We start from the raw sequence: 71,431 nt of genomic DNA on the forward strand, positions 1-71,431 counted from the left end.
CCTTCTCACCCTGTCCTTTGCTTCCATTTGTATGAATTAACAAATGGCCTTCATACTCAAAACAATATCTGTTGTCACAGATCATTAGTATAGAAATGTATTTCACAAAAAAATAAAAATAAAAAAATAAAAAAATAAAAACGAACTCCCAACCCCCAAAACATTTGCTCATTTTCATATGTTTGTAGTTGTGGTTGGTTAAAATGAGTTACTCTGCAAATACACTTGCCATGGTTTTGCATAACGTTGAAATACAAGAATTGCAGATCTTTGTATGTGATGTTCTGAAATGTCACTGCAAGATTTGTGTGAGGACAGACAACATGACTAGTAGGGAAAAGTTAAAGATTCACATTGTTTCACTTTCCTCAAGCATGCATCTCCATTTGTAGGGACTTCAGGTTTATAAACAACATGCATGCCAACACACTAACTCAAATGCTTGTAGGCTTTTAAGTCAGGCAAAGGGGGGTTGCCAAAAGCATCTCTAGTTTAAAACCAGACACATAGTCCAAAACATAAATGACCCAAGTTGAGAAGCTTAAAAAATAAAAATAATAAATAAAATAATTGAGAAGCTTTAGAACAATAAGCTTATAGACTAACAAAGAAGTTTGTTGGAAAAGGGTGTCACTCATTCTTGATCTGTTATTGATCTTAATATGGTCCAAATTGCCTCGAAATTCCAGTTTCTCTTTTTTATGTTTTGGGACTGTTCTGCCTTTTAATGACATGGAAGATATGGATATAAAGCTTTTGTTTTGTCACTGAAAGAAGCTACAGACAATACTTATTGGGAAAAAAAAGGAATGGCATACCTATAAGTGAAATTTTATTTTATTACAAGTTAAGTACACAATCACTTGAAAACAATTACTTACTAACCCAAAAAAATAATAATGATAAGTACAAAAATTTCAAGAAGGTTTCTCAAACATTTTCATCCACTTAGGCCAACCCTACCGCTGACACAGATAGTGATTCTCTTCATAGAGTGCTATGGGAAGATTAATTCAAGACAAAGAAAATTTGTTCCATTGAGAATTCAGTATCTTTCCCTTTGTCTTTGTCTCAGCTTGTGACTTCCCAACTCAGATGGGACTTGCCTTACCATTAGCCCTATATGCAGTTTCAGCAACACTTACTGCTTTGTGAGCCCTGCACCCCAACAGTCCACCAGGGAGGTTCTTTTGTGCGTTGCTCGCTATGCTTCTGGTTTTGGCTGCTTTACTGGTTGTGATTGCTCCAGTCATGTCACCAGCATTGATAATATACTTTTCATCATAATCTGATATAACTGAGACATCTGCAACACTAGCTGTGACGACACTCCACTCAATGCTGGCTTCGCTTGGCTCATACAAGGTGGTTGGGGTCATGCAGCCAGACATATTGTCAGATGCTTGCCTTGTTAGCAATGAATACTGTCCGGTGCCTGATATGTTTTCAATCTCAAATAGATCCGAACTGGCATCACTTGCCATATCATCACACACTGCAGTACAACTTCCCACCAAAGTTGTTGGAAGGGTAGGGGCTTTTGGAATGGCATCCCAGGTTAGCATGGACAGTTTCCTCTCAAGATTCACTGCTATGTCACCCTTTTTCGTCGTACTGGAGCCAAACACCTCAAGTGACTTTCGCGCCTCTTCTTCGGTTTTTTTTTCTTCTTCTTCTAACTGCTTTTTAACTGGCAAATTTTCCACCCCGGGATTGAGAATTGGGAACGCAAAATGATCTCCTCTTTTTGATCCATGTTGGGATTGCTTGGATTCGTTTTGCTCAGCACTTTCACTGGTGTGAACAGATTTTTTGTCCATACAAGGTACACTGCAACCAAAACCAAGGAAAAACCTCTTTCCAATTGCCCTCTTTTGCTTCATTTGGGGCGAGGCTTTCGCGAGACTTGGTAAAAGTGCAGCTTGGCTATTCCAGCTTGCTTCAGAAGGAGCACTAGGTGTTCCAGTCCTGAATCTCGGTTTCAGGTGGTGCAGATCATCGCGGTCTTCCTTCTTCTGCCACTGCTTCCTCTCTTTGTTGTCAGTCATTCCTCGAGTCCCATAATCCATTTTCATGTTGAAATACTTGTCAGCACCAAAGATGCTGATTTCACCCTCTTTAGTCTTTGATCTTCCTGAGCTTCTTGGAGTCTCTTCAGGTGAAATGATTGCTGGACTGGATTCCATAATCGCGCCATCAAGCTTAAGCACAAAGTTCTTCTCTTCTGGAGTATTGAGGTAAGCAGAAAACGAGGCAACACGAAGATGGTTAATGCTATCTTCGCCGTCCATGGAGTGTGAGAAAGGTTGGTAATAATTGGAGATTGTTTTACGGTCCTGTGTCTAAGGTTTCAAGGGATGGAAGATGACCTCCAAGACAGAAAGAATGCTACAAAAAAGAGGGATCATTTGAAAGGTTTTGTTTTGGAGAAGGTTGAAGAACTCTATGACAAGCTCATGAAAAAACTTAGATAGCAAGAGCTTGAGAAAGTTGCCAAAAAAATGGTCGGATATAAAATTGGAAAGGTGAAACAAGCTTGAAAAGTTGGGAGAAGATGATGGGATTTATAGGGGAAATTTGAGATCTGAGAAAGGCTTGAAAATCACTTGGGGTGTTGAGAAACAGTCCTATATGTGTGGACTTTTGGGTGGGTGGTACAAGATGGTTAGAAAGTGGAACCTGCATCTGAGGCTTGTTTGACAGTTTTGAGTTTGGCGCATTATTCTCGCAAACATGGATTGCTTATGTAGTTTGTACAATGTCCTATATGCGGTAAAAAAAAGGTGGATCCTACATGGTTGGGACTTTAATTGACACCTTGTCCAACTTATTTCTCTCACGCAAACCATGAAATGCTTTGTGTATAGCTAGTTTTCGTCACAGTATCGCGAAAGATAAAGTCTGAATACACTCATGCTATATTTGGCAACACTTCGATGCCTTGGATTTGGAATTACAAAAAGTTTAGTATAAATTTTGAATTAAACTTCCTCCAATCCCAAATTCAAGGCACCATTTTGGTACTCCCAAATATAACATCAATCCCAAATCATGTGAATCAGAGGAGTCTAAAGAAAATTAAACTTGAAATGCCTAATTCATGAGCCATCAATGTCTCTGCAGTCCTAAGTTTTGTGGGTCATACCAAACATTAAGGCACATAATCACTAAAGTTAATATGAAATTGTGGATATGATTTAATACACTTCCGTACACTTAGTAAATACCTTTTTATGGACAGCATAGAGACAAGTGGAATGCAAGAACAATTTAAGGTCCAGATTCATTCATTTGGGGATGCCTTGAGGAATATTGGGGGTCCAAATCAAAATGAAATTGATGATATTGATATATAATTAAAGTAACAAAATATATTGTGCTTGTAAGGAAGTTCTTCTACCTTTAGCCTATACAAAGCAGTGTCACCCTAGAGCCCAAGTCCAGCACGTCATAGAGTTACAGGCACATATTTTGCGCGCGCAGACATATATGTGTGTATATATGTCTATGCATGCATGAATAGTCACACTACAGGGTGATATTATAAGTTTTGGCAATTTGGAAACCTATCTTAATAATAAATTTATTTTACCATTATAAGGGGAGTTTGAAGTGCCATTGTTGAACCAAGTGTTATAGTTTAGTTGCACTACAAAGTATAGGGTTCAATTCAGCAAAGTAAGTATGTAAATTTTTTTATTCGTAAAAATAAAAATAATTTTATTGTTCATAAGCAATTTCTGATTCATAAACAGTTGCATGAAACATATGAATTAGGCCTTAAAGCTAAAAACATTGTTAATGTTATGGTTCTATAGTTATGTGACTGCATGTAGCTCACAACAAATTATGGTTTTAAATATTTTGGACTCAGCCTACTACTAGAAAACAAGAGAATACAAAAACGTAGACAGCAAAATGACCAAATTAAAGACTGAAAAGAAAATGTACTCAAAACATTAGTGAACTTTATTAAAGTTGCTTTCGGCAAAAAACCTTTATTAAAGCTGGTTTGAAAATAATTGTGCAATTTGAAGCATCCAAATATCCAATTTCAGTCATATATACACGCAAGTTTATACTCAACCAAAAAAAAAAAATTCCCAGTAAAGATTCAACCTAAATGCCGCAAGCACAGTGGAATCATCGAATAGTCAAATCAGTAACCTCCATTTCATGAAAACGTGCTTCTTATAATTAAAACGATTGTTTGTTTGTTTGTTTGTTTTTTTATTATTATTTTTTATATATATATGCTCATATTCATGCCCTCCTATTGGTTACTAAAATACACCTTTTGCAAATAAAATCATGTTGAACTTTTAGAAAATCTCATAAATCAAGGTTTCAGCTTATTTTTTGCACTTTGATGGGAAGCAAGTTTACTAAACAATTGGTATGATCTCTCCTTGCAAAGGGGGGTTGAGTGTTCTAGCCATGTGAGGGCAATAGTGTGGGTGTGTGCACATTTGCTGGAACTTTCAAAAGAATATATATATATATATATATATATATAAAAGTTTACTGAATGAATTAATAAATTGATGCAAAATAGCTATTAGTCGGGAATGAAGCCAATAACTAGTAAACATAATACTACCTCCGTCCCAAAAAAATTCAGCCTAAACAACCTGGAACTTCTTTTTGATATTCATTACAATCAATTTATATTACTATTTGAAGACAGGTTTCTTCTACAAGGACAAGAGTCAGCAGAATCCCATCCTCAATCTCTTCTTTAAAAGATCCAACTCTATCAAATATTCTCTCTATATTTCCTACTTGAAAAAAAAAACATTTTGAATGCACCCTAATCAAACTTTTTCTTGAAGGAACAAGACAGAAAAGGGTCGGAGCAAACAGCAAAATATAAACTTGATTTGTGTAAAATGAAGAGAGAGTATATAAATCTGAGTCAAGTCTCTCATAAAATAAAAGGAGAAACTAGAATTAATGAAGGAAGCTCAAAATCTGTTTACATATTGTGGGAGCACATACTAAAGCTCAAAAAACAAGAAAGAAAAAGAACTGTTGAAAAAGAAAAGGTGAATACAAATCAGATCCAAGAGAAACTAACTATTAAGACTTTCTCACATCCAGTTGCTAATTTCTCAGTGCCCATAACAGAAATAAATAAATTCTTTGGACTTACAACAGTTAGAGCTGCGTTTCCTATTGAATCATGCCAAAACTTCACATTTCTGTTAGCCATTCATCAGGAAGACGTGGAGTTGTTTTCACCTGCAACCCAGTATTGTTTCACAACAAACAATATCTTCTCAGGGACAAGAGGGCCATCCTCGTGATCGACCATTTTTGTGTCCCACCTCATACCAGCCACAATTCGCTTCACCTTGATCAGCACATCCACTTGCTCACGGATTATAACAGTACCTTCTGGTCTTAGAATCCGATCCATCTCTAAGAGAATGTCCTCTGCATTACACCTGAATAATGCATAGATCACAAGAAATAAATAAAAAAAATAAAAAATAGCTTTGGGCCTGTGAAGCATCTATACAAGTAGTATAATTGAGAAGATATAATCCATCTGGAACTCCACACTTCAGATCAGTTGGAACTTATTGTTAGGCCTTCCTCGGCCTAAAGCTTATTCCCCTTGAATAGTGCATCTGATCTAAACTAAGCCACTTTTGTCGCACATGTGGTTTGCATCATGTGTTTTTTATCTAATAGGTTGGCGAGACAGACTATCGTCCAGATTGTTCACGTTGATGGTATCTAACCTTCTGTGTTTCTTCCCGTATATCAAATTTGATGATTGAATTTGCAAGCATGCATCTAATGAATTAACTAAACCCTTGTCAAAGGTCCCCAGCCTTCAACAGAACAAAGTATGACATTTAATAAAAAAAAGTAAAAATAAAAAACTTACTTGTCCTTGTACAAGCTGAAAACACCATTAGCATGAATAAGGTCATAAGTCCTTGGATATGTGGAGAAGGCTTCACACCTAAACAGGAAGCAAAAACATATGAGGGGAAAAAAAAAAAAAAGACCAGTGGATCCAAGTTAAGCATCAACTTGGCATAAACAGTTCTTTTTTTTTTTCGCTGGTAAATAACGAAACATAAACAGTTGTTAGCTCTTTCTTCTTCCTTTTTCTCTCTTTTATTTTGTTAGATTAATTCTATCTAGCAGAGGATGAATTTCAACTACTAACAGAAAAGCAGCATTCGAGATCCTATTACTATTAGAGCATTCTTGTAAAATTATGGCATGTTTAAACTTTATTGAGATATATTGCAATATTAACATAAAATATGCAACAATTCATACAAGGGAAGGAAATAAACTCTTTCTCGCGTTATTCAAGTCCTAGCCATCCGGTCACAGATGTAAGCAAATGATGGTGCAAATCCTTTTGACAAGGTTTTCAATAAAAGAAGAAGAGAGCAAGCCAGCTCAACTGTCAAACACAGTTGCAGCATTGGAGATCATACCATGGGCCTAGATTTAATCAGCGGTAAACAATTTATAACAAGAAAACAAGAAAGAGATTATTATGGTTCCCCACTCTCTCCTAAAATGTTCTCTCTTTTTTTTTTCCTGTGTTTTGGTTAAAGGCATATACTTGCCTATTTTTAGGCTAAAGACCAGATACGTACAGTGAAAAAAATTGAGAACTGAAGAAGGGGGGGAGACAGATAACTAAATGTTCCTCAAACATGACTCCACGAATATACAAACCACCCAGCCCGCATCTGAACTATAAGTCTAATTACTGTCTCCAACTTGCATTTGGTACTGATTTATTGCAATCCTAGCTGCAGAAACAATATTTTTATTGACTTTGTTGGTAGTGTTCGAAAGAAAAATTGCCAAGAGTACGTTTGAGACACCATTAAAATAATAGTATATGAACTCTGCTATGATACCAAATTCTAAGGACAGTACAACTATCATCATGGTTTTGTGCTTCTCATTGGTCACCACTCCTATTCACAGACATTTTAAACAATGCTTTTCAAACAATTCATGGTAAGATGTCACTGTGAAAGCATAAGTTCTAGAGCACTGAAGCTTGCTTTCCCATTATTCTTGTTTCTTCTTCCCCAAATCAGTCAACTAGCTCCTCATTCTGAAGCACTCCCACTTCAAATCTTTCCCCATTTGGAGCAATCTAACAATTCATTTTTTGGTAACACAACTATCATCATGGTTTTGTGCTTCTCATTGGTCACCATTCCTATTCACAGACATTTTAAACAATGTTTTTCAAACAATTCATAGTAAGATGGCACTGTGAAAGCATAAGTTGTAGAGCACTGAGGCTTGCTTTCCCATGATTCTTGTTTCTTCTTCCCCAAATCAGTCAACTAGCTCCTCATTCTGAAGCACTCCCACTTCAAATCTTTCCCCATTTGGAGCAATCTAACAATTCATTTTTTGGTAATACTGCTCATAAACAGCAAGACACATCATATTTCTAATAAATAGCAAGACACCAGAATTAGACATTTTCTTGTAACATTGATAATAAACTGTAACACACCAGAAATATGATGTTATAAAGTAGTGGCTGATCCATTTCCCCTGTTGTCTATGGAGCAATTATTAACTGGGTTGTTGTTAAATCTTACTTTGGTCCTACTAATTCTAGAATTTTCATCTCATGGTCTTTCTTGATCTCTAAATCCGCCTGTGTTCTTTACACAGCCGGTCCCAAAAGGATGGGGGTTGCGTCAGTGATGGAGATCAATGGTACCAATCTTTAAAGGTGTATAAAAGGTGCAAAAGGAAGATTCTAAGACTCAAGTTGGCATAAGCTCGATGACGTGGGTGCACTTGAAGTCTTGCATAATTGGGGATTTTGGTCAAATTGCATTACTACTTTTATTAATCTAGAGTCAAGTATGGATTACCACAAATATGGGGTAATCCAATAGTCAAATATTGATTACCTCAATTATGGGGTAATCCAAGAGTCATGAGTTACACTCCTAGAATGCTATAAAAAGGATAGGATGTAAACTTAGTGAGGTCGTGAATGAATAAATAAAAATATCTTACAAAATTTCTTCTGAATTTTCATCCTATAAACTCTTATTTGTTCCAATTGTTCGAGGTAGCTTTATTTGTTTCAACTGTTCAACGTAGCTTGACAGCCGGCGTAAAACTTTGTCATGACTAATATGAACATGAATTTAGCTGACCCCATATATTTGGGAAAAGGCTTGGTGGTTGTTGTTGTTGGTCTTGTTTGCTTTCTGATACCTACCTTCCCTTTGACAAAAACAAAACAAAAACAAAAAAGAAGAAGAAGAAAAGAAAAAAGAAAAGCATGATTGATTAACAAGGTCCTGTAACGAGAAAACAGGCAGTGATAGTGGAATAACAGCTTCATCAGGGAAACGGGATTTGTATTTTGTAGCAAAACTTATTATGGCAGAGATTTGACATCAGTCACATCACTATTCTCGACCTTTTATAGAATACAATTTTTCAAGACATGACCAGCACACATTCTGCCACCAAATCTAAATAGCCATAGTAATTTACAGGACTAGTACAGATTATCAGGTTAACTAGGGTATGGTATATCATCCACCTACTCAGAAGGCAGGCAGAGAGAGAGAGAGAGATAGTAGTTCATCCTCCTACTTCAGAAGGCAGTCACAGAGAGAGAATGAGACAGAAAGACAGACAGAGAGAGAGAATTCCAATTGCAAGCATGAAATAAGCAAAATAAACATAAAATATAAAACTATTCCCATGTGATCAATCAATAAGCATCCCAAAGAGATTATGATGGTGTTTATGATTCACAAAAGAATATACAAGGCACAACAATACAGCATGCAGAATATTTGTATGGTAGGATTGGATGCAATCACATATCACCTCAATAAATTACAAAAAAAAAAAAAAAAAGAAGAAGAACATTACATAGTATTTGGCAATAAAAATGCACTTGTTCTTAATTTTTTGTCTGTAAATCACTTGATCAAAATTTAATAGACATATTTAAGAAATTTTATTACTTAAATGTGATATCAAAAATCTGACGAGATGTATTAAAATGGACACGTGAATCTTATTCCTGGAAAAAATGAGACAAAATCCGATCCAAGCAAATGATAATACGGACACAAACCACCCCGAATATGATGCAAGTAAAGCAATAACTAAGCAGATGAGATAAATGTTTCATAAACTTACCAATCATGGTAAATGCCAATCAACCCACGCTCATATATAACTCCCAGAGTGTCTCTCTCAGCTATTGTTGGCATGACATTCATTACCCACAATTTGGGAGAATCGAGTGCAGCAGCAAAACTTCCTAGACCCGCATTCATATCCATAATATTGCGATACCTCCCAGTGTGAATTATCTTATTGATCCTTTTATAAGATTTCATATGCTTCTTCCACAAGTTGTTATCCTCTTGGAACAACTCAACAGATATTCCAGGAATGGATCCACTAGATATTCTAGGCGGAACAGCATTGAGCCTATCTGGAAATGACGGCAATTCCCCACCAGCAACTTCGTCTGAATTGGTAGTCTCTGGATAAGGAGTTACACATACTTCCATCTTCTTGTACCTATACGCGACCAAAAACCAAGTTGAAATCTGGATATAAACTTGTAGAAGATTGTAGCATTGCATACAGCTTAAAATCATTAAAGTTCTTATCCCAATATTAGATTGAAGTCCTCAAATCATGGACAAATATTAAAATTTCAAGGCTCGTGGCTACCCACATATTTGCTAAGACAACACACTTTATCGAAGGAGAAAAGAAAAAAAAAAAAAAAAAAAAAAGAAGAAGCAATAGAATGATTTCATTTTACAGGCTTCTATATTTTTTGAAGTGCTTACCTTATAAAGTTCACAAAGCTTTCTAGAACAATTTTTTATTACACAAGGCATGCAAAACAGGACCAGAAACTGATGCAAGAATGACATGCAGTATATAGAAACAAAAACAACCTTAAAGATTTTAATCAAACTTTTCCATTGCTACATTCAAAGAATTAATGCATAGCAATTTCAGCATGGCTTATTTTTGTATTAGATGGTGAGCGCATCTTTATTTGGACAAAAAATTCATATGTTCCATCAATTAACATTCAAGTTGATAAGTAATGCGAGTAAGATTTATCAAGTGCAAAGAAGATACCAGACATCATTTGCATTTGTGGAATCACACATAGTAACACGAGAATCTCGCTCATGGCAATATTCCTTATTTGTTCTTTTCCTCCATATAGCAATTTCACCTTTCTCATGCTTCTTTTCCCAGCAGAGAAGTTTAGCAACCTCTTCAATCTTCCTTTGTTCATCCTTAAGTTCTTTTTCAGGACGCTGCCATGATTTATAATTGGTCCTCCAGTTGATGGGAGGACCTGAAAGCACCCAGTAGCCGCCAGGTCTAAGAACTCGATCAACTTCCTTCATGTACATTCCATCTACAAAGACAAGTTTAATGACGTTATTTAAAAATATATATAGTTCCATCACCTAAATTATATTAAAAAGTAATCAGAAGGAAAAATAAAAGAAGGAAAGAGTGATCATTCATCATGATCCTACACTTCATTGTCAGAAAGTAGAATGTCATGGGGTTATATATTAGTTATTATAGATTTATTTTACATTGTTCATTTGCTACATGACTCTTCATCAATTGAGTCTAGAATATTTTAGTATTGTGTTATGTACTTATGTCTATAAGGAGCCCCAAAAATTCCCTTAAAATGAAAGGAACTTTTTGGTATCTATCCATTGATTTTTTATTTTTTTTAAACTTAGGTTGCTGGCTAAGGAGGTGAAAGCTTATATAAGAACTATTTGGTAATTTATATTGGATAAAAGCTCCTCATTCAAGTATAAACTCCTCATCTAAAGGAGTGCAAATGGAGAGTTTTTAATAATATGTGTTCTTATTGTTCCAAAAAGAGTGTGTGTAAGCAAATGGTAAGAAATTAGGCAAGCATCTCTACAACACGACTAGAGAGGCCGTGATTCTTGGCACGTGTAAGGCTGACAATGGGATATAACATCTTGGCGCTGCACGGCTGTGGCTGCAGTTGGAGTGAAAGTGACCTTTTAACTTTTAAATAAACCTAACCAAAGTAACAGGTGACTGCTGGCACGATCTACATGGTGTAAGACAAACGAAGTTCTTAACTAAAGTAATAGGTCAGTGATTGTTGAGATGGAGTAAAGCTAACCTATGTCTTGTCAATTGAGATACAATGTCATGCGTCGAACAGTTGTGGGCACAGTTAGAATGAAGAGTAACTTTTTGAAAAATTACAAACTCGAACGATGAGAATTTGAATCTTGATCGGACTATAGTCACTTAGCAACTATTTATAATCTATTACAACCACAACAAAATCCATCAAGAACTTTTCTCACCATTTGCACCCCATGGAATCAAGCAACGAGAACAGTGAGCCATGTCAAAAGCTCTAGATGGAAATGGCAGCTTTATAGTTCCAAGAACACCAATAACAGCTGGCACACCTCTTTCCAAAGCAAATTGAACTTGTGCTTCATGTGAGTCTCGTGGGGCGAATGACATTGCTATAACATTTTTTTTGAACAGGTATGCACCCCAACTCGCAACCTGAACACGAAATCCCCAAGCAATTGATCAATCAATAATACAAAATAACTAGATAGATGCTGAGTATTTTTTTTTTTTTGATAAGTAATACATAGATGCTGAGTAATAAAAAATATAAATCACATGAAAAATGGAAAATTCAAACTAAATCCTAAAAAGAACAGGTGCACAAATACATGTATACAAGAACTTGGAAAACTAGAGAGCCATATTAATATCAGGATTTCAAATCCCCTAAAAGAAGAAATAACATTGTGTTAATGAACTTTGACTTACCCCACATCCAGTATCTAACGCAGTTCTAACCATTCCATTGGCCATTGGGATCACTGAAGCAAGTTGATCTATATAAGCATCCGCTCCCTGAGGAAACTGTGTTCCACCACCAGGGAACCTAAACACATTGCCTTCATATTGAATCCAATTCTGAATAGCCTTCTCAACAGTCAAGCTCTTATACGGTGCATTTGCATAGGGCACGTAGTCACGACTCTTGGGCCATGGAAATGGGGTCACATATCCTTTAGGTGCTGGAATAAGACAATGCAGCTTCTCTTCCTCTGGAGGACAATGTCTCTCCCTGTAATTCATATTTTCTCGAGGGAATGTCATTGCCCTCATTTGATCTTGACATGGAGTGTAATCGATGTAGCGATCATTGCATGGTTTGAAAATTTTAACTTCTGATTTGGGACCATCAATTGTCCCAACTTCATCACCGTGATGAGTCTCGAAATTAAGATTTCCAATGAGGTTGCAATCCACCTTTTTCGTCATCTCTTGAGCTATACTGTCTCCCTTACCAAAACCACTTCTTTGCCATGCACCCAAAACATAGAAGAAACAACACAACCCAGCAACAATAAAGATAGACACGGAGTTCCTAGTTCTGTTGTCTCCTGGATTACCTTTTGTCTTCATGATTCACCTGCAATGTTTTTATAAAATTAAATTAATAATAAATTAAAATAAAATTGATGTGGAAATATATATTGAATGCTTGATCTAAATAGTTCAAGTGAAAATTAATAAATGCAACATTAAAATTTTAGGTAAGTGCCTGGGACACTTCTCCCTATTGACATTTGCAATGTCGAATACTTGTCTAATTGGCACTAGTGTCCAACAGTTGTTCAAACACTTTTCTAGTCCACCTCTATTTACCCAGATAATGATGATGGTGAGTAACCAAACGACATGTTTATATGACTTTTCATGGTGAATAACAAATAGACACACTTACCGCATAAATGTCCATGATCAAATAATGTTGATTTTAAATTTACAAAGAAACGCAGATAGTGTGTCCCTTCGAGAGACAGTAGAGTAGCAGCCTTTGCTGGTGGTAAAACACAACAGTCAGCGTCCAAAGCGTAGGCCATGGTGCATCTTCTAATGTCTCTGCAATTACTCATTTAAATTGAAACAGAAAGGAACCCTTTTTCTCTCTCCATTTGGTCAGAAAATACAGATGCTCTAACCTAACTATCATAAAGTGTGTGTTTTATGAGGCTTACATATTATTATAAATGTGTGTATGCACCCTTGCCTGTTACATCAGATAATTATGAGCATTCAAAAACTAAAAATGAGGATAAAAGCTTGACTCCTTTATGAGAAGATCATTTATTGGTGGCCATGAAAGGCGACATATGTCCCTCAATATAATAAATTAATTCGCCTTAAAATATAGATCCAACACCACCACCATAATTCTGAACTTTAGTTTCACTCTGCATATACTTTCAAGATCTAAACAACAACTAAATTAACTGGTGAGCTATACAATGAAAAGAACTAGCATCAGATTCCAAAAGTGTGATCCCAAAAATTAACTGGCTCAATTACAGATTCACTCTAAAACGGAAACACAAAGTATAAACCACTTAGAGTCCACGAAAACAAAATTGATATATACACATGTATATGTTGTTTTGCATTGTATCGGACAAATATCAGTGATGAATACATTATAAAAAATAAAAATTAAAAATTAAAAAAAAAGGTCAATGAAATCAGCGATAACGCGAAACAGCATAGAAATTTTGAAAATCTTACGGATCTTGGAAGAGAGATGGCGATTTCCTGGAAAGAATCAAATCAACGACATTTTTGGTTCGCAATATGTATTCACTTCATGCAATGCCAAAATTCATACGGTGAAATGAAATCAGTTGAGAGGAGAGAAGGATGAGATGGTGATCGGAACTGAATTTTCACTAATTCAAAAAAAAAAAAAAGCTTAGGAAGAGTGTGAAAATGAGAAGTTTAGAAAGAGGAAGTATTTCTCTCTCTAGAATGGTGATCTAAAGAAGATAGATATATCCTTCTCTCTTTCTCTTTCTCTTTCTCTTTCTCACTCTTCTTCTTCGTGCTGGGAATCTTACTCAAGAGAGTCCTTAAGACATGGAGATCTCTGCTTTAGTCTATCTCTATCGTCCTCGTATAATTACAAAAAACAATAATGATAATCTGCTACTTCGATGTGAATAATAAGGTTAATGCTCTACCCAATCATAAGTTGACACTTCAACTTATGAAAAGAACTGCTTTGTGTGACTGTACAATTGCGAGATTTTATATTCCTTTATATTAATTATAAATAAATAAAGAAATTAATTTGCAAAACGATAAAGTCAGTAACTCGTACACGTGATAATCAATATTTTGTTTATACGTGTGACCTTTGGATACTATAAAAAGCTAACATAAAATGTGCCACTTGGAATTGAATTGTCATTGTGTTGGTATTTTTGATAGTAAAATGTTTATTGTGTGTATCATACATTCATACCATGTATGACTCAACCTTAAATTTTAAATTTATTATATGATAAGATATATAATGCACATTTTCATTAACTATGATTTGATGTATACACTTCTGCAAATACGTATTTGATACATGGAAAAATAATAAGTTTTTTTATAAAAAAATAAAATAAAATAAAAGTGTATTGCCAAGCATTTAATATAAATTTTTTTAAATGATGTGAATTTTAACTTATATTCTTAATGCATCTAATTTCATCAATGTCCCAAGTCAATCTATCTTTATTTTTGTTAATTTATATATTTTTTTATTTTTGTTAATTTATAAATATTTTTTTCACATTCTTTTGGATAATACTCGTTGCATTACTTAAAATATTTTGTATATATTTTGAAATCATTTTTTTTTTTTTTTGAACAATTTATTGTACCTCCTAACTCTACCATCATATTTTCTCAAGGTTGTTTAGTTAGGTGAAAATTATAACATAAAGTAAAGTGAAATAAAGAAAAATTAGGTTTGCATATGGTACATTTGGTTAATGGAAAATGATTTCAAGAATGTTATAGGAAAATATTATTTTATTAGTTTGGATAGTATGAAAGTAAAAAGAAAGTGATTATACTTACTCTATGTCCAATAAGAGTTTTAAAAAAAAATTAATATTATGCAATGAATGATGAAAAAATATATATATAATAAGGCAACCAACTTTTAAAGGTTGGATCGTAACTAGAATAGAGAAATTCATCTAAAAAATATTATTATATTATATTTTTATTATTATTAATCACGTTCGAAAATATGGATGAGACGTGACTAAAGAATAGAGATTTACCTAGATATCATTATTATGTTATTCTTTTTATTATTAATTATATTTTAAAATATTTTCATGTGAAAAGAGCCTCTTTTTAAAACATTTTTTTTTAAAATTTTATTCAAACTCCAAAAAAATTAAAAATTTTATCTTCCTTTCTATTTTAATTAATACAATCTAATTCTAAGTCACATAAAGCGGGAGCAAGAGGAACAGCGAATTCGAATGATATAATTAAATCATAAATAATGAGAATTTAAAATAGAACACATGTGAAGTGTAAGAGTGAGAGCGAGAGCGATACTCTTGAGATGAATTGTATGACTTTTAACCAAACCAGTCATTGAAAAAAAAAAAAAAAAAAAAAAAACGAACGAGCCGATAGGAACTTGGGACTTTTAATCAAATTTTGTAAATATGATACGCGTTTTGGCCCTTTTACAAATCATTTGTTTTGGCTACTTGAGCTAACCGTATAGATCTCATCGGAGAGGAGCCAAACATTTTCTCTACGGTCCTTCCACTAAAACCCTAGTTACTTCAACCAAACCGCTTCAACTACCACACTCGGCAAATCCGGCGAAAACGCACAATTTCAGATCCTTGTCCCAATGGGAACACTTCAGGTACATGAATTCATATCCATGCGTTTACCAGATTTCCATGAAGGGTTTGAGATTACTGATTAGGTCTCTAATTTGGGCATTTTCTTTTATTCATCTGAAACACAGTATATAAGTGAAGTTATAAAAACTGCATTTGAGTGATTCTTTCTTTGTGGTTTCTCTTCTGTAGGTCTATGATTTTGAGGTTATTGCAAGTGAAGCTTGAAGCAATTTCAATTGGGCTAATGGGTTTTAATCACATTCTTTATTAGGTTAGGGTTTTGGAATGAGTCCAACTTTACTTCCTAAACATGTAGCCGCGGTGGTTAAATACCAGAAAGACCCTCTCAGGGCACTGGAAATGTTTAATTCAGTGAAAAATGAAGATGGGTTCAAGCATAATTTTTTAACATATAAATGCATGATTGAAAAGCTTGGTTATCATGGATTGTTTGAGGCGATGGAGCGCATGATTGCAGACATGAGAACGAATGTCGGCAGTAATTTGTTGGAAGGAGTGTATATTGGAGCCATGAGAAATTATGGTAAGAAAGGGAAGGTTCAAGAAGCTGTCAATGTGTTTGAGAGGATGGACTTCTATGATTGCGAGCCTTCGGTGCAATCTTATAATGCAATCATGAATATATTGGTTGAATATCAATACTTTAATCAAGCCCACAAAGTGTATATGAGGATGAGAGATAAAGGGATTGTGCCTGATGTATATACATTCACAATTAGGATAAAATCCTTTTGTAGGACGAAAAGGCCTCATGCTGCTTTAAGGCTTCTTAAAAACATGCCTTCCCATGGGTGTGAACTCAATGCAGTTGCTTACTGTACAGTGGTTGGTGGATTCTATGAAGAAAATTTGCGAACTGAGGCATGTGAGTTGTTTGATGAGATGCTTAGAATGCAAATTTGTCCAAATATAGCCACATTTAATAAGCTTATACATACACTTAGTAAGAAGGGGGATACCCAAGAAAGTGAAAGGCTTCTCAGCAAGGTTCTCAAGAGGGGAGTCTATCCGAACTTGTTTACTTTCAATATCTTTATTCAAGGCCTTTGCAGGAAAGGGATGCTTAATGAGGCTGCCACTATGTTGGATGGTGCAAGGAGCGAAGGTTTTACTCCTGATGTTGTCACATACAACACACTTATATGTGGCTTGTGTAAGAACCTTAAGGTTGAGGAAGCTGAGTGCTATTTGCGAAAAATGGTGAATGAGGGGTATGAGCCTGATGCTTTCACCTATAATACAATTATTGACGGGTACTGTAAGCTAGGTTTGGTGCAAAATGCAGAAAAGATTAGGAATAATGCAATTTTTAAGGGGTTTGTGCCAGATGAATTTACATGCTGCTCTTTAATTAATGGTTTATGCCGGGATGGTGATATAGACAGGGCCCTGGGTATATTTAGTGAGGCACTGAAAAAGGGATTAAAGCCGAATGTTATCATCTACAACACATTAATTAGAGGGTTATCACAGCAGGGTCTTATTTTGCAAGCCTTGCAGCTGATGAATGAGATGTCAGAAAATGGTTGTTTCCCTAATATATGGACTTACAACTTAGTTATAAATGGATTGTGCAAGATGGGTTGCGTGTCTGATGCCAATAACCTTATGAATGATGCTACTGCCAAAGGGTTCCTTCCTGACATTTTCACTTTCAACACATTGATTGATGGCTACTGTAAACAGTTGAAGATGGGCAATGCAATTGAGATAGTAAATAGAATGTGGGATCATGGTGTAACTCCTGATGTGATCACATATAACTCGGTGTTGAATGGCCTTTGCAAAACTGCAAAAGCTGATGATGTGGTGGAAACTTTCAAAGCAATGGTGGAGAATGGTTGTGCTCCTAACATTATCACATATAGTATACTCATAGAAAGCTTGTGCAAAGCTCGAAAATTAGTGGAAGCTTTAAACTTGCTTGAGGAAATGGAGAACAAGGGTCTGACTCCAGATGTTGTCAGTTTTGGCACACTGATCAATGGATTTTCTGAGAATGGGGATTTAGATGGCGCCTACCAGTTGTTCAGAAAAATGGAACGACAAAATAAATTTTCTCATACAACAGCAACTTACAACATAATGGTAAGTGCATTTTGTGAGAAGCTAAATATAGAAATGGCAACAAAGCTATTTCATGAGATGGATGAGAATGGCTGCCCCCCAGATACCTACACTTACCGTGTCATGATTGATGGCTTCTGCAAAACAGATAATGTTGATTCTGGGTACAATTTTCTCCTCAAGATGATCGAGAAAGGGTTCATTCCATCATTGACAACGTTTGGACGGGTGATAAATTGTCTGTGTGTAAAGCATAGAGTACATGAGGCAGTTGGTATAGTCCGACTTATGGTGCGCAATGGTATTGTTCCTGATATTGTGGAGACAATTTTTGAGGCTGACAAAAGGGAGGTAGCAGCACCTAAGATTGTTGTGGAAGACTTGTTGAAGAAGAGTCATATAACTTACTATGCATATGAACTTTTATATGACGGCATTAGAGGTAAGAAATTAGAAAAGAAAAGGTTACAACGAAAGTGATCTCATGATTCTAGAGAAAGGTCTTTCCGAATTGATAGATGGGTTTCTCAATTGCAAGGGGAGTATTGCAAAGCTGTCGGATATCAAGCTCTACCGGCATTTGTAAAAAGTTATTGCAGAATGCATGGTAGTCTTATGCCACACTTAAATCTTTTTACTTGTTAATTTAAGGTTTTTGATATAATACTCCTAAAAGGTAATATATCTCTTGGATGTTTCAGGGGTAAAAGCACTCAATAACAAGATGCAAACAGCAGAGTGGCTACTGTTGCTGAGTGGCAAGCTAATAGGTACCATCTTATGAAATTCAATAACACATGTTAAAACTAGATGTTGCAGGTCTTATTTGAATTACCAGTATCCAAGAAATTGATTGTCATGTGCCCCATATCAGCAAGGAGGAAGATTTGCTAGCATTTTCACTTAAAAGATGAATCTTGCGTATTTAGTTGTCCTTGCCATTGAATGAACTGACTGTTACTAACTATATCTAACATTTCCAGCTTACTAGACTACCCAGTTTTATTTAGCTTTTCTTATCATTATACGACTTGACTGCTTCAAATGGTTTTACACAGGTTAATTCTCTTACAATCACATAATTGTTGCAGGCATATTTTCACAGCTTTCAAACTCCATCTTGCCCTCTATAAAAGCTGGGGTAAAAGTTTCTATGCATTATTATCTCAATGCAGAAGAAAATGAAATAAGCTGGGTTCAAGTCCTGGTTTTGTATGGATGTGTTATACATTGAATACCAAGGTAACTCTTATCAATGAAAGTAAGAGTTTGCGTTGATTTATCTTCCTTTTTTCCCTTGAAGTTTCTTTTAACAAAATAAATTTGATTCGAATTTATTTATAAATAAAAAAATAAAAATAATAAAAATAAAAATAATATATATATATAGTAGAAAAGAATTATATAAATATGGTTACTCTGTTGTTTCTGGTTTTCAAGTATCAGATGTTTAAGTGATCCCGCACTACTGACTGTCATTAATTTCAGGTAGGCCCCAAATCCCAATAGAATGCCACGCGACTGTTGCCACGTGCTATATAATTGTGCTTAAGATATCATTCAGCTTTGAATTGGTTACTATAGAAGTACTGTGTTCCAAGTCCTCCACCTTGACTTTACACACTCAGTTTTCAATGTGGAGGACTTGTTTCCTTATCGAGACACGTTGCCTCCTAATTTTCTTCTACTTCTTCGTTTTTTTTTTTTTTCCCCCCTTTGGGCAATGATATACTGAAATATGGTACCAATTGTTTTTTTATAATTGATGCAAAAAATGTAGTAGTGAACCCAATCAAGTAAGCAGACCCCACTTTGAGTCTCAACTTTTGAAAAATGGAGTGCCACGTCAGCAATTGTTCTGACACGGCTATCCACCTTAATCGGATACTCATAATCCATGGTGTGGGCATCTCAATGATATCATATCTTCCATTATTATCTCCTCTGGGCCCGCCATTTTGGACCCATATTATCCACTCCGTTCTCTACATTTGGAGAGCGGAGTGGAGCAATTGGTGTGGGCCCCACAAAGTGGAGATGCCCACACGGATTACTTGGGAGTCACTTGGGCTCTCCACTTGGAGAGATATTATCCAAAATAGTATGCACACCAGATACCCTAACGAAGGAGTTCCTTGACGTGGCTTTGGATTGTAGCAGTGTCATATTTTCTTCATTAGATTCATTACTCTAATTGTATTTTGTCAGGATAATATTCTGTAAGCAAGTGAAGAGAAAGTGCAAGCGAAAGTCAAGGTGGTTGATGCTGCAATTGTAATCTGAAGTGGATCACCTTCATTTTAAGATATTTCTGCCCGTAGTTACATGGTTCTCAATTAGAAGAATGAAGCAAATGAAGCTGCATGTAAAAGCCTGTTTGGAGGTGTCGGTGAATCACTCGTATTACTTACTAGAATATCTAATGAGAAATTCAGTCCAGGAGAAAGATATGGCAAAAAAGTGACATTCCGGCAATAGTGTTATGCATTGCCCAACTACCGGCCATTGGAGTGCTGTGAAACGGGGTTGAGGTAAATCCCACCCTACTCAGGTCTTAATTCATATTCAAATTGATTGTTATTGCAGTTTGAGGGCAAAGAATATGAGGACTCCCAAAAGAATATGTTGTAAAACTGATGGTTCAGAATTGTTGGAGGAATGAGAGCAAATGAACTTCACAGAATGTTTCTTGTTTAGAAGTATATGGCTGTGTCATGGAATTGCAACTAAATGGGACTTCCAAGTTTGCAAGTTATGCTGCCGGATTATATAGTTATCATTAGTAATTTAACATTTTTTATTGAGCAGGTAAAATATATATATATAAAAATAATAATAATAATTTATCGAACAGATTTTGACCTTTTTATTTATTATTTATTTTTTTAAGCTTAGTCCAAAAGGATTGCACTTTTACTCTGGGCTGTGTAATTTGACAGTAATCAAAGAAATGGGAATGCATAAATTTATGTCAGAGTTAATGTGCATTACCGTGATACCTTATAATGTGAAGGGCTTTTCGGATCATAAAGGAAGTTGAACTTGTATTTGAAGTGATAAATCATTTGAAATTTTGATATAATAAAAATAAATAAATACACAAACATAACTGATATAGAATTGTAATCCAAAAAGGAACAACGCCAGAGAGCCTAATGAAGTGCCCATCGTATATATAGTAAGGAAAACCTCTGAATATTGGACTATAATTTAGCACGATCCATTAGAAATTAGAATATGGCAACCTATGAATTTTGAAAAAAAAAAAGAAAAAATAAAAATAAAAATTCCCCCAGAGTAAATAGATGATCAACTAGTTCTCCATTCTTCGTACAATCATGACGAATCACTGCCAAAGGAAAACCATGTTCCTGCAGCTTGTGGACAATCACGACGAATCACTGCCAAAGGAAAACCATGTTCCTGCAGCTTGTGGATGTTCCAACAAAGTGAACACCAAGGGATAGTGTTAAACTAACATTCCAAGCTACTTTGAAACAAAATCTCTCAACTGTACAAAGTTAGATGTCTTCCCAAATAGTAACCACTGCCAAATGCATATTGTCAGGAATATTCGGTTCACCGCTGTGAGAACTCACGTTTGAATTGCATGTTAAGAACGACAAGATGACCATATTTTTTAGTTCCATGGATCCATAAACAATATCCCCAATCTGAAACAAAATATTCTCCACCATGTTGTTTCCTACTCCAACATATATTTCCAAGATCAACAATGGAGCCTGCAAATGAAAAATCTCCCAAGTAGATTTCCAATTATTTCTTCTTAAACCATGCTTCCCAAATGCGATCCTTAACCTGTAAGAAAACCCCAAACCAGAATACACTTTGAAGCATTGTCAATATCATCCAGCTTCCTAATCCTGAAACCACCCTTCAGATTTGAGACAAGTAACCGGAACCCGAAGCAGATAAAGTTTCTTGAGATTTTTTTTAACACCACATAAAAATTTTCTGATCTTTTCATACAAAAAAGTCTGTCTTACTCTCTAATGGGAAGTTCAAAAACTGAGGTCCAAAATTATAAAATGAAGTTGAGACTGTTTTAATCACTTTGACACTTCCCGTTATTGAAAGATTAAGCCCATTCCAGTGAGAGATTCTCGATGCAACTTTGCCAATAAGGGTTGCTATTTTCAGTTCTCAAAGCCCCCAACAAAAGTTTACCTCCACAATATTATGCACTAAATTTCACATAGATCCAATTCCTTGTCATTATGGGATCTGCGTAAATAATTAAATTTCAACTTAAATTTCCTACTTATTCCTGTACAAGTTCCTATTCTCAAGATCCAAACTCTTAACAGCAATAACAACCAAATCCTGCAAAAAGTAGATAGAATTAGTATTCTATTCATAACAATCTCTCTCTCTTCCTTCTTAAATAAAACATGATCCCATCAAATGCAAACCCCACTCAAAGGAAAATAGTTGGTAAATAGAGTATTGTTTTATATACAGCTATCTAAGGCCTGTTTGATATCTTTCATTCTTTAGATGCCTGAAAATGAAAATGATGAAAAGTTTGAAAATTGCCATCTTGGGTCATTTATGTTGGTACTTGATATTTTGAAAATGCAGAAAATATCTTTTAGTCTTCCCAGAAAATCGGCCATTCTCATAAAATCTTCTAAAAAACATGTCTCGAGAACACTCTGCCAGACATTTTCTGTGTCATTTTTTACGTTTTGGGGGAGCATAAAATAATTTTCAAATATGGTTCCTAACAGGCTAGCAATTTCCAAATTCAAAAGAGAAAAACACCTATTCTTATTGCCATGCAAATATAAAAGACAACCCATTATAGCAAGGAAAAACAGCAACTGCCCTGCTATTTCTTACTGAATATGTATGTTGCTGCTATTTCTTATATATATCATTTTTCAACTTATTTTATGACCAAATGAAGACTTCAGAAAACAATCACTAATTAACCGACACTTGAGAAGAGAATACGGGCTTGCAAGAGATTTTGCATAAAATGAAAAATCAATTCACCTTCTGGGATTTCTAACCAGTAAACATTAAAACAAAATAAGATAAGGAATTTAAGAAGCAGTGTTTATAACTCTAAAACAAATAATTTGTTGACCAGTAGACTTCATAATGAAGATCTCTCTGACTCCACATCTCTAATTGAGGAATGGTGGAGTAAAGAAAATTTCAAACACACACTACGTTCGGAAAAAGAAAAAAACAAAAATCTTACAAAATTTTCTGTCCTTCTAATAAATTGTAATTCTCCAAATCCAACCTTTCTAAATCAAATAAAGTGAACCGAAAACAGGTTGAAGTACTGCAAAAATTTCCAAAGGTATTTCAGTTGAACATACAACTAAAAGGATGAAATCAAATTGTATAGAAGACATATACTTATTTCTTACTTTTGTAGTGGTTATTATATTTTGAAGCACAAATACCGACACAGACGTATCACGGACATAATTATACAGCAATCTCAAAAAAAAGAAAAAAAGAAAAGAAAAGGGAAATGGACATGGCAGGGATATAAAATAAAATGATATTATTATATATAAATATGTACACAAAATTTTGATTTTTTATCATTTTACCCACGTTATCAAGAAATACAATCACAAATTTGGAGCATAGAGCTGGAAATGCATGTCTTTTTTTCTAAAACTTTATACCATTTTTCTATTAACCCATAATATATTTTAAAATTGCAAAACTACCCTGTTGTGTCCCAAAAGTGTCTAAACGTGTCCCCGCTATGTCCATGCCGTATCAACCAGGGAAAGAAATTCCTGTTATGTCCATGGCGTGTTCTAGCTGTATCAACCAGAAAAAAAAAAAAAAAAAAAAAAAAAAAAAAAAAAAAAAAAAAAAAAAAAAAAAAATTATTCAAACTCCAGGACACTCTTAGCCATGTCGCCTACTACTCTAAATCAACCACTCTTCTTTGTACAAAGTCAAAATGAATGAAAGAGTATAACTGTATAAGGACTTACATGTTTGCAAATTAGGCAGGTTTCCATGAGCTTGGAAGCTGTTGAATGTCACCTATCATGTCCTTTTTGCAACATGAATCTTGATTCTTCCCTCAAGTAGTTGTAACCCGTGGGGAATATTTACCATTCAGTTTGCCTTCAGATCAGCCTCACTTACCTTGGGATCTCACCCTACTGTAGGGAAACATTGACAAGTAATTCTGCAAATGAGTGGTTACACTCGATCAAATTGATATGCAGTCAAAGGATGCTTCTGAGTTTGAACAAGGAGGCTGGACAGCAAATCAAAAAATAAATCCATGTACAGTGTAGTTTTGGTAACCTCTACCTCAACATTGTTTTACCATAAGTGGATGTTGTTCAGCCATAAATTATCTAAAATTGAACAATTGGTAAGGGTGCATAATGAGGGTTCAAAGAAAGGAGTAAAGTACTCATGAGGTTACCAACATATTTAAATCATGTTGATCATCATATAGTCTATTATTCAAATTTAAGTTATGTTGTTGTGGGTACTCTCCAGATACATGTAGGTGCATTTCAAGTATTACAGCACAGTTTTACGGCAATTATTTCAACAATGGTTTGGCTTCAGTAGATACTTCACTGCTTTACACCCCAAACCTTTAAGATTGAAACCAATGAGGGGTTAGGAAAGGACTAAAAAAACTGTACATGAGGTCATCAACATAATTCATGGCACAGCATATGAAGCTAACCACAAAATAATCTATCATCCAAATTTCGACCCATGTAATTTTTGCTGGCTTTTTTATGTGTCAGGGGACTTGTTTTTATTAAAATCTTACTCAAATACAGAATCAAAAAGAAACCCTAGCTATCAACATTTACCAGAAAGGCAGGGCCCCATCTCATACAGAAGAACTCCATCCTGGTTCCTTCTTCGTCCCAGTTCCTTCCATCACACTTCTGATATTAATTACCTCTTCCCACTGGCCCACATCAGCATAGATGTTTGACAAGGAGACATATGCCCCAGAATCACATGGCTTCAACTCAATAACCTTTTTGGCAGCTAGCCTCCCAAGCTCAATATCCCCATGCACTTTGCAAGCAGCAAGAAGAGTTCCCCATACCAAAGGGTCAGGTTTGATAGGCATGCTGTTAATAAACCTTTCAGCCTCTTTCAGTCTTCCTGACCGGCCAAGAAGATCTACCATACATGCATAGTGTCTGTAACCAGGCTCAATACCGTGGTCTTTGACCATTGAATTCAGATGAAAATAGCCTTCTTCAACCAGACCACTATGGCTACAAGCAGATAGAACGCCAACAAAAGTCACTGAATCAGGTTTGATTCCTGATTCCTTCATAAGTTCATAGATTCTTAGAGCCTCTACACCTTTTCCATGTTGAGCACAACTTGCGATCATAGAGGTCCAACTGATCAGATCGGGTTTCCAGATTTGTTCAAATGCTTTATGGCATTCGTCAATGCTTCCACATTTTGAGTACATCATAACCAGTGAACTGCCCACAGAAACTTCTGAGTCTAAACCCACTTTCATGCTGTGTGCATGCAATTGATTACCAATGACAAACCTATTTAGTTGCGCAACAGCCCCGAGAATAGATGAAAGGTAAAAGGAGATGATCTCCAAATCAGCCGTTTGCATTTCAAAGAATAGTAGAAGTGCCTGTTCAAGGCACCCACTTCGGGCGTATCCTGAAATCAAGGAAGAGAATGAAACCTGATCTTTTAGGGGCATCATGTCAAACACCCTCCTTGCCAAATCTAAGGCACCACATTTTGAATACATATTCACTAGAGCACCACCAGCAAGTATCTGGCTGCCAACTCCTCCACGAAGAGCATACCCATGAATTTCCTTACCAGTCTTCAGGAAATGAAGGGCAGAACATGCAGTTAGAACAGCTGTTAAGGTCATTTCATCAGGCCTAGTTTTGACGAACAACATCTCTCTAAACAACTGAATGGCTCGATCTGCACAACCATGCTCTGCAAAACCAGCAATCATTGAAGCCCATGAAACAACATCTTTCTCTGTTATTTGATCAAAAACTTCATACGAATCCTCTAAACTACCACACTTTGAGTACATTGTGAAAAGAGAGCAGCCCACAGAAACATCAAAGACTAACCCAGCTTTAATAGTGTAGCAGTGGATCTGTGTCCCCAAATTTAAGCAGTCAACAATACTTAAGACACTAGAGCTACAAAACTTATCAGGTCTCAGACCCTCCTGAAAAATTCTCAGAAACAAATTGATTGCCCTTTCAGGATTCTCATTCTGGACAAGAGTTGATACCATAACAGCCCACGTACCTAGGTGCTTTGAATCTTCTGACTCTCTAAACACCATCTCAGATAAATCAATCGCTCCTATCTTCGAGTACATATTGATCAAAGAAGCCTTTACAGCTGAATCACAGTAGAAGCCACTTTTAAAAATCAAACAATGGATTTGGATTGCCTCTTTAAACATAACTGGGTTAGCACAAGCAGTAAGCACACTAGTCACGGTGTAGTTATTTATATCCTTCCTCGTCTTTATGAATTCTTTGAAAAATTGAAGAGCAGAAATATAATCGTCCTCCCTAACAAAACCAGAAATGATAGCAGTCCAAGAAACTACATTGCGGATCGGCATCCTCGAAAATTTCTTAACGGCCTCACCCATATTCCCACATTTGGCATATAGATCAATAATAGCAGTCCCTACAAAAACATCTTCTTCCTCACCACACTTAATGACCCACCCTTGAACCCCTCTACCCAGCTCGAGCTCTTCAAGTGCAGCACAAGCAGTCAAAATGCTAGAAAATGTAAAACTGTTTGGCATTAAATACCCATGACACATCTGCGAAAAAAGATCCAAAGCAACCCAGTTCTCCTTCTCATTCACAGCCCCAGATATTATAGCATTCCAACAAACCACATTGTTGCATGACACATCATAAAACACCCTCAATGCATCCTCAAAGCTGCAATACTTCGAAAACAAATCAATCATTCCAGCCCGGACATAACCATTTGAAAAGAACCCATTTTTCAGTGCAAGTGAATAAACCTGCTTTCCCCATAACGGAGATTGCATGGCTTTACAAGCCGAAAGAACACTCCCATAGGTGAACTGATTCGGATCAAAACCCAAAAAACGCATCCTACAAAAAGTTCTCCACGTATCCTCAAATAATATATTCTGATTGTAACCCGAAATCATGAGATTCCAAGAAACGGTATCTGGCTTAGGAATTTGCTCAAACAATCTGAGTGCATCAGCCATGGCATTAGATTTACAGTAACAGTCCACTAAAGAATTTGCGACGTAGATATAGGAGTTGAAGTTAGTGGTTTTGAGGAAGTGGGCATGTATGACTTTGGTGTCATTGATTGTCCACTTCCTTGATTTGGTCCAGTCATTGAAGAAGTGAAAAGGGTTGAGAAGAGAGACGTTGTGTTCATGCTTGTCATGAAAAAATGATGGGTTTTCAACAACGGCGATGGTGGATACGAAATTGCGTCGAAAAACAGAGGTTTTGGGTTGGAAATTTTGGTGGATCAGAAAATTCATTTGTGTTTAAAAGAAGAGAGAGAGAGCATTGTAGAAATTGGTTTTCAATTGCCCCGGGACTAAATGCAACGGTATTTAGTGGAAGGACGGAGAGTGAAAGGCATTGCCACATCTGACTCTTCCAAAATATTTAAGTTACGTGGCATATTTTTATTGGTTTGTTGAACTTAGTCAATGGTATTTAGTTCTATTCTTATTTATTATTAACGTTAACAAAACAAAGGCTCAATAACGTCAAGATGGCCGAGTTGGTCTAAGGCGCCAGTTTCAGGTACTGGTCCGAAAGGGCATGGGTTCGAATCCCATTCTTGACAAAAAAAAAAAAAAAATCTCTTTTCCCGATTTTGAGACTGACAAATTTTTTTTTTTTCCCTCTTTCTGATTTTGAGACAAATTCCATCGAGAAGATGGAATTAATAACATACAAACTTATAAAACATGAATCCTTATAAAAAAAAATTTATAAATGCATAAAAATAAGTTTTTGAATTTATTGTTTTGATTTTACAAAATATTTTATCTTATTATTGTTGCCACTATATGAATTCTTCCCCACCACTAGTTGTATTCTCGACCACCAAGAAATTAGGTTCACAATGCGGTCAATGCATCTACCCTTTCTTGTGTTAAAAATTATGAATAAACTCCAACTCATGTCAACTCTTTTTCATTGCAAAGACAATAAAATTCATCCTGTCCTTGCATTATTATTATTATTATTATTATAACTCGTATTATTTTATTTCTCTTTCTTTTCTTTTTTTTTCTTTTTTTTTCTTTAAATCACTGAACTACTAAAGTCAACTTTGAACTAAAAAATATGCAACAACTTTGGCCTAAAATATATAATTATAATATACATATTAGTCCAAAGTTGTATATATGACTATGGACTTTAGTGTTTCAAAAAAAACAGGAAGAGACTTGGTAAAAAAAACTGTATTTAAAGTTTTCAAACCATGAACTCAAGATCCAGGCAACATCTGTGAGAGAGAATAGTGAGAAACGGGCGAGGAAAACAAAGTAATTCTGCATGGACTGTGGGGTAGCACATACTCTAAGAGGGTGGAACTGGCTCTGCGAATCAAAGGTATACCCTACGAGTATGTGGAGGAAGACATGAGAGATTTGAGCAATAAGAGCCCATCGCTGCTCACGTACAACCCAGTTCACAAGAAGAATCATTCATCATCCCCAAATACATAGACGAAACCTGGAAGAATGAACCTCGACTTCTTCCAGATGATCCCTACGAAAGAGCCAAAGTCCGATTATGGGCTACTTATCTCCAACAGTTTAGAATGCTTATTCATGCTCCATGCTTGATCGTTTATAAAAATCATTGTGAAACATTCATGCTGCAAGCATAAACAGTCCATTTGTAAACATACCATCAATTTTTATTTTTACAACCACAGAGGGAAGAAAACAAAACTAGGACAACAGTTCTTCTCAACAGAAAGGGATACCTCTGCTTGCCTATCCATAGAGGAACGAAAAGCCAAATTTCCTTAAAACTCTACCTTCCCAGTTCAATGACCCACACTAAACTCCATTAGACTCTTACATTTTGCAGTTCCATGTAGCAACCGACGAGAAATAGGGTTTCCTGCCTGCCTATGCTTCCACAATTTGTCATAAACCACCTTGAACTGCAGAACTACACACCCATCAACTGCTCATTGTGGTCTCCATCAAGCAACCAAAAACCACAATACACGCGCACAAAGAGCCCCTACAGCAGTTGACTGGATGCTGCAAATCCAAGACTGCCAAGAGCACCTACTGCAGTCAATGGGTGAAGCAAACCTAAGGCTCCCAGCTAGGTAGATGTGCATACAGACACCTTCAAAAAATTCAGGCTAACAACTACTTTTCAAATAGCTTGTGGTCGGAAGCTCTAAAACACTCTTGGCTCCGAACAAAGTCAGTCTCCAGAAGGGCAGTTACAGCACAACCCTATCAAAACCTTAGTTACAAGAACCACATGTCAATTCAACAATGACAAATAATCAACTTCACTAAGCCAGCTATTTATAGTAGGACTACAAATAGGCAAGCTATTTGTGAACAAGTCGAGCTCAACTCATTAATTATGTACAAAAGGAAAAGAAAAAAAACATTAATAATAATAATAATATACCGCAAGTCTGATTCACAAACCCGGTTAAGTTCAAGATCAATATTCTAAGCTTGTCATGAGCATAAGTAGAATCTAGTTGAGCATGCTGGTCACCAAGCTCGAATAGTCCGGAGCTTGACTCGGCTTGGATGATTTGCAGCCGTAACTTTTATCATCATGCATGGCCATAAATCGACGGTCAACCTCAGAAATGGTGCCTAACTACCACATGAAACTAAACTCTAAGCCAATTATTTTCAAAGATCTCACTATCCTAAACAATGGAGATTACGTGCTAGAAGCATTCAGCATCAACATCAACACCAAGTTGAGTAGCTGGCCCCAAGAAAGTTAGAAAAAATGACTTGAGTTAAATTGAATAAATAACATGAACTCTGAAGAATACCTAATTGAAACTTCATCTGCATACACAAGACCTGCTAAAATAAATAGGCTTAACATTTCATCCCGTAGTACCCATACCATCCTCAGTATCAGAATAGCCACATTACTAACATACCCAGCTGAGAGTGCAACAGAGCTAACACTCCATCCCAAACGACCCAAATCATCCTCAGCTATTGGAACAGCCAATCTAACTAAGCCATTACAGCTAGTCCAAGCATTTGCTCCAAGCCATAATTTCCACCCATTGCCCAACTGCATCTCAACTCCATACATGAATCTCAATTTTCTAAATGCTTGTCAAGTAACATCTATACAAGCACCCACAATCAGGAAAGTTATACTGAACGTATCTTTAACTCTGGTGGATCTGCACCAAGTCTAGCATAAAGCAAAGCTGCAGTCTCCTAAAATAATCCTATTTGAGAGGGGATGACATGAACTGAAAAAAAAAATAGTAGACAGAAGTTGAAATAGTATGAACTTTTGTTCTTGTAATATAAAGTAGCACAATTGTTTCATGTTTCTGAAGAATTATATCTTAGGGTTAAAAATTAACCACCATATCGTGGAATAACAAACAAAATTTCCTGAATATAGGGTTCAGCAGATCCAGTGCAATAAAGTTATAATCCTCCAACTGAAACACTATGCTTAGTGTACACAGGAAAGGAGAAAAAAAGAAAAGAAAAGAGAGAAAGAGAGATATTAATCAAAAACAGTATATGCCAAATAAACAAATGGTACTACATGGAAACTTTCATCCCAAGACAGATTCCATTTCAATCCAAATCCTATTGGCAAAAATTGTAAATTGCAATACTGAGCTAATATTTGAATACTGATGTTTGGAACAATTCCATACATCATACACTTCATCCAAATATATATGATTGTAGGACAAGAAAAATCCCAGCATGAAATATGATGACACGAGAAATCAGATCAAACAAAGAAAGACGCTCATTTGAATTTAAAAACAATCATCTCACAGCTTTAGTGTGCACAACTTGTAATCATCTCTCAAAGTCAAAACTTCTTTCAAACTTGAGATTTTTTAAAATGTCACTTCTTAGTTCTTTGATGCCAATTTATCTTTTGCTTTCTGAATCTTCAGGACCTTCTTCACAATCTTCTGCTCCTCCACCAAGAACGCTCGGATGATCCTACAAAAAACAATATAAGTCACCCAAAAACTAGAGGGGAAAAAGCACAACACAATAAACAATTATCAAAATTTTGGTCCTGAGATACTGATATGTACGATGATATGCAATCAGGTTTAGTATGCTCATTTATCAAGAACAAACCTCTCTTTGACAGCTACTCCAGATAATACACCACCGTAGGCACGGTTCACAGTCCTTTCATTCCTAGATAATCTAGACCTCTTGTATTCAGCAGGTCGCAAATGAGGAATCTGCAAATATAGCCCACAAACTTAGTAATACTACAAAATGCAGATAAAGTTAATTTCAATGCTCGAAAAAGAATAAAGAAACATATATAACTCTAGCAACTTTAAATGCGTTAGTGCATGCAGTTGATAGGCCAAAACCATTCTACAAATAATAAAAAGGGAAACCTACTGATCAATCTTACTTTTTTCTTCTAATGAGACTAGACCATTAAGTCCTACTTTATAATAAAGGATTCCATATGACTTCTAAATCTCTCAAACTTCTAACTTCACCTTTCAACATCTATAACATATATTTACAATTTTATTATATATCTAATCAATTTTAATTTTCACGAAAAAACTGTTTTTATTCTCTAAACACTAGCATAATTTTCTTATATTTTTAGGAAACAAACTAATTATTTAACAGCTAAAAGTTATAAATTGGCAACCAAACAAAAAAATAAATAAAAAATATATTAAAAAAATCCAATGGCTAAGAAAATATTGAACATTTTTTAATAGTTAAAAATAAATAAATAAGGAACATATCAATTTTTGGACAAAAATTATAATTGCAGAATTTGAGTTCTAACATAGGTGCATAAATGAAAGATTTAGAGGTTTAAAAGTTAAGTGTAAATGAAGCACTTAATGGTCTTATTATAATTCACAGGACTTATCAGTCTCTTTAGAAGAGAAAAGTAAGACTTATAAGAAATTTTCCCTAATAAAATCAAGGAATGAACCAGAAAAGATAAATCATTCAAAACCTTCCCAGATGAAAAAGCAATAACAAATCTAAAATTCCACTCTAACTGCTGGTTAACATGAATTTAGTAGGAGAGGGAGGGGGGAATTTGTGTACCACGGTTATGAGTGTAATGAAACCCGTAAAGAACAACAAACAAAAGAATCATCGCACAAAATTACTCATTATTTGAAACAACTAAATTAGAAAAGTAAAACAAGATTCCCTCAATTTAAGGGCATGCATTACATTTTCATCAAGTAACAAAAACATCATATTCTTCACTCAATTAAAAAGCCTATAATTGCATATATTGCTATCTATACCTAACCAGAGCATACTGCAGTCTATCGTAATATATAATCTTAAAACATACCGAACTTGTACAGGGAAGGCGGAAACATCTCAAGGAACAAGGGATAACTTGGAAATATGAAACAAATAAAAGGAAAAAGGGAGAAGCCAAGACATGCTTGGGTAGTTATGATAATTAACATTAAGGAAAAGATTAAGGAAACAGCTACAACCGGTATTATATGGTTAAATGGCACCACAAGTACCACTGGAGATGCACACAAGAAACGTGCCTGGCAAATTGAACAATGCAAATTCTAAACTCATTATAAGTTCCCTAGAGAACTTTCTTTATGCCTCTGTCACATGGTTATTTCCTAAAAAGTACAGACACTTCTATGAAGGTGTTGTGTCCATGTCGAATACCGACACTTTACAGACACTGCTAGACACCATTCTAAAACAAATTTCATTATTTTGGATACTTAACCAATACATCCCAATGATTCCCCAACAGAGGTCTTATATTTTTCACACACATGTAAGCGCAGCCAAGTTCAACAATCTTGGAAACAATATATATATATGTGTGTGTGTGTGTGTGTGTGTGCGCGCGCGCGTGTGTGTGTGATTGAAGTTATACACAGTCACTACAAGTCATGTACAAAAACTAACAAGTGTAATGACAAAGCAGGAGAGTAGAAGCCTATATAATGCAATAATCTACGTGATATTCGCATAGCTTCATTTTCTAGATTGTTTAACTATATATAGAAGTTAAAAAATAATTAAAGTACGTAATTGTTCTACACGTTAAAAGTATAAAAATAATTTTTTTTATATTTACATATATATGGTTGGGTCCATGTCGTGTTCTTGTCATACTTCTTTAAGGATTCAACATGTTGGCGTGTCCGTGTTTGTGCTACTTGGATTATCTAAAATGACTAATTTATTTTGGTTGGCAACACTCTATTACAGGGAAACAACAAGTCAATAGCATCCTTCCATCCTACAATTTGTAGACTATATAATTTCAATGCATAGACAAATATATATATATATATATATATATATATATATATATATATATCTGATGCATGCTCCCGATTGAGAGTGGAGTCAAAAAATTTAGAATGATGCACTTATATGGCACAAGGAAATAGAGAACCCTACAAGTAAACGCATTAATCTATGTTGCAGACATAAGAACTGTTTTCAACAACCATTTCTCAATAATTGTCACGGCAAGTCTAGAATTAAGTCATCCAATAATGCCTAAAGGATACACATTTGACCCATAACTTCTTAACATCAATTTATCACATAATTTTAAGCTGGAGTAAAATTATTAAAGACACAGTTAGTAGTCACACAGACACACTGAAAAAACAAAGTTCAACACATCACTTCAGCAGATCGCTTACTTTATACTAAAATGAACCCAGAATGTACGATAACAAGCTCAGAACAGATGTACAAGAATGAAAACCAAAGAGATGAATGAAAACACATAGCATACCCCTTGGATTCTCTTTCCAGTAACAGGACACTTAGGCCCACTTGCTCTCTTCTTAGTGCTCTGGTACACCAGCTTTCCACCTAGAAATCAATCATTCCCAACAAATAAGCAGCACAACCTTCAAAAAAAGACATACATATCTATGCACATACTATAAGTAGGGTATTTTGGGATAAGAAATAAGGTCTAGGGTTTATAGAAATAGATGACATTTGCAATAAATGATACTATTGGCATCAAAACGCGTAGATCTAATCCGATTTTGATGTTAACGCAACAATGGGTAATAGTAGAAACTAGGGTTTCGGGGAAGAGAGAAATCACGTACAAAAGGGTTTTATACAATTATATGTGTATAGAGAGTATAGACACACACACACACACATATATATATATACCGGGCGTTTTGACGATCCTGTGCTGGTTAGATTTGGTGGCATAGCTATGGCGTTTGCGGTAAGTGAGACGCTGCACCATCTTCGGAAGACTTCAAGCTCTCTGCGTCTCTCTCGAGTGATGAGGATAATGGTCTTGTTTGGTCTAAAGTGAAAAAATTAAAGCCTTACAAATAGACCGGTCAACGGATTCGATACAGATTGGATTTAGCTTGAATAGTAAACCCTAATCAGTTCGATACTATTATATTGGATATTACTCCCTCGGTCCCTCCCAAAAAAATTTTACGGAGTACATTATTATTTCTATTGTCTCAAAATAATTATAACATTTCAAATTTTAATGGACTATTTTTTAGTTATACAAATTATGTGAAAGGCTATACTTGAAAATATATTATTTATCACGATAATAACAAAAAAAAAATCAAAAACTACCATCTTAAAAAATTAGGTTTTGAACATTTTTTTTGTGGAATATTCCATTCGATAAATCCATTCGTTAGGAATACTATTATTATTATAAAGAGAGGAGATTATGGGCAAAAACCAAAGATGAAAGAAAGAAGAAAAAAAAAAAAAAAGGAGAAAAAAAAAAAAAAGGAAAAAAAAGAAGAAGATATGGTAACTAAACATATTTCATTAATATGAAAATATTTATATATTTATGTTCTTGGTATGTAATATTTTATATTATTACAATAAAAGATGCACTATATCGTATTATGTCATGTTGAATTATTATCCAAATGAATTAATTATAATTTACATTGATTTGCTAGTATGATCCACCATTGAATTCATACAATCATTGGCTTATCGGATTAAATCATTTAACTATATTCAATTTATTATGTAATATTGAAATAAAAATCGGATATATAAACTGACATACTTGTTTTCCAGTGATTTGTTTCGCATTTTATTCTAAAACACATATCAAAAGATTGAAAGAAAGGAAACTAATGTTTTGAAACACCATCACAAGATATCATCAAATTATCTTGCTTGAAATTATCCTGCAAACTATCCTTATTAAAAAGAATGACAAAAAATGATAGGTCTTGCACGAAGTTATTAATTTATTCTTTTTGGTAGGATCTTTTGATCCATATAACAAGGGTTTAAGAGTCTGATTATAATAATAATTAGTGTGTATTTTCAATTCGATACAAAAATTTGAACCGTTAAATAAAACCAAGACTCAATCTATATAAACTCATTTTCTTTCTCATCACAATCTAATATGGTTCAAATCCTCCATGTAACATATACACATGAACCTAGATTTTAAATTTTGATTCTTTTTATTATTTAGTTTTTTTTTATTTTTTACTATAGGGTATAAAAGTGTGGACTAGCTTTAATGGCATCTTTTTAATATTTTAGAGAAATAGTTGCTGAAGGAGTATTTTCAAATTTGAACTAGTTCAGGGGACTTTCTACAATTTACTCATAATTATATATATATATGGTAAAATCCAAAATAATAATAATAATAATAATAATAATAATAAAATAATAATAAAAAAACCTTAGAACTATTGGTAAGCTTGCAAACAACCCCCTGAACTACAAATAATGCATAAAACCCCTTGAACTAGTCAATTTGTTGCAGATTGCACCCTCTGGCAATAATTCGGCCAAAAAAAGTCTCTAATTTGAGCGTGTGTGTGACACCTGATATAGGAATTAATTTTGATAGACAATAATGCCCTTACAAATCTGAAAGGACCAATCCGTCCTTGTTATGACCGTTGCAACCAAACACACCTTACCTCTCAATCATCTTATATATACACACCCGTATATACACCCGACTATTGAAACTCTAAAATAATTTCAGAAAACCCCTAAATTGATTCCCCATACCTCTCAATCCTCTAAATCCATATGATTATCTGTTCGTCGTGGATCCTCTATCTCTCGTGCCATCAGTTCGTGGTCGATTAATCACACTCTCTCTGTATTTGTTGTGTTTTACTCCTCTCTGTGAATCTCAGATCTTTATCTACTATAAGGTAATCCTCTCTCTCTCTATTTGTGTAATACCCTTAATTTTAAAAGGATAATCTCAGTATTTTAATTATTGTTTTATTGTATTTTTAGTTGCTTATTTTTCATTATTTGTTTATTTACTAATTGTGTAATTATTTAATTGAATTATCTGTTTATTTTTATTTTTATGCCTATGTGGCATTTTAATTAAATTGGTTGTTTTGCGGTATTTGTTAAATTGAGTTCTGTATATTTTCGATTTAGGGTTTTATTATTATTTTTTATGTAGTCGCCAACTTATAATTTTAATTTGGAGTTAGAATTAGGTTTTAATTGAAGCTTATATATATACCGTTATAATCAGACTTAGGGTTTAGATGCCTATATATATATATTCTTGTATACGTCTGCTAGGGTGAAACAAATACCCTATTCATGTATTGGGAGACAGAGAGAAATAGAGAGAGATTTAGGAGGAAAATAGAGAGAACCAGTTAGGGTTTCGGCCGAAGATTAAAGGTCGGACTTAGGAAAAAGGAAGAGGTTGATTGTGGGTTAGAATCGGAGCAGTAGGAGGCTTGACAGTAATCAGAATTCGCCGAAAAAGTCTAAAAAGACGGCATGGAGATTTTAATTCAAAATCTCACAAGCAAGTTCCTATTTTAACTCTTTCCCTTAAACCTGTGTTCTGTGCATGCTATATAGTCTCCAGGAGTTAAATTAAACTTTAAAACGGATGTTGTATGCATGCTAAATTAAACTATAAACTATTTTATGTTTTGCTTAACTGAAATTATTTTATTGTATAAACTGTTATCGATTATGTTTTAAATTTTTGTTAGTAATTCGTAATGGAATTCGTTGAGTTTCTGGAACCTTTAGGACTTAGATTGAACCCTAAAAATCTTAATAAAATCAATACAGAGGGCTCTGAACTTCGCTAGATGCGAAGAAGATGAACAGGAGGAGCGTAGCACAGCTCTCAGGGAGAGAGCCGACTCCCTAATGGAGGGAGCCGGCTCCCTAAGTGAGAGAGTCGGTTCTCCATGAGGGAGAGCCGGCTCTATGTGTATGAGAGCCGGCTCTCTTGCTGTAACACTCCTATGGGTGTATTTTTGGTGTTTTTCAAACTACAGGGGCTAAAGTGAAAATTCTGAAATTTAATTGGGGAGTTTTTAAATGATGTATATAACATATTAAAAACCCAGGATTGTTGGTTTATGCTATGGTAATGGACATCATGAAATTTTAATACTAAATTGTATGCTGTCAGGAGTTGTGAAAGTTTTCATTGCTAGTTTTGTTTTAGCAAATTAAATGGACTAGTATGAAAGTACTTTTAGGATTTTATATAATGTGCTCAATTTATATTTCTGATTATCATTATATCATGCTCTGGATTTTAATTAACGAAGTCAATTATATGGATATGGATGATTTAAATTGTTTATTTTTACTTTAGTAATTTAAACGGAGGTTCTATGATTATAATCATATACTGGATGCATAATAGGATCTTGCATATATCTGACTTCTATTATGCTTGTTTCTGGATGTATTTGATGTTCATATGAGTTATTGCATCATTTATTAGATTTTGTGGATTATATGCATCGGTATGGGACGGTGGCATATTAGGGATAGATTAGATCAAGACGCTAATTCCTACCTATTCATATATACGGAATGGATTAACTAAAATAGTTAAATCCTACATGGATTCATGTCAGATCAACTAAAACAGTTGAATGACATATTGGATGTTTGTCTGTTTGTATATTCTACATTAGGAAGGATATTGTATATATACTTATGGTACCGTGATATGAGCTCAAGTCTCAAGATGATGGTTAGGGTGCATATATCGCCTAGGATGGATAACTGGATATAGTTGTTATTCCCTGGTAGGTCTAGGTATATATGCCCACGTGATGTGCGATTTACATGTTACCTTCTATTCAGGCCAAGACAGAACTATAGGCTAGCGAGCGTCCTATAGTGTGTATCTATACATATATGAACTACTTTAGTTATTGCTGAGTTATCTAAGATGTATCTGCGTATCTGGTTTCTGTATGGATTGTAGTATGATAGAACTTGTTTGTGGGCCTGACCCACTCTTATTTTTTTCAGGTGTTCGTCAGTTCCAGGCTTAAAGCTTGATCGTGCTGAGCAGATACAGTCACTCACTCCTTCGACTACGTAGGATTACTTTTCATGTTTAGTTTTGGATTTTGTTTCCGTACTTTACATTCATTTGGGATTTTATCAGGGGTCCACTAGATGGATTCCCGAGTTGTACGTTTTTTGAGATATTGCAAAGTTTGAATTTTATTAATTTATAACTTTTGAGGATTTTATACTTAGAATTCTTTTCAGCGTATTTATTTATTTCTTTCTTAATTCTTTTGTACTCTGTGTTCATTTAAATATTAATTATTTGGTATTCCCTCGGGTTTGTGCTTGGACCTGATCAACCTATGTCTCGGAGTCAAGGGGTGTCACAATTTGGCTCTATATTGATGTGAGTTGATATATATATATTTACATATATATATATATGGTAATCCTCTCTTTCTATTTGGCTCTATATTGACGAGTTTAACCGTACAAATAGAGATCGTGTACATATATATAGTACTCCTAGTTTTTTTTTTCATAATCTATAAAAAAAAATTGAAGGTCTTGATAATGGACACTGGGCCTCGAATGATGAATAAGAGGTGTTGGTGTGGCTAGAGAGCTTCTGTATTCATTTATGAGTCCGCGGATAATCCTGGGAGGCAGTATTATAAGTGCAGTAGAAGGGTTTGCAAGTTTTTTGAATGGGGGACTCTTTCTTTGATACCAAACATCAATCGACGTCCTCAAGATGGTCCTCTTGTCCCTCTCGCTGATGAAGTTCCTTCAGTAGCTCTCAATTCCATCCCATCATCTGCAATGGCTATGTTCGTGGGAAGCATTATATTCTTTGGATTCTCTATTTTAGTTTTATTTATTTCTCTTGCTCTTAAGTGAATGTAATGTAGGTTAAGACAATTTTGGTTATTGTATAATGTTATATGGAGGTTTGGGTGTATGATGTTATTGAGGTTTGGGTTATATAGTTGGATGTTATGTAGGAAGATGATGCTAAACTCTGTTTTTTAATAGTGTTGTTGACTAATGAAATGCCTATTTGCAAGAACCCTTGCTACCTATTATGTTTTTTAAGTGGTATTCTGCAATTTTAAGTGCCATGGTGTTGTGCTTTTAAAGTGATATTATGCACAAACACACTACACTGCAATAAAACAAGCATGCATTGAAAACAAATGGAACACATTCAAAGTACACTAAGCTTGTTCAACTAAACTACACTGCAATACGTGCCAATGACACATTCAAAGTGCAATTTAATGACCTGTTCAATGACAACTACAAATGGAACACATTGAAAGTACAATTTAATGACATGTTCAATGACAGTTTACATGGTCAACGACACTAAGCCTATTCAACCAAACTACACTACAGTTTTTTTGAGAAGCAAACCTGTTTAATGATGCACAAACACACTACACTGCAATAAATGACAACAAATGTCACTGATGAAAACATTCAAAGTACACTGCAAGCAAATAAATATACGTTAAAACAAAATGACTGAGTACCATTAACCTTTAATTGCAGTGACGCAAATTTGTTTAATGTGATACCCCTCGGATCCGAGACACGGGTTGATCAGGCCCAGGCCCAAACCCGAGGGAATATCAAACAATTAAAGTATTTTAAAATGAACACAGATGACAAAAAGAACAATAAAGATAGAATAAAACTGCAAGAAATAATAATAATAAAATCCTCCATGTGTAACTGAAAATTTAAACTCCAATCCTTCAAAACTTCAAATTTACAACTTGGGAATCCACTGATGGACCCCTAACTAAAAATTCAACTGAGACTGAAACTGAAAATAGATAATACTAGAAACATCGGGGGAAGTCCTACGTAATCCGGTGAAAGTGAGACTGTCCTCGACAAGCACAATCAAGCTCTAAGGCTAGAACCGTCCTGTACCTGAAAAGAATAATAAAGGAGTGGGTCAGACCTACGAGCAAGTTCTAATCTAACTGCAATCCATACAGTGACCCGATACGCAGATACACCGTAGACATCTCACAATATCTATCTAGTCCATACGTATAAATATATCCACACTAAAGGACATTCACTAGTCTATAATAGGGGTCTCAACCTGAATAGAAGACAACATGCGAATACGCACCCAAAGGTGGGCATGAGTACCTAGACCTAACAGGGTACACCTCAACCTATTATAACCAGCTACGCATCCACTGCATATACGCACCCTAACCAACGAGTCTGAGACTCAAGCTCAACTCGTGGTACCATAAACATATATATAAAGTCCGTCCAAATCCAGGGTAAGCAGTTTAACTATTTATTAAACTGACCTACAATAAACCAACTAGTTAGTCACTCAACTTATTCAGTGGATATGACTTAACTACCATCCGTTAATCTAGGAAGTCATCCAACTTGGTTACAGCTGATCTGACTTAGTCACAATTAGGATTCGATATCTTACAATCCATTCCATTAATCCATTAGGTTAGGTCTTAGCGTTTTGAAGCTAAACCATCCCTAGTATGCCACCGTCCCATACCGGTGCATATAATCCTCCATATCAATGCCAATTACAATATAGAAATCATAATTTAGTGAATTACATTCCAAAACATTATCCAAATAATTGCAGGAAGATATTTGATGTTCTAGCAATTAAAAATCCAAACGATAATCCATATCATTGCAGAAAGTATTTACTATTTCAACAATTAGCCTCCAAAGCATGCATAGGTCAACTTCAATACATCAATGACCCTATAATGTATTTAGAACAATTTATAAACATATTAGATCCCACCGGAATGCTCAAATATAAGCTTGAGCAATTAAGTCTTCTTCCATCCCTTAATCGTGTACAATGTGCATAAATTTTATACAGTTTGTTCCGTTAATTTAGAGGTAAACTTTAATCAATTAAAAGACCTATTAATACCCAAAGTTAACTTCTTAATCACTATGGCAAGTCCCAATATATTTTTTTTAAAACAGTTCCAACACACAACAGCTTCAAACAGTGCATTAAACACCTTCCGGAAGCAAACTGAGCGAGAACAGGTTATGAACAAAGGTGGAGCCGGCTCCAATTTTTATTGGAGCCTGCTCTACTTGGGTAAAGCCGGCTCTACACCTCCTAGAGCCGGTTCTACACTAGGGGGGTGTAATACCCCTAATTTTCAAAAGGATAGTCTCGGTACTTTATTTAATTGTTTTCTGTTCATTAATTGTTTTTGGTTCATTAATTGTTTTGAATTATGTTTTAATTGACTTTTTAATTATTTGCTTTTCTTGACTTATTTGCGTTATTTGAATTAATTAGTTGGTTTATTTGTTTTCTTTGGTTTAACTAATTATTTGACTTATTTACATTAATTGTGATTATTTAAGTTAATTGTTTTAATTATTTATTTGGCTTTAATTTTTTGTAAATTTTATGTTATTTTTTGTTTTATGTTAACTTGGAATTTTATTGTTTCTTTAATTGAATTAGTAATTACATGTTTTAATTTATGACTAGGTATAAAAGTGTGGTTAGGGTTTTAGTTCTGTTTAGGTTTAATGTAATGCGCCGACAGGGTTTATAAACTAGGTTGTGTTTATGGGCCGCGTTTCAGACTTTAGATGTAATTGGACTTAGGGTTTTGGTTGCCTATAAATATATAAGATAAGTCTGCTTAGGAAAAAAATAATAAAACCAAAACACGTCTGTGGAATTAAAAACGAGGAACAGAGGAAGTGGTAGGAGGAATCGCCGGAGATCGTAGAAGACGGCGTAGAGATTTTTGGACAAAGATCTCAAAGGCAAGTTCTAACCTTACTCTCTCCCTTATACTCGTGTTCTTTGCATACTCAATGGTTCCAGGATGAATTACATGTTTAAAAATAAAAACGCTATCTGTTTCATGTTTAGAGTGTAACTGAAACTGAAATTGTTTTAAAATTGTAAACTGTTTAAACTTTGAACTTTCTTGTTTAATTCTTGGTTTAATCCATATTAGTAGCATAATAAGGACTGAATTAAGGGTTGGAATCTTCTGGGATTAAGTTAAACTCTCTGAAAACCTATACTGTGAAGTATCGGAGGCGTAAACGGCGACCGGAGAGGAGAACACGAAGAAGAGGAGGGAGAGAGACGGCTCCTATTGGATTGGAGCCGGCTCTCCTTGGACTGGAGGCGGCTCCAATATTCTGGAGCCAGCTCCAGGCTGTTTATTCGTGGGTTTTTGGTTCTGTTGGTTGTTTTTCCAATTTTTCAATGATTAGGCTTCCTAGTGATTGTTTTAATATGTTTTAGTGGAGAATGAATACTGTAATGGATGGTTTAGGAGTGGTCTAGGGTAAACGTAAATATGCAAAGACCAGATTAACATAGAATTGGACACAAATCATTAATCATTAGGATTACATGGAGTTAATTACGAATGTCTTGTAGACTGTATGGATTTGGAGTTTCTAATTTCTTAATTATATTAGAAATTTTCTGTGAGAGCTTGTCCACTCGAATTATATGTTCATGGAAATAGAAATTATGCTAAAAATTTATATTTCACTGAAAATTAGTTGATGATTAAATTTAACGGTTAGTGCGGCAAGTTGTTGGACAGGAAACTATAAGTATAATAGATTACTTATATTTATTTTGCATGCTATAGATTTGAGTGGGAAAATATCTATTTAGGCTCTGTTAATTCTATGGAAATTGGGAATAGGTCGTAATTACAAATAAAGCCCTGTATGATCAAATTATGGATTCTGAATTGGCTTACTTAAGCATGTTTGTTAATCTGTTCTAACATGTTTAGTTTGGAACTGTTGGTATTGACATTTATATGGTCATTATTTTATCAACTATGAATGTAAATAAGCATGTTGATTATCTATTTCAATATGCATAGTAAGGAGTAGTTGACATTGATATTAATATTTTCAATGTGAATCAATTATTGGTATTTTTAAGAATGGTTGCTAATGCATTCTATTATGTTTAGTATGGAATTGTTGATATTGTTGTTATTATTATCGATGCTTTATCAACTATTGGACGGATTGGATTGTATGTACCGGTATGGGACGGTGACATACTAGGTTTAGATTAGCTCAAATTGCTAAGTCCTACCTATTTTGGAGTAAGGGCACGGGTTATAAAATACAATCCTCTTTATATATATAAGTCGGTACGGTTGAATACGCCGAGTGACTTACTGGATTTCTTGTGGATGGATAGAAACAGAGTTTAGATATATTTTCATGTTACCGTGTCATGAGCTTGAGTCTCAGTGTCGACGGTTAGGGTGTGTATATGCAGTTGGATGTGTAGCTGACTGTGAAGGTTGAGGTATACCCTGTTTAGGTTTAGGTACTCATACCCACTCAGGTGCGTATTGTGTGATGCCTTCTATCCAGGTTGAGACCCCCTTCATGGCCTAGCGAGAGTCCAGTAGTGTGGATATATTTATGTACGGATTATTAGTTATTGTTGAACTATTTAGTATGTACATGCGTATCGAGTCTCTGCTTGGATTGTAGTAGGTTAGAACTTGTTCGTGGGCCTGACCCACTCCTATTTTTCAGGTGTACGTCAGTTCCAGGCTTGAGCTTGTTCGTGCTGAGCAGAGACGATCTTCCATTCTACCGACGATGTAGGATTTCTTTCCAGATCTTGGATTTGGGTTTTTATCTTTCATTTTACTTTCATTTAGTGTGAGATTTTTATTAGGGGTCCACTAGAGATGGATTCCCGAGTTGTTCAAATTATGGATATTTGGTTTATCAAATTTAAGTATTTAATTATTTAAGGATTATCTTTTAGTTTCTTTTCAGCTTTAAACTTTCATTTCTTAATTCATTTTGTATTCCGTGTTCGTTATAAAATATTAATTGTTTGATATTCCCTCGGGTTTGGGCCTGGGCCTGATCAACTCGTGTCTCGGATCCGAGGGGTATCACAGGGGGAGCCGGCTCCCTCCTCCATGGAGCCGGCTCTCTCCCTCTCTGAGAGCCGTCTGCCCGTCTGTGACTTCTGCGACCTTCTTCTTCAACACCGGCCGCTTCCCATCCATTTTATTTAGTTTTAGACTGTTCCCAAGGGTCCTAACCATGTCCAGTATAATCCCCATGGAGTGTTTACAACAGTTGAAATCAAAAACAAAAACTACAAGTTCCACAGACAAATCATGCTTAGGAAAACAACTACTGTAATGAACTTTAAAAAACCATCACCGAATTTATTCAAGGCAAAGATAAGGTTAAATTGACATATAAAAACATGCTTAATTCAGTTATTGATCCATTAGAACCCTAGAGTATATCTAGGTGGACAGAACACAGGCCAACGGGAAGGAGGAAGAAAAGAACTTGCCTGAAGTTTTGGACTCAAAACTTGTCGCCGTCTTCCCAACTTCCGGTAACCACTGCAACACTGTCTAGCCTCCAATACCTCTGCCCTTCCCTTCTCAAAACCTGTTCTCTCAAAACCTCACTCTGTATCTCTCTGTTTTTATGTTACGCGAGTAGAGTCTTTTTTTTCCAATCCTTAATACCAAGAAGCATGTATATATATAGGCGTACAAATCCCAAACCCTAATTCTTGTTTAATAGAGACAGAGCCCTCCTTGGCCCATAAACCGACCTATGATATATACATTGCCGGCTATAAACTGAAACCCTAATATAACTATATGTGTCCCATACAGTCCCGTGAAAACCAAATTAAACAAAACAAATAAATTTACCACTTAAATAATTAACTATAATTAAATAAATTAAATCAAAACAATTAACTCAAATAAATTAAAACAATTAAATCAATTTACTAATTAAAACACTTAAACAATTAAATAATCAATTTACGAATTAAAACACTTAAACAATTAAATAATCAAATTACGAATTAAAACACTTAAACAATTAAATAATCAAATTAATTCAACTAATCACACATAATCAAATAAAATGCAATTAACTACTAAATTAAAATCCCCGGGATATCCTTTTTAAAATTAGGGGTATTACATTTAATTACTTGTTCAGTGACAGTATACCTATTCAATGACACTAAGCCTATTCAACCAAAGTACACTACAATTACATAAGAACATAACCATTATAAACATAAGCAACATCACTACTACTTAATAACATACATATATGGAAATAGAACTAAAGTTCTCCTATCCCATGAGCATAGACAATAACCAAAAAGTTAGCATGAGCCATGGCAGCAGCAAAACAACCTCCAACAGCAACCTGGAGTGACAAAAACCATTGACAGCAAGAAGACCATAGACAAAAGTGACCAGCCACTAACAAAAAGTATCAACAAAAGTTGCAATTACTGGCTATCTTCACTACCAACAGGCATACTCACTGTCCATCATGAACTTGTTAATAAACCAACCAATTTGTTATGATTTATAACAAGTCATACCAATATACAGAGAACATAAGGGATTATTTTCAGCATACCTGGAAGAAAATGATGCCTGACTTTATGATAGTTGTGTAAAGGGTATGTTTAAAACCTAAAATGAGTGGTACAAGTTAGCTCAGTTAAGGTAGACATAACATGAAAATTATCATAAATATCATATTAAAAGTACCTCTTGGTTTGAAAGTACTGGAGCTGGAATTTCAATTCATCTGGCTCTCCCTCTTCCTCCCCTTTTTCCTCTTCCTTTACCTGTCATGCCCTCAGGTACTCTTACTCTTCCCCTTCCAAGAATGGGTGGTCTACCTCCTCTTCTTAGAAGAGGTATATCAATCACCAATGGCTTAGGGGCTTTGCAAGTCCTTGAGTTATGGCCACTCTCCTTACACCTTGAACACTTCAAATTTTCCTTAGACCTACTAAGTTTAGTTCCACCCTTGGGTTCATCAATTTTTTTATTCATAGCCTTCTTTGGCCTACCAGTGGGCTTCCTATAGTGTGGTGGAAACAGTGGTTGAATGAGGTCTATCAACCTTCCCATTGGAATGGGTAGGATTAAACCAGCATAAGACTTGAGGTAGGTTTCTCTGTGATAGTATGGGTGAACATATGCCTTAGGAGCTTCATTCTTCATAAAGATGCATGCTACAGGAGATGCTAGTCAAATTCCACACCTTACAACTGCAAGTTTTCTTGTCAATGTCAACTGTTTCATTTATTCCATAGCATTTAACCTCATACTTTTGATCACCAGCATAATGCACCTTACACATTCTAGCTTGGTGTTTCACTTTGTTAAGATTCTTTTGAATTTCTGAACATAAAAAGCCTTGTTGTAATAACATCCATTCTCTCTTGCATTGAAACCTTAGCATTAGATGCCTCCTAATCCATCCAGCATGTATATTATTGGCTTATCTCTTGCATCAACAATAACTACATTCCAACTTTCACATATGTTGTTGATGACCATATCACAGTTTGAAGTTTGAGTAAAGCCTGACATTAACCACAAAATAGCTGGCACCTTCGTCAAGCACTCATAAGCTTCCATATTTAAGTCTCTTATTTTTCTCATATGTTGTTCAAAGTCTGCTTCAGTATATGCCCTTGCTGCCTCCCATAACTCTATTTTTAGTTGCTATCTTTTAAACTTGAGTTTGAAATTCTCATACAGATGCCTTACACAAAATCTATAGTTTGACCCTTTCATCATGTTCTCAAAGGTTTCTACTAAACCCTACACATGAGACAAATCAAACAGAAAATCAGTGTTAAAAAAAGTAGAATAAAACAGACCACAAAATTAAATTAAAATAGAATCTAAACATAAATAGAAGTAAATTAAATAAAAAGTGTACCTTTTGTCTATCTGATATAAATGTTATATATTGGTAAGGTCTAATAACGTCCATCAATTCTCCCATAAACCATTCTCAAAAATCTCTTGTCTCAGACTCCACTACTGCAATTGCCACTGGAAACATCTGTCCATTTTTATCATTGGCTACTGCACTCAAAAGGTGGCCACCATATGGTCCCTTTAGGAATCAACCATTTACACCAATAAGAGGCCTACAACCTTATTTAAAACCAGTTTTCATTGCATCATAACAGATAAATACTCTCATAAACCTTCTCTCATTCTCAACACCAGTGGGCTCAGTTTGCAATTTAACAATACTACCATGGTTAGTTCTCAAGATTAAACTGCAATAGTCTCTCATTTTTTCATATTGCTTTTCTTTATTTCCTTCAATCATCTTTAATACTTTCCTCTTAGCCCTATACACTTTGTGTTTGACACATCAATGTCCAAATCAGAAGCAATAGTGCTCTTAAGTGTAGTCAAAGGCATCTTTGGGTTCAATCTCAGTTATTCTAAGTATCTGTTTGCAATAAAGGATGATGAGGCTTGTGCATTGCTATGAAACCAAAGATAGTTTGTACGATCTTACACATATGACTTAACTATCAAACAATCATCACCTTCTATTTTACTTGCATATATTTTCCAACCACATTCAGCCTTACATACTGCACTTACCGTATCTCTATCATTCTTTTTGAACTTTATATCAAACTTACCATTCAATGCTCTTTCTCTAAGTGCCAACCTAAAATATTCAACAGAGCCAAATTTCATACCTATTTCTAGTTCATTTTCTCCTAAATCCCTTGAAGAAATGTATTATTGATACTTAGAATCACTATCAAAAACTTTATCATCAGATCTATTCAAGCTTATCAACTTATCATTAGGACCATATAGGTTTGACACAGGAACAATGGGGTCTGATTCATCCCACACTACACCCTAGCCTACATCATCACCTAAGACATCCTCATTTGGTGCTTCATTCAACAAGATATGTGCAACAATGTACAGCTTAATTTTGTTGATTTCCCCATGGGCTTCATGGTCATAAAACATTCTAAATACATCTAAGTCACATTTGACTTTATTAAACTTTTGCCATTCATTAGGTACTTTGTAGAACACTTCACTGATTTCCCCATATCCCAACTAAGTTGCCATCCTTTGAATCTGAATAAAGGACATCTTATCTGGTCTATATTATCAAAATTTGAGATTTTTCCTCTCATGTATGTCATAAGGTGTGATTTCTCAAAAATACCCCCATGATGTACTTTAATGGTGTACTTACCATCCATCTACAAGAACATAATTAAATAAACAAGTGGGCTCAGTGAATAAGTGTACATACCATTAATTCAATCATTAAATGTACAGACAAATTATTGTCAACAACTGTGCACATTACGCTGAACAGGTGTAAAAAAAAAAATCATATAACAAAGACAATTCAATGAATGATAACCAGCAAAATTTTATACACAAGGACTACCTAACCACTACAAAGCATAAAAAAACATATATTCAACAGAGGGACCGCCAATGACATGAATAATCTTATACTGTTTCATGAAGACAAAGTTCACTGATCGAGATAACATTTGAAAAAAAAAAAAAAAAAGATTGCAGAAAAAGGCTTGAAAACAACTACATCAACAGAAAAAGACACAAAAAACCTAAAAATTAATTAACACAAAGGCATACAACATTTGACAAAAAAAAAAGGCAAAAAAAAGGCGAAAGTAAGTCATCAACAGAAAAAAGGCAAAAAAAAACTAAAAATCAAGTGACACAAAGGCATTGAAAAAATACTTGAAAACAACAACATCAACATCATATGTAGACTTCGAATCCTTTCAAAATGAAAATATGTTTTATAAATACCAAGAAAACAACGACAATGGTTATAAAACTAGTAAAAAAATCATCTACAAATTCAACTTAGAAATGGTTTCAATCAATTATTTAGGGTAAGAGAGTTATTGATATAGGCTTCAACACTTGTAGCAAAAGAGACGTTAAGGTTTTAGTCACGTTTTAGCAAGAGAGGAGTTGCAGAGCTCTACAACTGCTAGTTGTTGATAAAGACAAAAAATGGCGCCATTGGTTGGATAGGGTTGTGTGGTTGAGGGGATATATCTGTAACCTTATCACAATTGTCTTGTTGTCGCTTGGTCCTTTAGATTTCACTTTCCACATCATCAACTGAAGATTTCCTTTGCTTTAAACTGTGTCGTTTTATTTAGGGTACAATGGTCTTTTGGCTTTTTGGGTACTGAAATGTTGACTCAGGGACTAAATTGCAACAAATGCATAGTTTGGGGGAGGTTTTTTGTAATTCGGGGTTAGTTGCAATACCCCAGTAGTTGAGATTTATTTTTTATTTTTTTATTTTATTTTTATTTTTTTTATTTTTTGCATTTTACCTTATATTATATTATACATTTCTCGAATGGACATACGGCTGACATAACATTGGCTCTAAATTTCAAATAGGGAGCTTGGACAACGGAGTGAAAAACAGAGAATGAACAGCACAGAACATGTATGCGTTTCATTGCTGAAAGATTGCAAGACCCTCAAAAGTTTCAAGCAAATTCACGCCCACGCCTGCAAGACCGGCCTCGACAATGATACCTTCGTCGCCGGACAACTCCTCCTCCATTGCGCCGTTTTGATCTCCGATGCTCTCGATTACGCTCGCCGTCTCTTCCTTCACACTCCAAACCCAGATGTCTTCATGTACAACACCCTCATCCGAGGACTCTCCGACTCCGATTCCCCTCAAAATTCCATCCTCACATTCACTGAAATGCTTAGGAAATCGACTGCTCCTCCTGATAGCTTCTCTTTCGCATTCGTTCTCAAGGCATCTGCGAATTTCAGGTCTCTGAAAGCTGGGATTCAACTCCATTCTCAAGCTTTCGTTCACGGCTTCGATACCCATCTCTTTGTTGGGACAACGCTTGTTAGCATGTATGCGGAATGTGGGTGTGCTGCTTTTGCACGGAAGGTTTTCGAGAATATGTTTGAACCGAATGTGGTGGCGTGGAATGCGATAGTCACTGCTTATTTTAGGTCTGGCGATGTAAAGAACGCCGAGGCAATGTTTAATCGAATGCCATTTACGAATTTGACTTCTTGGAATGTCATGCTTGCGGGGTACACTAAAGCGGGTGAGCTTGAGCTTGCAAAAGCATTGTTCTCAAAGATTCCCGTGAAAGACGACGTTTCTTGGAGTACTATGATCGTTGCTTTTGCTCATAATGGTTTTTTTGAAGAGGCATTTGGATTTTTTAGAGAGTTGCAACGGGTGGGAATTAGATCCAATGAAGTAAGCTTGACTGGGGTTCTTTCTGCATGTGCCCATGCCGGGGCATTTGAGTTTGGGAAAATCCTACATGGATATATAGAGAAATCTGGACTTGTTTGGATCAGTTCTGTGAATAACGCGCTCTTGGATACATACTCTAAATGTGGGAATGTGGGTATGGCTCGTCTGGTCTTTGAAAGAATGCCAGGAAAGAAGAGCATTGTTTCTTGGACTTCAATGATGGCTGGGCTGGCACTTCAAGGGCATGGTAAAGAGGCAATAAAACTTTTTCATAAGATGGAAGAATCTGGAATTAGGCCTGATGGGATCACCTTCATTTCGATTCTATATGCTTGCAGTCATGCTGGATTAATTGAAGAGGGATGTGGATATTTTTCTAAGATGAGGGAAATGTACAGTATAGAACCAGCCATTGAGCATTATGGTTGTATGGTTGATCTCTATGGTCGAGCTGGCAGGCTGCATGAGGCCTATGAATTTGTAACTCAAATGCCGATATCACCCAATGTCATTATTTGGCGGACTCTTCTTGGAGCTTGCAGCATTCATGGTAATGTTAAATTGGCAGAGCGAGTGAAGGAGAGACTTTCTGAGCTTGACCCTAATAATTCTGGTGACCATGTTTTGTTGTCAAATATATATGCTGTTGCGGGGAAATGGAAGGATGTTGCCACTGTGAGAAGATCAATGACTAACCAGAGGTTGAAGAAAACTCCTGGTTGGAGCATGATTGAAGTTGACAAAGTCATGTACAGCTTTCTGGCAGGTGTAAAGCACAGTAAGTTTGTAGAAGAGGCTTATGAGAAGCTAAAGGAGATAATGTTGAAGCTTAGGGTTGAAGGAGGTTATGTTCCAGAGGTTGGGAGTGTTCTGCATGATATAGAAGAGGAAGAAAAGGAAGATGCGGTGTCTGTGCACAGTGAAAAGCTTGCTGTTGCTTTTGGGATGGCAAGATCATGCAAGGGAAGGGTTATAAGAGTAGTGAAGAATTTGAGGGTTTGCAAGGACTGTCATACTGTAATGAAACTAATTTCAAAGGTTTATAAATTGGATATTGTGGTGAGAGATAGAAGTCGGTTTCACTCCTTCAAGGGTGGCTCCTGTTCATGCCAAGACTACTGGTGACTAATGAACAATGGAGTAACTGAAATGGTATTTCACTCGATCATTGGAGAAAACAATTGAATCACCATTACATGAGGATGAGTTAGAAAGATGGAAATTGGTCAAATCAATGAGAGAGACATCGTAATCAGTACTGCAGAAGAAACAAATCAGAAAAAATGGCAGTTTATCGGATTGTTCTGAATGTCTGATTTCTCTTACCAACAATCCAGATCAATATGCACTGGATGGATAAGGAAATGTGAATCTATCTTCTTAGAATGGTCACAAGGATCAATGTGATATGGATTCCTTGATCTAGTTAAGTGGAGGTCCTTGACCAAATGACACATATGGATGGGTTGGTGCAGAATTTACTACTTACATAGTCTTACATTCTAATCAAATGATTGATCTAAACAAATTTTCACATTCTTTTGAATTTTATTTCTGCTTAAGCTAATGTTCTCCCACAATTTGGTGTTCATCAGCTCAAATGGCTGTAATCATTGTAATTATTCAGAGAAGGTGCTTGTTTAGAATCTAAATTACCAAATTAACGATTTTTTGCGTGCTCAATATTGTTTTCTGCTTATGGAAAAATCTATTTGGTTGGGAAAATTTTCCACTCCTTGATATGATTGCCTGAGCATTTTCTCACTTTAGGGTTGATGATAATCACTGATTTGATAAACTATTGATACTAGGAACAAGTCTTGATACTCAGGCAGGCTGTTCATAATGTTTAGATATGGTATTTCAATTCTTGCAGAACCCACAATATTTTTTTTCCAGCAAAAGTTGATATTGGTTGTTGTAGTAGGTTTAATTCGTGGGTTAGGTGCAGGAGACGAACGTTTGGTGGGAGCAAGCTAATCATTGAACTGTTGGAAGGATATAATATTAGAAATTTTTTCTTTGAATTTAAAAAGAAACACAAAGAATTAAAGATTTTGGCAATAGCATGAGAATTACTAAGCAAAGCGACTAAAAGAATGACACTATCATTCTCATAATAAAATTGAATAATAATAAATAAAAAAAAAACGGATTTGATTTTCCAGTTAGTTTTTTTGGGAATTATAAAATTTTAATTTCGATATTAAGAAATTAAGAATAAAAATGGTTAAAATTGTTCTCACCTGATCGTTTTATTTCAGAACACTCCATCACTCATTTGGAAAGAATTATCATTCGGCTAAACGTCATTCCAGATTTTCATATATATATATATATATATATATAAATATAATATATTTTATTATTTTAGAATTTAATTTAGTAGCTCTTTGGGAAAAAATAAAAAACACTTCTAACCTTTCAACGTACGACCGCTAGTGCTATTTTGGAAACCACGGTGGTTAAAAGTCAAAGAATCAAATTCAACGGTCAAAGTTCTGTGGATCACAAAAAATCAGCTATATCAGAATATGAATAGGGCTCAATACTCAACCAATCCTTCACTCTCGCTGTGTATTGTTGTAGTAAAACCCTAACCCTAACCCTAATTTATCTCCCAGATCTCCCTCCATTTGGTCTTCTTTATGGCCACCTCTGCAATTTCTCGCTTTTCTTCGCCTTCATTCACTATTTCCCACAAAACCTATGGCTATAGGCCCTCTTTTCCTCAAACTGTTTACTTATTGAAACCTCTAGCTGTTAAGTGTTCAACTTCTCTGGATTACTCAAAGACCTCAGTCGCTGATAAATCTTCGCCGATTGCGTCAAAGGCAAGTAATCTCAACCTTTTTTTTAAACTGGTAGCTCATTTGTTTACTGTCCATATCTGATAAAGAAATTGTGCTTGAAATGAAAGCCATCTCCAATTTATTAACTGTTCATATCTGATAAAGAAATTGTTCTTGAAATGAAAGCCATATCTGGTAATTTGGATTGACATTCATATATGTGTGTGTGTTATACTAATAATCAATTCACTTTCAATAAGGGGGAGAATTGGCAAAAATAAATAAATAAATAAATAAAAAATTAAAGAAGTAGAAAAAGTTATAATTCAGTTGCCAGGGTAATTGGAAATGAAATTACTTAGCTTCCTTTTGTTGGCAATTTTAGTTTCAGGCTTAAAAACAAGGAAAAGTTGTGGCAAAAGGGGGTCATTAGTTGAAATGATAGTAATACTAACTGGTTTAATTTCCTGACTTCCCCCCAAAAAAATAATAATAAGGGGAGAATACTATTTTGGATTGACATTCATATATTTATGTGTGTGTGATACTAATAATCAGTTCACTTTCAATAAGGGGAGAATTGGCAAAAAAAGAAGAAGAAGAAGAAAAAGTTATAATCCAGTTGCCAGGGTAATTGTAAATGAAATTACTTAGCTTCCTTTTGTTGGCAATTTCAGTTTCAGGCTTAAAAATAAGGAAAAGTTGTGGGAAAAGGGGGTCATTAGTTGAAATGATAGTAATACTAACTGGTTTTATTTCCTGACTTCCAAAAAAAAAAAAAGAAGGATAAACTACAAATATATATATATATATATATATACACACACACACACTTCAAATAATTGGAATTAAATGGAAATGATATATGTTTTTGGGTAAAATGCAAAAAAAAAAAAAAAACCCTAAACTATTGGCCAATCAGCAACAAACCCCCCTGAACTAAAAAAAAACCTGAACTATACATTTTTGTTGCAGATAGCCCCATCTGGCGATCAACCGGTAAGATCTCACCGGTAAATTGATCATGCACAGTCACGTGACATACAAAATATAACTTAATGACTATAATACCCATAAGACCATAAAAAGACTTTATTGCCCTTTATTATAACAATAACACCAAACCCCTCTTTAAATGACTTGCACCCAAACACACCCTTATACTCTTTTGTCTACACACACACACACACACACACATATATACGCACACATTGTTCATCTTCTTCACAAGGCCTGCTTTTCTGAATTTAAAAAAAAAAAAAATGCCAACCCCTCTCTATTTGGGTATTTTGTGGTTTGTGTTGATATATATATAGACACACATTATACACATATATATGTACTCGCTTTTTGATAAAATAAAAAAATAAAAAAAAAATAAAAAAAAAAACTTGCCAAAATGATCCCCTCTCAATTTGGGTCTGTCTGTGCTATGTGTTAGTCGATGCTTTGTATTGATACACACACACACACACACACACACACATATATGTTTTGCTTCTGATAAAAGAAAAAAAATTCCCTTCTCTCTATTTGGTTTTGTTACTCTGTTGTGCGTTGTGAGTCTGCATTGAAATATATATATACACACTCACAAACCAATGGGCCAGTCGCCTAGCGGTATCAGCCTTTTAATTTTCAGAGGGAGGTTAGGGGTTCAAGTCTCAGAAGAGACAAGTGTGTGAGTACCAACTAGGAAAAAAAATATATATACACTCACAAATATATTTCATCAAATTTGTAAGCTACAAGACCCCAATTCGTTAGAACCCTAATTTCTCAAATCCCAAAATTGAATCCCCAAATCAAACTCACTTCTCTCAATATCGGTTTGTGCTAGAATTATTAGCCGTCAATTTCTTCACTTCCACCACCAGAGTCCTCCTTGGCTTCCCGCATAAAGTCAGCAGCACCATGATCCACATCACCGGGGTGGCTGGAACCACCATGGGTGAGGCGGCATGAATCGAGAGGCACCCAAAAACCGCCCCCAGCATGGAGGTGTCGCATGGAGGTGTAGAACATCTTTGATTTTCTCTATCTGGTCTGCCATGGATGCTTTCTTTGATTTTTTTATTTTTTTTTTTGTCTTTGGTCTCTTCTCTCTCTCTCTACAATTTTCTTTTCCAGTTGCTTACTGTGATTTGGTTTAAGTATGGTGACCAGCATATGTACAGTAGATGGTAAGAGTTGAATTCAGTATACTAATTTAAAACGGTGTAGAATTGTGTAGGGGGTAAATTGGTCTTTTACTTTTTCCAGTACCGGAAGAAGTCGCAATGTGGTTAAATGCAACAAAAACATAGTCTAGGGGGGGTTTCTTGCAATACCCCAATAGTTTAGGGATTTTTTTTGCATTTTACCCTATATTTTTTTAATAGCTTCATTTCAATGGCAATTTGAGGGCAAGAGAAAGAAGTAACAGAAGGGTTTGTAAATGTATTTTTTGTGATTGGTGAGGGTTTGTATATGAAATAACAATGGAAATTGAATGATTTTGTTTCCTGCATTTGTATGAAATATCGTATAGGTGCTACCAGATTGGCTTATTTCAAGTCATGAAGCCATGCATAGTCAATCATATGGAATGATACATTTCCACTTGGTTCTTGAAACCCTTCGTTTTGCAACCACAGTTAGTTGATTTGCATGAAAAGCTGGCCTTCTTGAGTACATGCATGTACTAACTGGATTCAGGAAGTTATTTGTGTGATTTGGTGATTTCCAAATGTAATATTTGATTGCTATTGAATTCAATTGGTTACATCACAATCTTATCATTTTTTTCTGAGTACAATTTGTGCTATAAATTTAAATTTCTGTGCTAATTATCAGTCTTACAGTACTTTGTGGAACTGATTTATTCTGCTTTCAGTCCAATAATTGGCAATGGAAATTCAAGGGTAACTCTATTGATATCTATTATGAGGAACATGAAAAGGAGAAAGGCGGGCCTACTAAGAACATTCTTATGATACCAACAATTTCTGATGTTAGCACTGTTGAAGAATGGAGAGTAGTGGCTAAAGAAATCGTTCAACGTGTTGGTGAATCCAATTGGCGAGCCACTATCGTTGATTGGCCTGGTCTGGGTTACTCTGATAGGCCGAAGCTGGACTACAATGCTGATGTCATGGAGAAATTCCTTGTTGACTTCATGAATGCACCTGATAGTCCAGTAAGCAGCTCAGGTGGTTTACACTTTTTTTTTATTTTTTTATTTTTTGGTCCATCATCTTTGTTAGCCATTACTTTATAAGGTGCTCATGTTAGAGTCTGTTAATGCTTTTATGTTTCTTTTTAATAAGAAATGGAGTAATGCTCTTAAGAGAGCTCCCTCATGACAACAGAGCTCCCTCATGACAAGAGCCACAAGCTCTCCACATTTAAGCACTAGATTAAGCCACTGTTTTGAGATCTGTGCAAAGTCAAATGGATCATCTAATGCATATTTCAATCCATTGGCTGAATGTGGAGAGCTCATTGCTCTTGTCATGAGGGAGCTCTCTTAAAAGCATTACTCTAAGAAATGATATGTTTGCATCATTATAATGGGTTCAATTACTATGTCATAATCAGGTGGATATATCAACTATTATTGTATGCGTCATCTTTGTTAGTCTTAGCCATTATTTATGCATGATGTGCATGCTAGAGTCTTGCCTGATGTTTATATCTTCCTCCTTAATAGGAAATGGTGTGTTTATATTGATTATAATGTGTTAATTACCATGCCATGGTCTAATGCGGCAAAAGTTCTAATTATTTAATTTATGCTTTACCAATCCTCTATTTACTAATTTGTTAGACCTCTACAACAATTTTTAGATGAAATTTATCTCTTAGGGGGTCTTCTAATTTTACATGCAGGTAATATCATTGTCTTTGGATAAATTAGCCTGTTTAGGTCCTTTTCTTGATTTGCTTTGGTTCCTTGTTTGCTATTGTCGACCAAAAGGTCAGAAAATAAATATAATTGAATGAAATGTAGAAAGTGTCAGTCAATCAGGTGTGATGAAATTTGTCTTACTTAATAACCACACGGGTGCACATCTCTGTTTAATGGAACAGTTTTATTTTCCTTTATCTTTGAATTTATCTTTTTGTTGCTACCTTTTGAGAAATCCTGTAGTCATGGTTTGGAATTTTCTTTACCCCAGGACTTACTCGTCTCTTACCATTTTTTAATGATTTTAGAAGGTTTGTGGAAGTAAATCTTATGCTAATACCATGGCCAAAATTTAGAGAACCGAATTTGGACTTTAATTTCATGGTGACATCATAAATGTATAATATAATTGCATATTAGTTTGATAACATTGCTTTATACATGTGTCCTGCTGGTTGCTTCCAATATTTTCAACACGAAAGAAGTCTTTAAATTATATATATATATATATATATATATATATATATATATATATATTTTTGAACAAGTCATAATAATGAAAAACAACAAGATGAACAAAACATTTATAATTAAAGAGGCAAAGATAAAGAGTTGGGGTGGAGTCAACCTGGTGGCTACCTTACAAAACTGTTGAAGGGAGGTAGATAAAGAGAGACTTCCAAATGGGAGAATTTGTAACTGTTAGAAGAACTTCGATTGGGTAGCTCTGTATCTGTCATTTGGGAAGGGAGAGATAGAGAGGGAGGGAGAGAGTTTGCTGCTTTTAAACAGAGAGGTGGAGCCCTGGAATTTCTCTTTTACAGAGAGTGTAGTGGGTGGGAGGGAGGGAGTTTGCTGCTTTGAAACAGAGAGGTGGAGCCCTAAAATTTCTCTCAGGGCTCGTTTGGCATAACTTTTACTTCAGCTTTTACGTAGAAGAGAAAGAGAAGCATAAGTTATCACTTCCATATGGCTTATGTGTTAGTGTTAGGGAACCGTATTTTAGAAGAGCTTTCAATGTCATAAGAATTTTTCTGTGTGTTTGGCAAAATATTTGTTGAAGCACTTCTATTATTGAAATAACTATTTAGCCCTTATATAGAGTTTTTTTTTTTTTTTTTGGAACTGTTTGGTAACATAAAGTAAACCAAGGCCTCAAAGTTGTGATATTACATTTTTATTTTATTTTATCATTATATCAGTTCATAAAATTTTAATTGTGTGTGCTAGTGTAGAAGCATTTCTTCACCTACATTTCATATAAACAAAGGCCTTAAACATTTTACACATTTTATTAGACCAACGACAGTAAAATTTTATAAAAAGTAATATACTGTAAGAACTTTTCATGTACCACCAACTGACAAGTAAAATTGCTGCATGGATAATGGAAGTTAATAACCATCCGTTCCCTTTTCTCTCCACACTGATTGCTTCGCCTTCAGATTTAGAGCACTAACAAAGAATAACAAAAACTTTGGACCATTAAATCGCTATATTTACTTCTGGGACAAATCATTAGGTAAAATATCACAACAACTGATAATATTGTAGTTGTTCATATCCAAAATTGAAGAATAAACACAACCCAAGAAATAATTCACAGAAGACCCTTGAATATAAGATGGTTTTTTGTTCTTGCTGGAGGCTGCCGAGTGGTCCATATTGCATAGTGTTGCTGCCGTTGTCAAGAGTAAACCTAAGAAGTTGAATGTGAGCAGAAACCCTAGAAGACAACAATCGCTAAATGATGGGAGATTTTTTGGGATACGCTCGGAATAAACAATGATTTACTTATAAAACATGGGGTATTATGGGAATTATAAAAGTTTCATTAAAACTAGAAACGGCTTCCCGTGTCCATCAGGGAGAGCGTTTTCTGAAAGCTACCCTCCCCCAGCTTCACTCAAACGCCCTTCCACATGCTTGAAGCTCTTCGGTGTTGTAATCCAAACACGGTACAAAATGACTTTTCAGTTCTAAAAGCCAAAAGCGGCTTTCAAAAAGCCAGAAAGCCAATCCAAACGTGCCCAAAATATAATAGTTTTTCAGAAGAGCTTTTGAGGCTTTAGAACACCTGTAAATTAATAGGTGTCCAGTTGGATGGTCCGACCAAATTTACTAGTCTTGTTTTTTAAACAATCACGTCGAGGAAATAGAATTTAAGTCTTTAAATAAGCTTGCTTGGTAGTAGAGGACTTGCAGTAATATCAAAATTAGTTGGGGTTGGGGACTAATTCCAGAAACCCATAGATGTTATTGACATTCTCGGCTGAGGACTTTGTGGGCTCTTATATTCACAAAGCACAAATATGAATATTTTAAATTTCTATGCCATTCCTTTTAAATTGTCTTATCATTTTGTAAGCAAAACTAACCACTTAGCTCTCTTTTGGCATGTGATGTTTCAGTAACATAGCTTCTTAAGAGGATAATTTCAATTCTAGGTATTCATTTTAATTTCACTTTTTTGATGCTTTCCTCAGAATTTTGCCTGGTGGACAATGTCCGGTCAATTTCAACATTTTTTATGCTTTCCAACATTAATTCTATTCAGTCAAATTTGGCAATGCCTTTTGCTAATAATTTAAATATTTGATCAGAGAATGATGTAGTGGTCTTCGGAGGAGGGCATGCTGCGACAATAGCAATTCGTGCTGCGAAAAAGGGTCTGGTGAAGCCAATTGCCATTGCTGCTATTGCACCCACCTGGGCAGGGCCCCTTCCTATTGTGTTTGGTCGAGAATCCAACATGGAAACAAGGTAATATTAAACTCCATATGTCTATGTTCTAGTATGGACGACTTGCTGACTGGCGTTGAAGTGCTATTGTATGTCAACATCCTATAATCTTGCCTGCAAAATGTATTTAAGGCCAGAAATCAATTAAATGAGGTTCTCCTCGTAGCTTTTCTTTTTGGATGGAATTTGTACCATGTGTTGCTGATTAATGTAATAAGTCCACATGTTTGACTTGTAAGATTTTCCCATTTTCCCATCGAACCTTGGAGTGGTGTGTCCACTGGATTCGAATCATATATCGTTAATGACGATAACTTTTTTATTCTGTGAACAAAATTTCTGAACACTATATTTGTTTTTGATTAATGTACTTGATCTTCCTGATCTCACTTTCCATTTCTTTGAAATAAACAGGTATGGTCTGCTTAGGGGAACTTTAAGGGCCCCTGCTGTGGGTTGGATGATGTACAATGTGCTGGTCAGCAATGAAAAGGCAATCCAGTCGCAGTACAAATCTCATGTGTATGCAGATCCTGAAAATGTGACACAGGGTATTGTTGATAGCAGATACGCACTGACAAAAAGGAAGGGCGCCCGTTATGTTCCCGCTGCTTTCTTGACCGGCCTAGTTGACCCTGTGACGTCCCGAGAAGAGTTCCTTGAGCTATTTGCAGGGTTGGAGGGAAGGATGCCAGTTTTAGTTATGTCAACTGCAGGCGCTCCCAAGAGGTCAAAAGCAGAGATGGAAGCCCTCAGGGAAGCCAAAGGGGTTAGCAAGTTTATTGAGGTGCCGGGCGCTCTCCTCCCACAAGAAGAATATCCCAATATTGTTGCAGAAGAGCTTTATAGGTTCTTGCAAGAGAATTTTTAGTTCAAGTCTTTAAAACTTTTGACATGAACTTACTGTGAAAGGGGGTAGGGGTAACTGGTTCTTATCCCCATATATATAAAAAGAAACCCCCCAACCACCAACAGTCCACCACTCACACAGTCACACACACACACACACACACAAAATAATAAAGAAAGAACAAAAGGAACTGTTTCTTACCCCCATATAGTGGTACTGAACTCTAATTTTCTCCTGTTATCCATTTGTTATTGAGGTTTTATGGCACTGCATTTCTACTCAAATGTATATATCAGCATATGCATCTTCCCCCTCCCCCAGTTTTTACAACGCCAAAATTATCCTTTCCCTTAATTATGGGGTGTGAACTGTGAAGTTCACACATCATTTTCAAACCTGGTCCCTCATTTATATAATTATAAGAATATAATAATATATTTCTTATTAGCATAATCTATTATTGCAGTACTATTTGATGATTTTAGAAAATCGAAATGTATGCTCAAGTAAATAATAGAGAGAAATAATTACCTCACACAAATTTGGTTGAATAAACTTAATTTGGGCAAGATGTAGTTCAAGTAAATCAGTAATATCGACTTTATCCAAATTGTTTTTGATTGGCGATATCTTTGATTAAGTTTCATCCTTTTTACAATCGTGAGGATCGGTTGGGTTCTAGTTTTTATTCTCTAAATAGAATCAAATTGAGGCGTGTGCACTCTATGTTAGAATATATAGTTAATCAGTATTGTTTAACTTCTCATTAGGAGTAGTATAATCACTTTTACTCATAGTCTGAGGATTTAATCCAACGAAAAAAAATCATGAACTACTATCACCCTACCGTCACTTTCACCTCTACCCTGCCACTACCTCGCAGCCACCACTACCCCGTAGCCACCATTGCTACATAACCACCACCTCCACCACACCACCTCCACTGCTCCCTGCACCACTATCATCACCCCACCACATCACCTCCACTGTCATCACCCATGGACTGCCATCACCCCACCACCACCATCACCTCTACCCTACCACCACCTCCCCCACCACACCAACTCCACCATTTGATGGCTACTTTTGACTAAGAATTACCAAATCTACAAATTAATGCCTTGCAGATAATCTTGCCACATCAAAATGAGCCGCCGGCAAACTGTAATGCTAATTTAACACAATATTTACTTTGGGCATCATAGTCAATCAACATGAAAGATCCTTATTCTTGTGATTCGCAAGAACCTAATATACAACTAAAAGGGCTGCATCTAGATCCCATCATTTATTATAATTATCACGAGAAAATGACAAGAATTTGATAGACAAAACCTATCATGATCAGGGCATCTATAAACTCACATCCTTATAATTATTGGTGTATGTGGTGGTGGTGGGTGGCAGTCAAGGGCGGATCCAGCCTTTCTAAATGGGGTGGACTATTTTTGGGCTGGGCTAATTTTGGACTGGGCTACCGTTACTATTATTATTATTATTATTATTATTTTTTGGACTGGGCTTAAAGTAGTATGTAAAAAATTTTTTTTTTTTTTTTTGGGGTGGGCTGAAGCCCAGCTTCGCCCACCCTTGGATCCGTCCTTGGTGGCAGTTTGGTGGTGATGAAGGTGGTAGTGTTGTTCTATGGTTGGGGGATGTGGCCGGTCATGGCAGTGGAGGAGGAGGTGGGCGGTGCGACGGACCGACAGTGGTGGAAAGGAGCTACTCACCATAGAGCAGTTGAACAATCATGTATATTTGATGTCTTTAAGATGCATTGATTTTGCAGAGACTAGATATTTAAAGCTCAAACTTTCTATGGGAAATGACAAGGAGATATTCGTTGAGACAAACACTAGTCCGAATGACATCAGATTTTCTCCTACATTAAAATGATGAAATTGATGGAAATTCAATTCATTTTATTAATCGGATCTGACTCCATGTTACATCATCCAAAAATTTGTTTTGAAATTGGATGATACCCAATAAATAAAGTGAAATCGTAATGAAAAAAATATACATGTCACATTGTCATGATCTCTGAAATCCATGATTAAGTTACAGAAACAAGTAATCTCATTTTCAGAGCAATTATGTATGAATAAATTGTGACGGAAACTTGTAACCAAAATAAATAATTGAACTGTGGTATTGAGCGGATTGGAGGTGACAGCATGAGAAAACAATGGAGTTCTCCAAAAAATGATTTGATAAAGCATGAATTGGTGAACCACAAAATAAGGAGGGAATGATAGACCACTATCAAAAGGTGACTGTAGCTTAATTGTACCTCTCAAATGATGTGTGAGTTTCTTGCTCATGAGAGAACATCAATGTGAAACCGACCGAAAACAAGGCCACGAGAAGAACTAAACACAGTTCCACCGACAACATCCTGGTTTTAGTTAGAGATAAAGAGATTCGGATCAATTAAGGAAAAGGACAATACGCCTCCCCCTATTTTCTGAGGGGCCCATCCTCCAGTCATATCCCTATCGAGAACCCCCACTCGTTCTACATAGAATACACGAATGACAATTATAAATTCATCCCCTTCAACCTTCATGTTTCAACTTATAAATTTGGGTATAAAAATCATTATCCACTTCACTTTGTTGATCTTCTTCTGATGAGCCATGATACCACCAGCATCAATTAGTGTAATTGTAAAATTATTACAAAATAATAAATCAAATTATTGTAATTGATTCAACAAAATCGTAAAAAATGGTGATGCGTGAGGTGGTATGGACGTGCGTGAGCAGCGAGGATTCTGGTGAACCTTTGCCAGGGCTATCGGCGAATTGGGTCCGAGACATAGCTTTCTCTCTCCTCATTAACCCTAACAATGGAGGAGGTTGAGATCAAAGGAGTTATCACTTTCTCTCTCCTCTGTAACCCTAAAAAAATAATTTGGCTTCTCCTTAATTTTGTTTGTTTGTTTGTTTTTTTTTTTTTTTGGTAATTTTGGCTTCTCCTTAAGTATGAACTATGCTGTTTGGCCAGACAAGTAAAAATCTACCATTTCATCGATATTACATAGTTATTCATGTGTCAAATATAATAGACCCATTATAAAGTAATTATTTAAAAGTTGCAGTTTCTTTTAGAGGTTTATTTTAATCTAATATCTTTGTTGACTATTAAAATTTCAACCACATGTATATTTATTTTATATTTCAAATTACATCTCCGTAAATTGTATCTTTCATCATTAATATACATATATTACTTTGATAGACATACCATCTTTAATTTTCACATTTGATTTGGTAATTAAAAATGGCATGTTCATTTATTATTGGTCCATATTAGCAGTAAATATAATGTAAATCCTCACTAGTGAGTACTTAAGTATTATTCTTTGTATATTTGTTTTCTGTAGATTGTGTCTTTAATCATTAATATCTATCTATTAATTTGATAGACATTTATTCATTGTTATAGTAATGATCAAAGTTAATAATCTATTTGACTCCATAAACACACAAAGAAAAATTTAAAAAATAATAATAATAATTGAAAAGCATGGAAAAATTATAAGACATTGCAGTTTTTACTCTAAATTTTATACAAATCAAATTACTAAATTTGAGCACCATGAAATTTGTTCTGAAAACGAAAAGGGAAATAGACATATTTTATGAAAAATAAATAAGAGTATTAATGACGCCTATTTAAGTTAAAATTTTAGAATAATTAAGTCATATTTTTATATTTGTCGATTTTAGGTCATATTTTTTTTCTAGGAGTCAATAATTTCCTAGAAAAAAATTATACCATATCTTACACAAATTTGGTTGAACAAATTTGATTTAGGCCTAACACATAGTCTACATAGTTAATATTAGACTGTCATTATAAGTAAATAAGTAAAATCGACCCGTTCCAACCCATTCTTTGATTGGTCTAATTTAGGCATCAACATTTCCATAATGGTGACTAATGATTTGATTCTAGTTTATTCTTTAAATAGTCTTTAGTATGCAATAAATTTATGGAGATTTAAAGCTCGAACTTCGTTGGTGGTTACAATCAATTTATGGAGATTTAAAGCTCAACTTAGTTGGTGGTTTCAATATTTTTTTGTGTCAAGACATTTATACGGGCATCCATAATCATTGCATCAGTGGTCCAATAAAAAATATAATTTGATTCTAGTTTAGTCTTTAAATAGTCCTTAGTATGCATTTATGGAAATTTAAAGTTCAACTTAGTTGGCGGTCTCAATACTTATTTTTTGAAAAGACTTGCTTATTGGTGAGTAGATCATTCATAATGTTGATACACCTGGTCCAATAAAAAATGTATAAATAATCTGTAATTACAAAATTATGAAAATAATGGATAAGAAAATGACGACTGAATTTATTTCAAAAAAAAGTTATTTTTCATATTTATCACTTTCCTAATTTTATAATTGCGGATTATTTATTGATTTATGATTGAACCACATCAACGTGGCATATGAATGGCCTATTCACCTCTGAATAAATGAGCCTTGTCCTCAAACTTTCTTCGTGAAAGGACAAAGAGATACTAAGTGGAGATTAAACACTGGGTCATACAACAAACTCCTCCTATGAAAATAAATTTTCAACTAGATTTGATTAATGCATGAAAATTCAAACAAAATTCATTAAATGTTTTCTAGAATGATATCCAAATCGAATGGGTTTTTGACATTTGATTGAAAATACACAATGAATGTGAAGAGATTGCGAACTACTTTGATGGTATTATTGAGAAAAATATAAAAAATTCTAGAAGTAGTATAAAAATTCCTAGAAATAGAAGTGACGGATTGCCATAAAAGAATTGATTAATTAATTTACAATTCGATATCAATATCACCATCTCTCTTTTTGGTTTATGCCTCTTTATCTCCATCCTATCTCTATAAACTTTAGACAAAATTGATTTAATGTTCTTTTTCGAATGAGTCTATGAAGAAAAATTACAATAAAACTTTATAAATTTAGAATTCAATATTAGAAAGATCCAGATCCTCCATGTGAGACTCGGATTATTTTCCGAACATTAAGATTGGACATATTATTATTATTATTATTATTATTATTATTATTTACTCCGTTTTATAAAAAGTGTTACTCCTTTTGTTTTATAAAAAGTGATATTTTTATGAAATTGTGACTCTCACAAATTAAATTGTCTCGATTCTTTAAATATGATACTATTTTTGAGACGAAAGTAGTATTTATCAGCATAACTATAAGAATCCGGCAGTTTTTAACATTTTGTAGCATTACTCAGGCATGAAGATATGTGAGTATCAAAAAACGAAAAGGATCCATTTCTATTAAAGGCACCGGTTTGAGTGAACAGGTTAGCAGAGGTTTGACTTTCGAAGGCCGCAATAAATTAAATACGAAGCTTCAATTACCTGTTGTCCTAAGACCCCCACTTGTCAAACCTTCACGTCGTTCCGATATGATCTCATAACCTATTTTCATAATTTTCTATTTTTATTTTTTTACTTTCATAAAATATTTATATATTTTATTCGGAAGCTTCATAAAATATAATTTTCATATGTATAAATATTTAACCAACTAAATAGAAAGAGATAATTTCTTTTTAAAATTTTTTTAGGAAATAGTGTTTTTTTTATCTGACAAATTTGAAGAAAGAGGAATTCAAACACAGACTTTTGACATAGAGTGGATCGCATTTAAAATCTTTTAATTTTCTAATCGATTGAATTTATGTTTGTACTTGTTTATCATTATATATATATATATATAATTGACTAAATCAATGATAATGCTGATAGGTGTTAAAGTGATACTCCCTCCGTTCTATAATAATTGTTCATTTTTCATTTTTGAGTTGTGTCAAAATATTTATTTATTTATTAAGTTTAAACAACATATTTCATATCTTTTCATAAAATATTTTTTAAAATTTTAAAAAATTTCAAACTTGATTATATATATATTTAAACTTGAAAGAATATTTTATAATTTTTAAAAAGAATAATATAATAATTACATGTCTACTTAAAAAATTCTACTTTGCGAAAAGAATATTTATTACGAAACAGAGTGAGTAGATAACACAAAAACTTCATTATGGTGCGTCACGATCCTTCGCACATTAGGCTCTCCGACTAAAGACGAGTCGAATTGGGGTGGGCCCAAGCCAATACTAGAAGAAATAAGAAAATTCTTTTTTGATGGTGGGCTCCAATTGCAACCAACAGCAGGCCCAATTATGGTTTAGGCGCTCTCATTAGCCGCCTCCTATGTACGTGTCTTCTCCTTTAATAAAATGATTTTCCACGTGGTTTGTCTAGGACCACCAATCTGGTTGATGGTACTGGGACCACTTGACACGTGGGCTGCTGTTGTTTGACATTTGGAGGTGTATCATCTTAATCTGCTGCCAAATTGGGAAAGGATAGACAATGAAATTTGAACTTGAAATATACCAATATCATGTATTTTCAATTTCACTTCTTGAATGATGATAGGGACTGTGGGTGAATGTTCCACGATGGTTGTAAGGATTAAAATATTTTTCAATATATATATATATATATACATTTTGCAATTCTTTGCAACAAAATTAATTATTGATGATGATAAAATTATTGATTACTATTGGGAAAGGATAGACAATGAAATTTGAACTTGAAATATACCACTATTATGTATTTTCAATTTCACTTTTTGAATGATGATAGGGACTGTGAGTGAATGTTCCACGTGGTTAGTAAGGATTAAAATATTTTTCAATTATTATTATTATTTTTTTCGCAATTCTTTGCAAGAAAATTGATTATTGATGAGGATAAAATTCAGCTACTAAACAAAATTATAGAAAAATGTGACTAAAAGATTTTAGTATACTTTATTTGTTTACATAATTATATGTGTATATATGGGAAAGGGTTGAAAACTCAATGAGTCAAATCTATGGAGGGGATTTGACTTGTATTTTGAACTGATTTACATTTTATTTTATTCAGAATAGTGTTATTTTATTCAGAATAGTGTTATTGTGAGAGTGTTCTAGCAAAAAGTTTAAATAGCTCTCACTTATAAACCACACAATTTCTACTTTTAGGGATTTGGGAGAGTCAATTAATTAAGAAAAAATCATTTGGAATTAAGAAAACAAATCAAGCTTTTTTCTCTCTCTTCTCTCCATGTTCTCTCTTTCTCTCTCTTGGTTAATACCTTCAACTAACCTATCTCTCTCTCTCTCTAAGTTAACCCTCAAAAAATCTCTCTTTTTCTCTCATAGTTAACCCTTTGTCTTTCTATCAAAGATTCTCTCTACTTACATTCCATCCTTCCTCGCTGACATATTAAGTTCTCTTAAGTTAGACTTCATCTATCATGTTCGTGACACTATTTCATTTTATTTGAGAATTTTTATTTATTTATTTATTATTACTATTACTATTATTATTATATATATATATATATATTTTTTTTTGCATTTTTGAGCTATGGAATAATCTCATCACAAAAATTTTACTTCTTGTTTAATTATATTTTGATTTTTTTTTTTTCCCATGTTTTTGAGCTTTGGAATAGCCTCATCCTAAAAAAATTTATGTGTTCAAACTTAGAGAGAGAGAGAGAGAGAGAATGTGAAGTGAAGAGGAGAAAAAAAGTTTGATTTGTTTCTTTACTTGTAAAGGATTATTTCTTAATTAATTCTCTCCCAATCCCAAATCTCTAAATATAGAAATTATGTGCTTATAAGCGTGAACTCTTTAGACTTTTTGCGAGAGTGCTCTCGCAATAGTATTATTCTTTTATTTATTCAAAGATTTATCATGAATTGAGTAATGTTCTAACAGATTGTTCTCTTGGAAAGAGGCATGAATTCTCCAATTTTTTAACTTACAAGTATTAAATAATTGATTTGACTTTTCACACATCCCAAAAACCCATTTCATCAAATGGTTAAAGACCGGCATAATAAGGTGGTGAAAAAATTAGATATGTGCCGTCTTATTTTCACATGTAAATAGACTATTTTTTATATGCCAAGGAGGCCGGCTATTTTCCAATTTTGAACCCACATTCCCATATAGTTTGAATGAGCAGAGCAAAGCAAAGATATGTATCTTGTCCCTTTAACTCTTTTTATGAATTGCATATTGCATGTTGCATGTTGCATGTGTTGAAGTGTCACTATATAATATAAAGGCAAATTTTAATTAGGTAAAAAATTGACCCTGCGACAACTGGCATTAAAAGGCAAGTTCTAAAATGATCAATGGTTCGGGTTGAAACAATATATCATGCTAAACCAATCATGGAGGACGATGTTGTATGTAGTTGAAGACGTTTTCAAGAGCAATTTGAAGGCTCTTGAAAACGAAGTGACCCAGTGTGGTCCTTGCGAGGGGCATTTATAGAATACTAGAAATATCCCTAACCCTACTCTTTGTATATAATTCCTTGGTCTCAAGATTCAATTAAACTATGGGAGTTGCCTATAAGAAAAAATGTTACCAAATGCCATATATATGCAAGTTTATAAACTCTTGTAAAGCTTTGCAATTGACTAGAACATTGAGACAACTATCAATTACTACAATTAATCATTGAAGGTCATGTAAAGCTAGTGTGGAGTGACCGCAGTGACCGCAGTTTTTTACTATGTTGTAATGCAATTTGTATTGAGACCATGTCCTTTTTTCTTTTTTCTTTTTTTAAATGTTAAATAAACACACAACATGCCTCTATGAAAATTCAAACACCCGATTGACCTCCCTTTGAAGAGAAGGCTCTTGCATTAATTTGGACTATTACTCATTTGATCAGAAATTGAGTATGTTGTTACCAAATCTATTTAAAATGTAGAGTTACATTATGAAACCGCTTTGGGGAGGTTAAGTTGATAAGAACACGCACATATATATGCTTACGTGATGGTGGGGATATTGGACCCTCCACAGCCACACCTTCATTATCAAGTTGCAACAATACTACTGTCATCCATCTATCATCACCGCTACTTCAATGGCAGCCACTGGTTTGTGCTTATGCACACGCACATTGTTGTTGGAGCATATATATATATATTACTACATACTATATTATATATATGTGTGTGTGTGATGATTTGCTATATCCCAATCCCTATGCCTATAGTACTCACACTTTTGCTAGCTGCATCAGCTAAATTGAAGTTGTTGTGTTTCTGTAACATAAATCATTTGTAAATGACAAAGATCAAGTGGAGATGTGGCATGGCAATATATTTCTACAAAATGGCCTACCCATGGATAAGATACAATAATTGTTCATTTGTTTATTATATGTGTGTCTATATATATATATATATATATAACTGTAAGATATCACAGTTTCTCAATCTAACCTGTATGAGGTATAGAATATATAAGGAATTGAATCATGTCACATAAGTAAGAGTATTTATTTGAGTAGGTTTTATCACTACATAGCCGTATTTAATAAGCTGCTAATACCATGCTATCACTAAAACCGACGCAATTAAGTTTTTCTCGAAGATTAGGGGCATGTTTGGCAACAGAATTTCTATATTTATCTGAGACAAACTAATGTTATTATTTTTGGAGTGTATTGAATAATGATTGGAAACATATTTGGTAATGTAAATTTTTTTTTCCTAGTTGTAATGTAAAATTTGTTATAACTTTTTTTTGGATTTGGATCCTCTAAGTTAAATATTCTTTAAGTTATCGTAATTTGAATTCGCTACAGAATGACATGTAACATTAAAAATCTATCTACTGAAGGTGTTAAACCACGTCAATTAATTTAAAGAAATTTTAAAAATTGCACCGTTTTGAGATAAGTAAAATTTACCAAAGTTATAAAACTGCATTGTTTTGAATTAAAGAAAATTCACTATGCTTTGCATCGTTTTGAATTAAGAAAACGACGTTTAACATCGTTATCTCTCCCTCAAATTAGGATGAAAAAAAGATCCTCCCTCTCTCCTCTTTATTCATATTTAAAACAAGTCGCGTCTCTATTTCTCTTTTAAATAGTAACAAATTTTAGATTTTTTTTTTCCTAATTAGTACTCACACAACCTTGGTTCCAAAGGAATGTTTGTACAAAATTTTTAGATTTTAGATTTTTTTATCATTTTATTTTTTGATTTGGGTAATACAATGAAAAGGTAATGGATCCGTTAAAGCAGAATTCAACTCAACCATAGGCATGGTTAATAACACTACAAACAGTATCATAGATCAAAATATCATGCATTTATATAGTCATCATTCTACATCTTGTATTAAGATTTTTTTTGTTGAAAAAAAGATTTAAACCATGCATTCAGCAATAGCAGAGACGCGACTTATTTCAGATATGAATAAAGTGGGGAGAAAGGGAGGATCTTTTTTTGGAAAAAATGAGGGAGAGATAACAATGTTAAATGTAGTTAGAATATAGTGAATTTTTCTTAATTCAAAACGGTGCAGTTTTTAAAGTTTCTTTAAATTAGTTAATTTGATTTTACACAAGCAGTAGATAGATTTTTAATGTTACGTGTCATTTTGTAGGGAATTCAACTTAC

At 34.7% G+C, this 71,431-nt stretch overlaps 7 protein-coding genes and 1 non-coding gene across 11 annotated transcripts; 4 read left to right on the forward strand and 4 right to left on the reverse strand.

Moving 5' to 3' along the window:
• Positions 1 to 815: 815 nt before the first annotated feature.
• LOC132284588 (protein PHYTOCHROME KINASE SUBSTRATE 3-like) lies at positions 816 to 2,852 on the reverse strand. Its single transcript, XM_059786700.1, has one exon. It carries the CDS (start codon positions 2,289 to 2,291, stop codon positions 1,092 to 1,094), a length of 1,200 nt encoding a protein of 399 aa, XP_059642683.1. The 5' UTR covers positions 2,292 to 2,852; the 3' UTR covers positions 816 to 1,091.
• Positions 2,853 to 4,924: 2,072 nt separating this feature from the next.
• On the reverse strand, positions 4,925 to 14,029 carry LOC132283312 (probable methyltransferase PMT2). Its single transcript, XM_059785251.1, has 7 exons — positions 13,666 to 14,029; positions 11,884 to 12,535; positions 11,397 to 11,607; positions 10,153 to 10,441; positions 9,184 to 9,573; positions 5,897 to 5,974; positions 4,925 to 5,447 (listed from the first exon to the last, which is right to left on the reverse strand). Exons 2-7 carry the CDS (start codon positions 12,526 to 12,528, stop codon positions 5,216 to 5,218), a joined length of 1,845 nt encoding a protein of 614 aa, XP_059641234.1. The 5' UTR covers positions 12,529 to 12,535; positions 13,666 to 14,029; the 3' UTR covers positions 4,925 to 5,215.
• Positions 14,030 to 15,429: 1,400 nt separating this feature from the next.
• On the forward strand, positions 15,430 to 20,596 carry LOC132283983 (putative pentatricopeptide repeat-containing protein At1g74580). 3 transcript variants are annotated; one of them, XM_059786046.1, is made up of 6 exons: positions 15,430 to 15,826; positions 15,996 to 18,336; positions 18,433 to 18,501; positions 18,596 to 18,664; positions 18,986 to 19,136; positions 19,383 to 20,596. In XM_059786046.1, the coding sequence occupies exons 2-5, from the start codon at positions 16,092 to 16,094 to the stop codon at positions 19,126 to 19,128; spliced, it is 2,526 nt and encodes an 841-aa protein (XP_059642029.1). In that variant the 5' UTR covers positions 15,430 to 15,826; positions 15,996 to 16,091; the 3' UTR covers positions 19,129 to 19,136; positions 19,383 to 20,596. The 3 variants fall into 3 exon arrangements, 2 of the variants coding, with proteins under 2 accessions (XP_059642029.1, XP_059642028.1); XM_059786045.1 differs by having other exon boundaries at positions 15,431 to 15,826; positions 20,103 to 20,596; XR_009472173.1 differs by lacking the exons at positions 18,986 to 19,136; positions 19,383 to 20,596 and having other exon boundaries at positions 15,996 to 18,501; positions 18,596 to 18,665.
• Positions 20,597 to 20,988: 392 nt separating this feature from the next.
• Positions 20,989 to 27,769, reverse strand: LOC132283981 (pentatricopeptide repeat-containing protein At1g74600, chloroplastic). 2 transcript variants are annotated; one of them, XM_059786044.1, is made up of 3 exons: positions 24,740 to 27,769; positions 23,888 to 24,087; positions 20,989 to 22,238 (listed from the first exon to the last, which is right to left on the reverse strand). In XM_059786044.1, the coding sequence occupies exon 1, from the start codon at positions 27,442 to 27,444 to the stop codon at positions 24,760 to 24,762; it is 2,685 nt and encodes an 894-aa protein (XP_059642027.1). In that variant the 5' UTR covers positions 27,445 to 27,769; the 3' UTR covers positions 20,989 to 22,238; positions 23,888 to 24,087; positions 24,740 to 24,759. The 2 variants fall into 2 exon arrangements, with proteins under 2 accessions (XP_059642027.1, XP_059642026.1); XM_059786043.1 differs by having other exon boundaries at positions 20,989 to 23,708.
• On the forward strand, positions 27,678 to 27,758 carry TRNAL-CAG (transfer RNA leucine (anticodon CAG)). Its single transcript has one exon. It is a non-coding gene; the product is annotated as a tRNA-Leu (tRNA).
• A 2,910-nt stretch (positions 27,770 to 30,679) lies between the features above and the next one.
• On the reverse strand, positions 30,680 to 34,496 carry LOC132284665 (large ribosomal subunit protein eL34). The gene is made up of 4 exons (XM_059786789.1): positions 34,339 to 34,496; positions 33,941 to 34,020; positions 31,282 to 31,391; positions 30,680 to 31,137 (listed from the first exon to the last, which is right to left on the reverse strand). The coding sequence occupies exons 1-4, from the start codon at positions 34,415 to 34,417 to the stop codon at positions 31,044 to 31,046; spliced, it is 363 nt and encodes a 120-aa protein (XP_059642772.1). The 5' UTR covers positions 34,418 to 34,496; the 3' UTR covers positions 30,680 to 31,043.
• Positions 34,497 to 49,389: 14,893 nt separating this feature from the next.
• Positions 49,390 to 52,276, forward strand: LOC132286227 (pentatricopeptide repeat-containing protein At1g74630). The gene has a single exon (XM_059788501.1). It carries the CDS (start codon positions 49,795 to 49,797, stop codon positions 51,724 to 51,726), a length of 1,932 nt encoding a protein of 643 aa, XP_059644484.1. The 5' UTR covers positions 49,390 to 49,794; the 3' UTR covers positions 51,727 to 52,276.
• Positions 52,277 to 53,086: 810 nt separating this feature from the next.
• LOC132286393 (uncharacterized) lies at positions 53,087 to 61,141 on the forward strand. Its single transcript, XM_059788728.1, has 4 exons — positions 53,087 to 53,435; positions 56,269 to 56,584; positions 59,886 to 60,045; positions 60,439 to 61,141. The coding sequence occupies exons 1-4, from the start codon at positions 53,250 to 53,252 to the stop codon at positions 60,893 to 60,895; spliced, it is 1,119 nt and encodes a 372-aa protein (XP_059644711.1). The 5' UTR covers positions 53,087 to 53,249; the 3' UTR covers positions 60,896 to 61,141.
• The last annotated feature ends 10,290 nt before the right edge of the window (positions 61,142 to 71,431 follow it).

This window comes from Cornus florida, unplaced genomic scaffold, assembly GCF_030987335.1.
Source record: "Cornus florida cultivar Cherokee Brave unplaced genomic scaffold, ASM3098733v1 CherokeeBrave_3.0.0_Hap2_Chr11, whole genome shotgun sequence".
Lineage (NCBI taxonomy): Eukaryota > Viridiplantae > Streptophyta > Magnoliopsida > Cornales > Cornaceae > Cornus > Cornus florida.

What these genes read in the sequence shown, in the direction of transcription:
- LOC132284588 (XM_059786700.1), bottom strand. Translation starts at nt 2,291, where the DNA reads ATGGACGGCGAAGATAGCATTAACCATCTTCGTGTTGCCTCGTTTTCT.
- LOC132283312 (XM_059785251.1), bottom strand. Translation starts at nt 12,528, where the DNA reads ATGAAGACAAAAGGTAATCCAGGAGACAACAGAACTAGGAACTCCGTG. An exon ending in CGTTAGATACTGGATGTGGG is followed by an intron (nt 11,608 to 11,883) that starts GTAAGTCAAAGT and finishes TTTCGTGTTCAG; the next exon opens with GTTGCGAGTTGGGGTGCATA. An exon ending in ATTGGCATTTACCATGATTG is followed by an intron (nt 5,975 to 9,183) that starts GTAAGTTTATGA and finishes CTTCCTGTTTAG; the next exon opens with GTGTGAAGCCTTCTCCACAT.
- LOC132284665 (XM_059786789.1), bottom strand. Translation starts at nt 34,417, where the DNA reads ATGGTGCAGCGTCTCACTTACCGCAAACGCCATAGCTATGCCACCAAA. An exon ending in CTGGAAAGAGAATCCAAGGG is followed by an intron (nt 31,392 to 33,940) that starts GTATGCTATGTG and finishes CTATATTTGCAG; the next exon opens with ATTCCTCATTTGCGACCTGC. An exon ending in GGAGTAGCTGTCAAAGAGAG is followed by an intron (nt 31,138 to 31,281) that starts GTTTGTTCTTGA and finishes TGTTTTTTGTAG; the next exon opens with GATCATCCGAGCGTTCTTGG.
- LOC132286393 (XM_059788728.1), top strand. Translation starts at nt 53,250, where the DNA reads ATGGCCACCTCTGCAATTTCTCGCTTTTCTTCGCCTTCATTCACTATT. An exon ending in CTTCGCCGATTGCGTCAAAG is followed by an intron (nt 53,436 to 56,268) that starts GCAAGTAATCTC and finishes TTCTGCTTTCAG; the next exon opens with TCCAATAATTGGCAATGGAA. An exon ending in GAATCCAACATGGAAACAAG is followed by an intron (nt 60,046 to 60,438) that starts GTAATATTAAAC and finishes TGAAATAAACAG; the next exon opens with GTATGGTCTGCTTAGGGGAA.
- LOC132286227 (XM_059788501.1), top strand. Translation starts at nt 49,795, where the DNA reads ATGAACAGCACAGAACATGTATGCGTTTCATTGCTGAAAGATTGCAAG.
- LOC132283983 (XM_059786046.1), top strand. Translation starts at nt 16,092, where the DNA reads ATGAGTCCAACTTTACTTCCTAAACATGTAGCCGCGGTGGTTAAATAC. An exon ending in AAGTTATTGCAGAATGCATG is followed by an intron (nt 18,502 to 18,595) that starts GTAGTCTTATGC and finishes TGGATGTTTCAG; the next exon opens with GGGTAAAAGCACTCAATAAC. An exon ending in GCTGAGTGGCAAGCTAATAG is followed by an intron (nt 18,665 to 18,985) that starts GTACCATCTTAT and finishes TAATTGTTGCAG; the next exon opens with GCATATTTTCACAGCTTTCA.
- LOC132283981 (XM_059786044.1), bottom strand. Translation starts at nt 27,444, where the DNA reads ATGAATTTTCTGATCCACCAAAATTTCCAACCCAAAACCTCTGTTTTT.